Source organism: Carcharhinus amblyrhynchos, chromosome 8 (assembly GCF_965287045.1).
Source record: "Carcharhinus amblyrhynchos chromosome 8, sCarAmb.v2.hapA, whole genome shotgun sequence".
Classification (NCBI taxonomy): Eukaryota; Metazoa; Chordata; class Chondrichthyes; order Carcharhiniformes; family Carcharhinidae; genus Carcharhinus; species Carcharhinus amblyrhynchos.
Genome location: NC_137331.1, coordinates 23,913,833 through 23,985,921, shown reverse-complemented (window position 1 = coordinate 23,985,921; position 72,089 = coordinate 23,913,833).

The following is a 72,089-nucleotide window of genomic DNA, read 5'->3' as shown; positions in this document are numbered from 1 at the left end:
CTCTTTAAGCCACTAAAGACTCTCAGATGTTTCTTACCATCCTGTTTCATTTAGGGGAGGCAATGACCTAGTAGTATTATCGCCAATCTATTAATCCAGAAGCTCATGTTCTGAGGACCCGGGTTCAAACTCCGCCACGGCTGATGGTCAAATTTGAATTCAATAAAAAAATCCTGGAATTATGAATCTAGTGATGACCATGAAACCATTGTCAAATATTGGGAAAAAGAAACATCTGGTTCAGTAATGTCTTTTAGGGAAGGAAATCTGCCATCCTTAACTGATCTGACCTATGTGTGACCCCAGGGCCACAGAAATGTGGTCTCATCTGCCCTTGGGTAACTAGGGACAGCCAATAATTGCTGGACTGCCAGCAACGTCCATGTCCCACCAACCCATGCTAATCCTCAGTCCATTGTTGTAAGAAGTGAAGCTGATTATTCTAACTAATTGATGGACAGTATTGTTAATTCCATGCAGCCTAAAGTGAATCTCATCTGCTTCTGAATTCTTCTGAATTTTACTACACAACTGGGGAGCATTTCATTTCAAAATTCCAATAATCTACTTTAAGACTTGGCGATCTTAATCACCCAAGGAAACATTACTTTTAATAAGATATCAATCCATCTTATTTTTACTTCGCGACTGCCTAGCACACAGAACTGAATTTTTGTACAATTGACTTAGCTAAAGGATTTTTTTCCTTCATTAGTTCTTAGTTGAAGGAACAAAGGCAGGGCAGCTAAGCAGAAATTAGACGTGTTTCTGGAATGGGGTTATTGTGCACTGGAGTGCTTAAATTCCAATGAAGGATAGGTTTAACAACCCTCTGTAGATTTAGCATAATCTAGCTGCCACCTTAATTAGGATAAGGAATACTATACTTTGTTGCACTGATAATGTAAGCCTACTTGTGATGCTAATAACTCAACTTTAAACGATAACCTTCACCTTCCAAGTATCCCACTGTTCTGCAACAAAGTGCTCACCATCAGTTTATGGTAGCACACATGGATGTAGTACACATTTTACACCATCAATGTTATTTCTTTAAGTGATGAATGTAAATCTTTTTATCCACTTTACAGGATGGAGGCTTTTTTGGCTATGCCAGCGTATATTGCCCATCTTTAATTGCCCCTGTGAAGGAAGTGGTGAGTCACCCTCTTGTCCTGCTGCAATCCCTGTGGTGTAGGTACTTCCACAGTGCTGATAGGGAGGCAGATCCAGGACTTTGAGCCAGCTGCAGTGAGAGAACAGCGATACATTTTGAAGTCAAGATGTTGAGAGACTTGAAGGGAAACTTCCAGGTTGTGGTGCTCCCATGTGTCTGCCACCCTTGTCCCTCTCAGGGTAGCAGTCAAGGCTTTCAAAAGTGTTACTAAGGAGCCTTGGTGAGTTCCTGCAATGCATCTTCTAGATGGAACACACTGCTGTCACTGTTCGTCAGTGGTGGAGGGATGCTAATCAAGCAGGCCAATTTGTCCTGGATGGTGTTGAATTCTTGAGTCTTGTTAGAACTGCAATCATCCAGTTCAGTGTGGAGTATTCCATCACACCCCTGATTTGTGCCCTGTAGATGACAGACAGACTTTGGGGAGTCAAAATGTGAGTTACACATCACAAGATCCCTAGCCTCTAGCCTTCTCTGATAGCCGCAGTAGTTAATGGCTAGTCCAGTTCAGCTTTTGGTCAGTGTTAACCCCAGGATGTTGACGGTGGGAGATTCAGCAACGGTAATGCCATTGTATGTCAAGGGGCTATAACTAGACTCGACCACAAAGATAGTTGGTCATTGTATGGCACTTGCGTGTCCTGAATACCATTTGTCAACCCAAGCCTGGGTATTGTCCAGGTCTGGCTGCATTCAGTGTCTGAGGAATTGAGAATGGTGTTTAACATTGTGCAGTCATCAGTAAACATTCTCACTTCTGACATTATAATGGAAGGAAGGTTATTGATGAAGCAGCTGAAGATGGCTGGGCCTAGGACACTACCTTGATGAACTCCTGCAGCGATGTCCTGGAACTGAGTTGATTCTTTTGCACCATTTCCTATCTTGCCCATTCTTAGTTTGTGGTCGACCATTAAGAGGCCTGAATGATGAATGAAAAAGTCTTTATTGGTTTTGCATCTTCACGTGCACATTTTTCCCCTTTGAGAACTAGTGGGGAAGTACAAGTATGATTATCATCCTGCTTTAATCGTGTAATGAATGCTCCTTCCACAGCCAACAATTCTCAGGGTACTTGACAGGTAGATGCTGCGATGTTGTTTTTCCATGTGGCAAAGACTAGGACCAAAAGGTATAATCTCAGAATAGAGGATCTCCCATTTAAAACAGAGATGGGGGGGAATTTCTCCTCCGAAAGGATAGTGAATCTGTGGAATTCTTTAGGCTGTAGAGGTTGGGTTATTAAGTATTTTCACGGCTAAGATAGATTTTTAATAAATAAGGGAATCAAGGGTTAAGGTGGGAAAGTAGAGTTGAGGATTATCATATCAGGCCAGTCATGATCTCATTGAATAGTGCAGCAGACTTGAAGGGCTAAATGACCTACTTCTGCTCTTAGTCTTACGGTCTAAGTCCTGGAGAGGGTCTTGAACACAGACCTTTTGGTTCAGAGATAGGAGCAGAACCCAAAGAACAAGATGCCGTGGCAGACCACCAGTACTGATGACAACCAATGAGCAATGCTTCATTGTTTGCAGGATTGGTTTTGTGTTAGTAACACTGTGGTGTGGGAGGGGGCTGGTGGTGGAGGGGAAGTTAAAGTTCTGAGATGGATGCAGTGTTGGAATCTAAGCAAATCATGGAATCTAAAGGGCACTCAGGGAAATAAGTGTGCCGCAGCTGATGCATTTCCATTATCCACCCCCTTAGCTTTCATTGTAATGCTCTTGGACCTCATTTCCCATGGCTCCTGCATGGCTTCATCAACCACATTTTGCATGGATCCCTGATCAGCTCTCCAGTAACTCTGCTTCCCAGTGTGAACACGGTTGAGTGGCTGGACTGCTGCAGGACAGAAACATCACGACAGATGCTCAGGAATTTTGTATGGGTTTACGTAATGATGTTTTTGACATTGCAAACCAGTTTCACCTTATTTTACTGGAAGCCCTTAATCATAGAATCATAGAAATGTTACTGTGCGAAAGGAGGCCATTTGGCCCATCAAGATATTACCGACAACAATCCCACCCAGCCCCTATCACCATAACCACACATATTTATCCAGCTAATCACCTCCACCCCCACCCCACAACACTAAGAGGCAATTTTTTAGTATGGTCAATCTACTTAACCCACACATCTTTGGATTGTGGGAGGAAACCAGAGCACTTGGAGGAAACCCAAACAGACACAGGGAGAATATGCAAACTTCACGCATACAGTGACCTGAGGCCAGAAATATACCTGGGTCCCTGGCGCTGTGAGGCAATCGTACAAACCACTGTGCTACTGTGACGCCCCAAACCAATAGCACCCAACATGGTGCACGAAACCACGACTGTGAGATGAAGTGCTGTACAGGCTGACCTAGCCGGGCATTGATGAACACTCCTGGGTGAACACTGCTGGGTGATCTATGGGTGCTTTAATTACCACGTGTATGCCATCAGTGACATCCTGTGTCTGTGGAAGCCAGATGGAGCTGCAAATCTGAATGCTTGCTCATTCTGACTGCCGTCATCGCAAGAGGAGTTGACACAAGCCATCAGTCATCTGTCTTCCCCATCTGTGTGCTGCTGACTAGGAGGATGCTTCTGACAACCCTGAGAGGCAGCAAAAAAGGTTGAGGATGGTGGTGACTTTGACAGATACACTATGGCTGTCAGATCTAGAGACAGCTAGCTTTGTTCCAGCAAGCTGCAAATTTTGCCTGGCATGATACCGAATCCTGGGACACATGTCGAGAAAATTTACCCTCTACCAGAAAACCTGTGTACTGAGTCTGGACTTCTAGGAGCTGTACCTCTGCTGCTCTCCTCTCTCCTGTAGACCTGCATCTCTCTGCTGCTCTCCTCCCTCCTAGAGCTGCACCTCTCTGCTGCTCTCCTCTCTCCTGCAGACCTGCATCTCTCTGCTGCTCTCCTCTCTCCTGTAGAGCTGCACCTCTCTGCTGCTCTCCTCTCTCCTAGAGCTGCACCTCTCTGCTGCTCTCCTCTCTCCTGCAGAGCTGCACCTCTCTGCTGCTCTCCTCTCTCCTGTAGAGCTGCACCTCTCTGCTGCTCTCCTCTCTCCTGTAGAGCTGCACCTCTCTGCTGCTCTCCTCTCTCCTAGAGCTGCACCTCTCTGCTGCTCTCCTCTCTCCTGCAGAGCTGCACCTCTCTGCTGCTCTCCTCTCTCTTGTAGAGCTGCACCTCTCTGCTGCTCTCCTCTCTCCTAGAGCTGCACCTCTCTGCTGCTCTCCTCTCTCCTGTAGAGCTGCATCTCTCTGCTGCTCTCCTCTCTCCTGTAGACCTGCATCTCTCTGCTGCTCTCCTCTCTCCTAGAGCTGCACCTCTCTGTTGTTCTCCTCTCTCCTTCAGAGCTGCATCTCTCTGCTGCTCTCCTCTCTCCTTCAGAGCTGCACCTCTCTGCTGCTCTCCTCTCTCCTGTAGAGCTGCACCTCTCTGCTGCTCTCCTCTCTCCTATCGAGCTGCACCCCTCTGCTGCTCTCCTCTCTCCCCTTAGAGCTGCAGGCATGTGAGCCGCAGGTTGCTGCTGATATCAGTGCCATAGCTGTCACTACTGCTGCCATTACTGTTCATCGCGATCTTCACTTTAAATCCAATCTGAATCAGTGTAAGCTGCACCCACACTGATCCGATAGATCAGAGCATCAAAGTGCAGATCAGACCTCCAGAGTGTTGAAAGAACCTTCAAAAGTCTTTCATACAAACAGGCAAGAAAGCAGCTGTCAGCACTGACGACATATTGGCATATTTTCCTGTGATTACTTCATCCCCCACAGTTGCCATTGTGTTCTTGCCTTGAGATCACTGCTGAGTTCTCCTAATCTCAGCAAACCTGTGGATCCAAATTTAAATTCAAGAACTCATGCCACTATCCAACAACTTGAGCATTACTGAACGTTAAGTGGCAACCTGACTGTCCCGAGGAGGTATTATCCAACACAGCAATGCAAATCTAAAGTTGATGGGTTGGAGACCACGTCCTGGTGAGCTCTCCGTTTTGCTGCTTTCAACCCGTCTCCTGTACCAAAATCCTTGTTCTCCTTCCTGCCTGTTAACATCCAGCCCAGGGTCACATCAGCATCGCACATCTGGCCCTGGAATATTTGAAGTTTAAACCTGGCTCTTGTCACGTTGCATCAAGTGTCATTGACTTTGTAGAACTGAATATAAAAATGCAAACATTTGCTGGAACCTCCGACTTTATGTTTATTATAAAAGGTGGCATTGAAACAGTAACCTTGAGAAATCTGCCACATTTGGCTAGCCTCTTTCAGGAGCCAGATTCTCCAACCTCACCCAAGGCTGGGATTCTCCAGTCCTGCTGGCAGCAGCAGCAGGGAGTGAACGGCAGGAGAGTTCCAGTCCAGATTTCCAGAGTCCCAACACATCTTCATTATTGAGTAGAATGAGCCTGTGCCCTCTGGAGTTCAGATAAATGAAAGGCGATTTCATTGAAATATTTAGGGGGCGATTCTCCTCCCATCCCGCTGCGCTCCTTTTGACGTCGTGGGGTTTGCGCCAGGCAGCCGGGCCTCTGTGCATCTCCCTGCCTAAGTTTTTTCGCATCTATGGATCCACACTGAAACTCAGTGTAACAATGATTTGCATTAATTAACATACATTAGCATGTTATTAGCAGGTTCGTGATTAGAATCTCCACCGCCCCCCCCCAACAAGCGTTTTCCCCCCCGCAGTGTCTGGCGTGATGTTACACTGGTGGGTTTACAACTACAGTATAAAAATCAGGAACTGGTGTGACAGTGTTGAACAGGAGGTAACTTTTAGTGCGCTGCCACCCCCACAGTTCAGGGAAGGTTGGAGGCAGGGCTTGGAAAATTTCTACTTGGCCTGGGGAAATTGCTAGAGAGCTGGAAGTGCTATCCTTAACCCAGGAATATTCCATATAGTCATTGCAGCGTGGTATGGAGTCCTTTACTGATTGCTGGCTAGGCTGCTGTCTGCAGACACTGGGCTGTTAGATTGGGGTGGGGTCCTTTACTGACTGCCGGTCAGGCTGCTGTCTGCAGCCACTGGATTGTTCCATCGTTCTCGCTGTGGGGTGTGTTGAGGGACTGGACTAAGTGCTGGGGTTTAGGGAGGTGGGGGGAAGTGCACCGTGTGCTGCTTGAGGGTTCATTAATTCAGGCATTTGGTAGTCCAAGCAGGGGTGCTCAGGTTAACGCAGACTATCATACTGCATGTACTCTGCAATGAATGGGAATTAGGAGTCCCTGCCCCATTTCCCTCCCTGCAACACATGCCTGTTACAGGGAATGCTGTAATTGCACTCATGGCAATTGCTCAAGGGATTGCAATGGCCATGCCCACACACCTACCTCCATGCTCTCCTCCATCACTCTGAGTAATATCACAACAGGCTAATGGGCCTGGCATGACCATGGTAGCGAGTCTTTGGTGAAGGCTGGAGGATGATGATGACTCACTGGGACCCTGCCACTCAAGTTTTACTCTTACCTGTTCTCAGAATGCACACTGGCACCTGGGCCCATTGTAACAGGAAGGGTTAGGAACGCATGCGTGTGGAGCAATGAGTGGGGAGTTTTGGGTAGGGGGTGCGATGCCAGGCTGTGGTGTTTGATTAAGGGTCCAGGGGACGCTGGGGAAAGTAGGGCAGGTGGTCTATGATCTTTGAGCAAGATGCTAGTATCGTGCAGCACAGCACTGTGCCTCAATGCGTGGGATTGGAGTACACTCAGCTCTGTGGGGGGAGAATCCAAGACAGATTAGTCACAGCTTTGAGGTGCAAATAACATTTAATTGTGCTCTTGCCAGTAACAGAAAGTTAACCCTGACTACTGGTGACCTTCACCCATGCCCGCTTAGTGACCCTACAACTTTCTAATCTTGTGTGGCCTACTGCTTCATCTGAGTGCTTCCCCAGGATGCATATCGGACGTGGTGTCCAGCTGTGATCGCCCACACGCTATTGCCTGTGATGCCCTTGGCAACCATACCCTTGGGGCTGAGACCTGGAAGGCCCCGGCCGACTTGCGGATGACATTGATGGTTCTGTGCCACATTGTTCAACCGACTGACCTGAGATGCCCCAGTGTGAGAAAGGAGGGAATTGTAAGGTCTCAGGACATCCAGAGTCTCCTAGGTGGAAGGCCTTCCTCCTGGGGGTGCTTATAAGCCCCAGGGGCACTCCATGTGATGCCAGGGTAGCTGAGCCGAACTCCAGAAGCTCCAGCATCACCTGGTTCTGCCAGTCTTGGAGGCTTAGATGCATCTATCCTATGATGTGTAATCCCTTAGCCCTGGCCCACTGAGACCAGGCGAAACTCTGGAGCTCCTCCGCTACCACTCTGTGAGCAAGCCAGGGCCCGTAAGCATTAGTCCTGTGAGACTGGACTAAGTTGTTGAGGTCCTCAGCCAAGGCCTGCGGTGTCCCCAGAATGTTGAGATTCCGGTGTTGGAGTGGGGTAAACACAGTAAGAAGTCTCACACACCTATGGAACCTTCCACACACCTGACAAAGGAACACCGTTTCCGAACACTTGTGGGATTACTATCAAATAAACTGGTTGGACTTTAAGCTGATATTGTGAGACTTCTTACTGTGTCCCCAGAATGTCAGTGAGAGTCCCAGACATGGCCTGCAGAGTCTCCAACATGCTCCCAACACCTGTGGACATGGCTTGATGTGCCTCCAGGATGCTGGCTGCACCTTTGGCATTGGCCCGCTGTGGGATCTCTACCATGAAAAGCTGTGTCTTAAGATGGCCTAGATCCTTTCACCTATGAGGCAAAGTTCCTGTGCCAGACTTTCCACTGCGCCTTGCAGTATTGGCCCGGGTGACATGCTGTACTGGCACTACCTCCTGCGACAGTACATGGTTTGATTCCACTGAAGAGTCTTGCAGCCAAAGCATGGTTTCTAACAGCGCATCCCTGGTGCTGTCCTCGGAGGATTTTTTAGGGCCTCCCTCTGAGGTGTCATCCGAGGTGTCTAGGGGAGTTGGTTAAGTAGCAGCAGGGGGAACCACAACACCAGAAGGGCCTGGGGCATCAGGATCCAGCACTGTAAGAAAGAAAATACATTACAGGAAGGGAGGGAAAACAACCCATGCAGCATGGCACTTACTTCAAGGAAGGCTTATGAATAGGGTTCAGCTAAGGTTCACTTGCATGCCACATGCTGACCTAGCTGCCGGTTACCACTCTAGACATGTCCCCCCACCACCACCACCAGGGCACACTGTTCACAGATGGCCAACATGCAGCTCAGGAACATCCCCACCAGTCTTTTCCCTCTCATAGAACATAGAATCCTACAGTCCAGAAACAGGCCCTTCAGTCCATCAAGTCTGCACCCTCCACTATCCCACCCAGGCCCTATCCCCATATCCCTACACATTTACCCGCTAATCCCTCTAACCTACACATCCCAGGACACTAAGGGGCAATTTTAGCATGGCCAATCAACCTAACCCGCACATCTTTGGGCTGTGGGAAGAAACGGGAGCACCCGGAGGAAACCCACGCAGACACGTGGAGAATGTGCAAACTCCACACAGGCAGTGGCCCAAGCCAAGAATCGAACCCAGGTCCCTGGAGCTGTGAAGCAGCAGTGCTAACCACTGTGCTACCGTGCCGCCCTCTCATAACGATTGTGTGCATTTTTTTTTCCTGTGGGGGCATAAGGGGGATTGAAAGCATGACTTATGGCAGGGCATGAAGGGTAACATGTGTTGGAGTTGGGGAGCTCATGTTGGCATTTTGGGGAAATGCCTCCCCACTGCTGATTGGGTGGCTGCCACAGGTTAGAGGCAGTATGGGAAAGGGGCGGATGGGGCGGGGGTGGTAGTTTGCTGGTTGTCCCTGAGGTGTCTGAGGATGGTTTGACATTGTAAACACAGGTTTCAGAATGGGATGCACACTCACCCTTGCAGCCCAAAGAAGGTCTCTCATCTTCTTCCAGTACTGGTCTCAGGACTGATGGTCAGTGTCCCCTCACAACTGCAGCCACTGCCTCTCATAATGCACTTGCTGTACGACCCCTTGGCCGATGGTCCTGAGTGGGGTACAGTCGCTGGCAGTGCTCCTCCACTGCATCCAGCAGGCGGGCCTGCTCACTCTCTGAAAATCTGGGGCCACTTTTCTTGGGGGCCATCTTCCAGGCGTGACTGCCTGTGTGTTCATAATTGAAGCTTATATATAGCTCTGGCTTGTTAAAGGAGTCCACGTGCAGTCAGTCTGGGCCCGTTCATTATATTTCATTGTGAATAATGCACAGGCAATGTGGTTTCAGTCGAGGGTGCGCAATCTCTGAAAGTTGCTGATTGCGTAAACTCCACAAGGTACTGTGTCCAGGAGAGGAGAGCATGCAATGCTCAAAGCTCTCGCTCAACGAGGGAGAATGCTCCCAGGCTGGGGTTGTGCATGGCAAACACAGCGTTCTGTGTGTGAAAGAGGGTGTGGGAGCTGAGGAGTCCAGGCAGCCAGCGATGTTTGGGTCAGTGGGGGATGGGGAGACCGGCGATATTCTTGTATGGGGAAAGGGGGAGGTGAGAGGCCGGTAATATCTGTGGGGCGGGCGTGGAGGTGTGAGACCATCGATCAGGATAATGATGTGTGTGGGGTGAGGGGGAGGGGAAGAGGCAAGGGATATACATTACGAGGGAGTGCTGGTGAGAGGCCAGCAATCGGTCTGTGGGGGAGGATTGAGGCCAGTGATTTAGTGCTGGGAGGATGTCATGATCTCCCAGAGATCGATGCATGTCCAATGGCCCACTCAGCACGCTGATTCCAACCTCTTCAGCGAGGATAAGTTCCGCCCCTGGATTTTTCACGTGATTCACACTACTGCCCTCTGCAGTACACAGAATACGGGAGATTCATTTTGAAAAACCCACTGCAAAGTCCAAAACTCCTGTTTTTACGCAAATTGGACACTTAGAATTTTTTTGGAAGAACCATGCCCTTACATTTCTGACAAAGCTTGACAAGGTAAATGCAAATTCTTCACAGCAATTTTCAAGGGGGATTTTCACAGTAATTTCATTGCAATGTTAATGTAAGCCTACTTGTGACACTAATCAATAAACTTAAAATGCAGAGAGGCTGTTTCTTCCGAGTGAGGAGTCTGGAACGAAGAACTAAGGTGGAAGATCTTACTGATAGTAAATAAGTGTCAGGTGTCATACGGTGTACTTGTGCGAACTTGAGTGTACCAAATCACAGTTTATTTGTTGCCAATTCTCTTTCATTTGATTATTAAGAATATAACAGTGGTTTACTTTGTAAAAGAAGATCAGAGCTCTCAGAAAGATGTCAATTTACCCATCATGCCTGTGCTTGTTCTTTGAAATGGGATATCCAATTAAGCCTGCCATCCTGTTTCCACTTCATTGCGCTACATTCTTTTTTCTCTACCTTACTACTTTTCTTGCAAATCATTCACAGTGCTACCATATTGATCTGTTTTTGAGTGCCTGAAGACACAGACTTCAAAATAGGTTTTCATCAAATTAAATCCCAGTTTTTCACAACTTGATAGGCAGAAAACAGCGAAGCAAAGGCTTTAAAATTTAACGTTTTGTCAAAAATGCTCAAGAGAGATGGGATAGTTTTGACTAGATAGTAACAAAAGAGCTGTCAGCAACCTAATGATTTGAAAAATCATAGTCAGAAATAGAGATAAATGGAACGCAAGTGGACCTACATTATAGTCAGTCAGAGGAATAACTTCTTTGTGTTTGATTGGTGTATTGATCGTTGAGATTGGGGCACTGAGAACATGTGAGCATCTTTAGTGTTTATTACTTTTAGTATTAAAGATTGGTCTATACGTTTTATTGGTTTCAGGGATCAGGATGCACGATCTGCCCACTTTGAAGTCCTGTTGAGGCAGGCAGCAAGCAATCTTCAGGCTAGGTCATCATTGGAATGATTGTAACATGCAGCCGATTACAGCCTGCTCTGTTGACTGACTGCGTGCTCACCAGGGACCTTCAAGGTATCTGAGGCTACCTTCAGCTCTTGAAAGAGGTTTATTTTTCTTCAAAGGGCGATGTATTAAACGCAATGCTCTGGAGTGTTGGTCCTGCAAACGGAGGCAAAGAAAAGGCTGATTCAACACAGAAAAAGGGTGCCCTGTTTCATGAATGCACTACTGGAGGCTTTAACCTTGGAGCTAGAGAGAAGAGGGGTCATATTTTTGTCAGGGGGAAAGGGGACAGAAGGACATCAAGAAATGGCCTTCAAAGGGAATGGAGGCAGGTGGCAAGGTCGGCCAATGCAGGAATAGACCCAAGCACCTGATAGCAGTGCCAATGAATGTTCAATGACCTCATGTCGAGGTGAGCGGATTCATCTACATGGGATGATTATTCTCCCCACCATACAACCAACCTTGCCCATTGCTCAGTGCACTGCACACCCTTCACTCATTGGCACTCTGTGGCATTTATAACTGAGATCTTATCTTCACATATCCCATCTCATGCTCACAGCTACCAGTACTGCCAGCCATATAACCAGCACTCACTGCCTCAACAAACCTGGGCGGTATAGTGGCCCAGCAGTTTTCACTGCTGCTTCACAGTGCCAGGTACGTGGGTTCAATTCTAGCCTCGGGCCACTGTCTGTGTGGAGTTTGCACCTTCTCCCCATGTCTGTGTGGTGCTGGGGATACATGGGTTAGGTTGATTAGTCATACTAAATTGCCCCTTTGTGTCAAGGGGATTAACAGGGTTTGGGCCTGGGTGGGATTGTTGTCAATGTAGACTTGATGGACCGAATGGCCTCCTTCAGCATGTAAGGATTCTATGAATCTATGAACCTCCAACTAGTCCTTCAGGGCAAGCACATCACCCACACTCATTTTAAGAAAGGAATAGGACAGCAGTGGTGAGGAACAGGAATATCTTCATCTCATAAGGAAAATGGAGGAGATAGTACTTTATATCACGAGAACGACTGCAACAGAAGCCATTGCATTAAGTCTCACTGAGAACATTTATAATGATGTGTGTTCTTGCCCCATTCCTCTTCTCAACTCCAATCTCACCCTCATCCTGCTATCTGGCATGTACTGCAAGTTGCACGAGTGACCATGGACCACTTGCTTTCCTGCTCCAAGATCAACCCCAGGAGGAAAAGAGAGAAGAAGCACAACATTGATGATGGAATATTGTCCTTTGATCTTACACTGATAACCACCAGTTCAGATACTCACACTGTGAGAACTCATAGGGTTAGAATCATGGCTTTGGCATGAGTGGGTTACAGCCAGGTTGGGGAAAAAGAAAATTTGTGTTATAGCTCACAGGAGGTGAGTTCAGCTACAGGACATTCTGATGAGGACTTTTATTGTGTGAAGTATGAGAGAGTGTCAATGGGTGTGTGCACTAAGATGGCTGTTCCATTGGCAACTCTGCCACTGAGGCTAGTGTCAAGAAGCAATGAGGAGTTGGCTCCAAAGTAACACTGGGCATTGTGTAGAGTTTGAAGAACATCCTTTCTAGCATTGCAGCAGTGACCAATGCCATGTCAGCACTTGCGGACTCAGCCAGGAGGCATGGTCCGGCAACTGTTCTCAGAGGTTCTACTGCAACAAGGGTTCACCACCCAATATCTCAATGCTGCAGTGGAAGGTCAGATGCAAGTCATAAGATCCATGCTTGTTGCCATCATAGTGATGGACCTCAGTGTTCAAAGCAGAATGCAGACTCACAGTAATACAAAAATCTGTTCCCCAATTAATTACTGGGATTGCTGAAGGGCTGTAGAATGGGGGTAGTAATATCGTAAAGCATGATTCTGCTTTCCTCCGGATGACAGCATTCATACTCCCACCATTGCTGCTCTGCAGATTCCTTGATGCTGCCAACCAGCCTAGACTGCTGCACATGCCAAGATGATACAGTTGGAAGCCATTCCCTAACACTCCAGAGTACTTGTGGATGTCTTATAAGGGCATCTGGCACTTATAGGGTGGACATGGCACTGAGTACAGTACTGCCCACACAGTGATATACGAGGACACATGACAATCTGGAAATAAGAATCTACTGATGACCATGAAGCCATTGTCAATGGTGGAATTTGAATTCAATAAAAAATATCTGGAATTAAGAATCTAAAGACCCATCTGGTTCATCAAAGTTCCTTCGGGAAGCAAATCTGCAGTCCTTACCTGATCTGGCTTACATATGACTCCATAGCCACAACAATGTGGGTGACTCTCAACTGCCCTGTTCTGGGGGTAGCCAGGATGCCCACCCATCTGATTGTCAGGGATGGAAAATTGGCCATAGCAGATGCTAAAGGACTTTGGAACATGGTAGTATTGATAAAGGTAGCTATTAGTTCACTCAACTGAAGGGGCTGTTGCTATCGGAGAGAGTGTGAATGTTGGGTTATATGTTAAGCGCACCTCAATTATGACTAGAGGTTAAAAGCAATGACATGTATGCTAGTGTTCTCTTATTATGTAAAGTGCAACATCTCATTCTCTGCTTTTGTGCTTCACACAGCCCCACTCACTCTGACCCCTTGCGACTTCATCCCTTGGGCACTAGGAGAAGAGATACCAGAGGAGGGAGCATCACAGCTGACCAGCTCGTAGTCCGTCAATACGGATATATTAGAATATCAGAGGATTTGTGATGCATTTATAGAGCTTTAGAACAGGGTGCTGCCTTATCTTCATATCCTTATAAGTTCTTCTCATTGTCCATAGTGGAGTGGCCTTTTTTTACTACTGCCTGCGGCCAAAGAACATTCTTTCTGAAATACCATTGGGAAATTATCTCTTCCTTGTTTCCTTAAATGCTTATAGGAGCGTTTCCATTTTCTTTTCGATTTCCAGATTCGATAGAATTTCAGATCTTTGAAACCTTTTCAATGCAGCACTGAATGATATGATTGTAAGAATAATCATTGAAGTCGAAGACCATTCATCTTTTCAAGTCTTTCAGGAAGCAGAAGATTCCTGAAAGAACCATAATTTATTGTCTCCTTGTTCCAAGGTTGATGTGCTTCAGACTTTTCTCTTGCATCAGTCTTTTGCTGCAGAAGACCTATTGTCCTTGCAGTTCAATAGTCTTGACGCCTACTCTCTGCTAATCAGCAATACTGCAAAATTGCTGTCCAACTTCACCGATGATGATGTGCCCCAGGGAGAGGAGGAATGTCCCCATCTCTCCTTGACATCGTCCCTAAGAGCTGAGAATAGTGTGGTAGACTAAGTCCCTCAGCTGAAGAGGGGAAGAAAATAGATAGAGGTTGGGCAGAATATGTAGCAGTAAAAAGGAGTTATGGAAATGCAATGTAATTTATTTAAAGTATAGTTTCAAATTGTTAAGAAATTGTTAGAATATGTGGTGGTACTTGTAATGTCCTTTAATGGGTTATTGAGTTAATAAAGCATTATGGGAATGTGTGATGTAAATGATGATGTGTCAGTAACACCAGGCAGTCACATGCTAAACTCCCTGAGAGAGAGAGGATGGAACAAAATGTACTCAGGAGTCCTGGAGTGCAATTTGAACCTGGAGCTTCTGGTTCATGGGTGGGCCACTGGGCCATCCATAAAGCCACTGTGAACCAGAAGCTCCAGGTTAGCACTGCTGCCTCACACAGCACCAGGGACCCTGGCTTGATTCCTAGTTTGGATCACTATCTGTGTGGAGTTTGAACATTTTCCCTGTGTCTGCATGTGTTTTCTCCCACAGTCTGAAGGACGTGCTGGTTAGGTGCATTGGCAAAGTGACATTCTCCTTCAGTGTACCTGAATAGGCAACAGAATATGGCGACTCAGGGACTTTCACAGAAATTTCACTGCAGTGTCGATGTAAGCCTACTTGTGGCAATTATAAATAAGCTTCAAAAGAGGCTGGGGCTCTACCCACTGCACCACAACACCGCCTTAGAGAACCACCTCATGTGCTTAAACCTTGCTGTGCTAAAATATTATCTGTAGAAAAAAAATTAAAAATCATAGATGAATTGGCGAGGTTCATGTTTGCAGAATATCACTTCTCAATCATCAAGAAGACCAAAATAATGAACAAGCATAAATTAGGTGTTTATTAATCCAAGTTAATAAACTCTATTACAAACAAAAAGGAATACATCATCATATCCAACACCTGTTTACACAAAGAAGACTCATACCTAAGGGATCTACAGCAAAAAACAAAATGGCATGCAAGGCAGGCAAGAAAACAAAGCAGCAAGCAGTGGGAAAAGCTTCGGATAAAACTCATTTCAGTAACTTAATTGTCAGATATTATTAAGGAGAACTAGCTGTGCTCCAAATCCCCATTACAGCACTCAGATTATTAAGGGTCGGCAATTTTTCCGAAGCGAAGCAGAATATAAAATCATACGGCCACCGTCCAAAAAGAAGGCAAGAAAATATGTATATTATCAGAAAGATGTTTCAAGACCAGGCCAAGAAAGCATCATGTTTGTCAGCAGAAGTGCAGAGATGGCTGTATCAATAATCCATGGCACTGTGTATTCCCCACAGAAGCCATTATCAAGGTTTAGATGACAGGCTGCTTCAACTCCATCATCTGATCCACTGGGAACTGAAGCTTATAAATGGTTTTCAACATAAATCTCTCCTATAAAGTGTAATAACCACAGCCAGCCAGTGCAGGGAGATTATCAGAAAGTGCAGCGGTGACCTGGGACAATTGAGAATAAAGCAGACTGACTAAATGATTGGCACTGACAACCATATAAAACCTTGCTGAACAGCTCACAGACCACCTTCAGTGATTTGTGAGCCCAACTAAATATGTAAGGATTGACTCCTGGCAGGTTTATATCTATTTCTCTTCACATTTTATCTGCTTTGCTGTGAAATCGTCAGAAAAGTGAGTTACAGGAATAATCTCTTTTATATCAGGATGTGCAAATGAACAGCTTCTTTTTTCTGATTCCCCCTCCCCGCAAAATCTGATTCCCCCCCCCAAACAAACTTGGAAAATCAGGATTAATTTAATACTGCTAGACCTAAGGAGCAATTAATAATGAATCTGATCGCACTTTTAAGGGTTTTAATTAAAAGGGCCTAAATACCACCAGTCTGGGGAGAAGGAAATAATCAGCCAGCATTTCTGCTATTCTTCGCTATCCAGTGCTTTGGCACGGAAAAGAAATATATACAAGCATTTTAGATGCAGAGAGAATGAGATAGCATAGTGGTACTTTTACTGAAACCCACTGACTTGGCTGATATGTGACAAATGGGCTCTTGTGCAAGGTAGCAAAGGGTGGCACAATAGCACAGTGGTTAGCACTGTTGCCTCACAATGCCAGCGATCCATATTCGAATCCTGGCTTGAGTCACAATCTGTGCAGAGTCTGCACGTTCTCCCTGTGTCTGCATGGGTTTCCTCTGGATGCTCCGGTTTGCTCCCAGAGTCCAAAAGACGTGCTGGCTAGGTGTAACTCCTTCAGGGCACCCAAACAGGCACTGGAGGGTGGCAACTAGAGAATTTTCACAGTATGTTCGTTGCAGCGTTAATGTCAGCCTACTTGTGACACTAAGAAATAAATTTAGCACTCTCAGTCTTCACATTAAAAAAAATTGTTGTGAACAGCAAGGACTGTGTAACTACAAATGCTAAATTTAAGAGGAGATGCAGGCATGGCACCGATTTTAACTCACGCCACCTGGCAGCAACAGGACTGAGGGTTGATGAGAGAGGAGGAGGTAAAATGAATGCAGTCACTTATACATCCTGATCCTGCTGTGACCTGTGGTTAACCTATTCTCTCTCTTGAGTGCACAAATGGATTACTTGCAGGAAAAAGCTGGGTTGCTTGTTAAATTATGCAGATTAGTTCCCAACAATGTCATTGAGACCTCACTGAAATAATGGCCTGAGTTGGGGAGCTGTGACAACTTCAGTGCCAGATGAAAACTACCAGGAGCTGGATTGTGGGCCAGAAGGGGTCTAGGTAGGTAAATCATTAAAGTTAGCAGTGGATTTCCTTGTTGTCTTAGAGGAGCCCATCCTGGTATATTGTGGTATGTGAACCTTGTGGAAATACGAGACAAGAGGCCTGAATTTTCATGCGAATGGAGAGGCTGTTCATCCTGGGGAAAGTGACTCCGGAGGCCTGAATCTGGAACTACCCCCTGGAAAATGTCCCCTAACATTTTTGCAATGGGGGAACAGAGGCAGGTTGAACTTTGCACATCCCCAGTTAAAGTGCTGCTGCCTTCATTCTGAACTGATTTTCACAAGGATGGAGGATGCAATCTTACAAAAAAGATTCACAGTGCTGAAGGAGCAAGAAAATGTGACGAGTGTCAGACCTGTTTTCTGACCGAGTTCCAAACTTAGTTCGCCGCCAGTGAGAATGAGAACATTCAGTTTTACGATTGTATGTAAGCGCCATGCACCGCTACGATCTGCACCTCTTCCAAGACTTAGAGGCCAGCAGATGCTGCTTTCATCTTCTTGGGGATCTCGCAGAACTTCATTCACATTGAGTGATGGTAGAAAATAACCTGTTTCAAGGCTGGACATGGGAGGCGAGATAAGTGGGGAAGGGGGAAAATGGGGGAGTGTCAGGAAGGTGAACACATGATGACAGTGGCAGGCATCCTGTCAAGGTGAGTTCAGGGCACTAGATAGGAGGGAACATTCACTGTCAGGGCAAAGGGGGACGTGGTCGAGTGGCAGGACCAAGGTCAGAGTCTGGTTGGTGTTGGTCACATGGGGAGGGGGTTGGTCAGGGGGAGGACTAGTCAGTTGGCTCGGATAGTGGTTGGGGGCAGGGTTAGGGTGTGGATGGGGTGTCAGCTCAGAGGGGAGAAAAGGCATGTGGAGGAGGGTTGTGACAGGGTCCAGGGTAATGAAAGAAGGTTCAACAGTGACAGAGGAGAAAGCAATGTTGATAGTAGTTGGTCCATGGTGATGGGGGGAAGTCAATGGGAGATGAGGGTAAGTAGAAGGTGGTGGACTGAGACTGGAAGGTGATGGACACCATTCTTTCAACTCTACACAGTTGACTACACAGTTACTCAGATTGTGAGGTCCCTTGAGGTGAGAGGGAGGTCTTTTTAGGTGAGTAGAGTTCAAGGTCAACACAAGTGGAGAATTAAGGGGATAGCCGAGTAATTATGAGGAAACTGGTTGTCAGTCATATTCAATTGTGTTCTCCTTTGTGTGAAGACCATACTGCAGCAGCTTTGTTCCTGACTCATTGGTCTCATGACATCAGGGTCCCGGTAAGGTGTGGAGCTACTGATGATTTTAATCTATTTGCAATCTGCTTGAGTCAGAGGCAGGAATGAAAGGAGGGAGAGAGATGGATGCCTCCAAAGCTGGTGGATGGTAGCAATTCAAGAGGCTGAACCTCCATCTTCCCAGATGATTGGTCATGGTTTACCACGGCACACGTGGTTATTCTTTCTATGCTGCCAGGATAATGACCTTGAGGGTAGTGCGGGCAGGCAAAATATTGTCATCGGGAGGCTACTTGCAAATGGCTGTCATCCTGGTCAAAGATCAATGTCTCCGTACACAGTCATATATGAACAAGAGGAACACCCATTCTGATCCTCCAAAATGTCCTTTGCCTGGAAGGAATGAGGTTGGGATGCCATGTCCAGATGAAGGCCAGACAAAGGTCTGAACACTGATTTGCTGGCTTTGAGATGGAGGGAAACTTGTAAAGAACATGCTAGTTAAAAGTATCACTTGAATTCATTCACAAATCCACTGAGGCATTGATTATGCAGGCTGCAGGAAAGGCAAGATCGCAGATGAGAGGTCAAAGAGTCATAGAGGTTTACAGCATGGAAACAGGCCCTTAGGCCTAACTTGTCCATGCCACCCTTTTTTAAAACCCCTAAACTAATCCCAATTGCCCATATTTGGCCCATATCCCTCTGTACCCATCGTACCCATGTAACTATCTAAATGCTTTTTAAAAGATAAAATTGTATCCACCTCTACTACAACCTCTGGCAGCTTGTTCCAGACACTCACCACCCTCTGTGTGAAAAAATTGCCCCTCTGGGCACTTTTGTATCTCTCCCCTCGTACCTTAAACCTATACCCTCTAGTTTTAGACTCCCCTACTTTTGGGAAAAAAAATTGACTATCTACCTTGTTTATGCCCCTCATTATTTTACTGACCCCTATAAGGTCACCCCTCAGCATCCTATGCTCCAGAGAAAGAAAGTCCCCGTCTATTCAACCTCTCCTTATGACTCAATCCATCAAGTTCTGGTCGCATCCTAGTAAATCTTTTCTGCACTCTTTCTAGTTTAATAATATCCTTTCGAGAATAGGGTAACCAGAATTGCACACAGTATTCCAAGTGTGGCCTTACCAATGTCTTGTGCAACTTCAACAAGGTGTCCCAACTCCAAGGAGAAGGAGGGCACATCACAGGTTGGCACAGAGTCACAAGGAGCAAGGGATCGAGCGGCACAAGGCAATGGCGCCTCATAAGGTTAAAGTTTAAAGTTCTTTTAAGTTTATTTATTATTATCACAAGTAGACTTACATTGACACTACAGTGAAGTTACTGTGAAAATCTCCCAGTTGCCACACTTCAGCACCTCTTTGGACACAACTGAGAGAGAATTTCTCATGGCCAATGCACTTAGCCAGCATATTTTTTGGACTGTAGGGAGAAATTGGAGCACCTGGGGGAAACCCACGCAGACATGAGGAGAACGTGCAGACTCCACACAAACAGTGATCAAGCCCGGAATCAAAACCGGGTCACTGGTGCTGTAAGGCAGCAGTGCTAACCACTGTGCCACCTGTCCCAGCCCAAAGTCAAGATGCTGGTGAACAATATTCACTGGCCATTGGCCTGACCCTGGATTTATCTATCACCTGCAGTATTCTTATGGAAACAGGAGTGAAAGGAAACATCGGAGGTGCCCTTGTATGACATGGAATATGGCTGCTCACATCTGCCAGTTTCTCCAGCATATGCTTTGGCAATGAATCTGGAGGAGTAATGTGGAGCCCTTGGCCTGTATCCAGCTGCCATTTAAATATGGCGCCAAGTCCATTAACCTCATGAGATATGGGGGTGGTGGGTAGTTCACTGCTCACCCCTGCACACACGTTGCCATGCTGCTCACTGATACATGATTAATGAGTTGAAAAGCAGAAGATTGTGTATGATCAGCCATTCCACCACCCAATGGGAATCACACCAAATTTCCCACCCAGTCTGCAGAACAAAAGACTCTGCCCACAATTATTTTCCCAGTAAATTCTGGGACATTGAGTGGGATTCTTCGGCCATGCGTGCCTCAGGACCGGAAATTCCCATTCAAACTCAACAGACCTTTCAGCGCCAAATCTTCTGTCTTGACTGCTATGATTCCTGCAGCGGGAGAATTTTGCCATTATTTCTCTAGGACAGTTATGCGCATAAAATTCAGACGACATAACAAAGTTTTGGGCAGAATCAGATGGTGAATTTGCAAAAGACTGAATCTAGGGCTGGAAACTCTCAACTGAATTAGTTTGCTTTGATTCCACTGATTTCTCTTCAGTCAACTTTTCCATTACGTAAGACATTTTTACTGATACTTGTGAGTAAATTTTAGCTCAGCCAACTAGTTGAAGCTGCCACACAGATGAGAAAGGCATACCTGCTCTTGTCAGTGGTTGGGAAACTGCTTACATTTGAAGACCTGTATTCCGCTGTCAATAGGTTTGTGTTGTCCTGCTGACCATGTTGTCTGGTTCAGCTGCAGTGATTCTGCACATTTTTATCCCCAAGTTTAAGCTAATTTCTTCCAGCATTCAATGCCCACTCTGACTGAAGTTTCCGCTGTGCTTCTGAACTTTATTCCAATGCAGTGCTGAGTCCTCAGCTTTACCCTGCTGTTGGGTTGAATTGTAGCCAGAAATCTGCTGAGTCCTGGAATGTCCCTCCCTGGTGAAATGATCTGACTTCTTCATGGTCCATTTGTGTGCAGTGCTGTTGAAAGAAAATGGAATTCAGAGCAAAGTCTGCAATCTTGCTCCCAGAGGTGCATTCACACTTTAATAAATTGGAATTGTATCTAGTGGAAGGGCAACCGAATGCCCAACATGACCAGAGTCATGCTATGCTAGATACCTCTACCAAGGTGGATTTTTCAAAGTTATTTTTTGAGTCCTCTGATGGACCAGATCACAGTTTTTTTTCTCTCAAATGCAACGTTGTAGCCATGTAGGGATAACTACCAAATCTAGATGTTCATGATAATATCATGGAGGCTTTCCACTTGCTGTCTCTATACCCTTCAATTTATAGTTAAATTCAGGGCTCAAAACTGTGACTCTCATCAAATTGGCCTTTGATTTAGTGCATATAATATCAAAGGTCTATAAAGTTATGAGAGACATAGACAGGGTGGATAGTCAGAGGCTTTTTCCCAGGGTGGAAGATCGATTACAAAAGGGCACAGGTTTCAAGGTGAAAGGGGGAAAGTTTAAGGGAGATATGTGGGGGATGTTTTTCACATAGGTAGTGGTGGTTGCCTGAAATGCAAAACAGCCTCCCATCCATTGACTCTATCTACATTTCCCACTGCCTTGGAAATGTAGCCAGCATAATTAAGGCGCCCACGCACCTTGGACATAATCTCTTCCACCTGTCAGAAAAAAATACAAAAGTCTAAGGTCATCTACCAACTGACTCAAGAACAGCTCCTTCACTGCTGCCATCAGACTTTTGAATGGACCTATCTCATATTAAGCTGACCTTCCTCAACTCCCTAGCTATGACTATAACATTACATTCTGCACCCTTTCCTTTCCTTCTCTATGTATGGTATCCTTTGTCTGTATAGCGCAAGGAAAAATTCTTTTCACTGTAGATTAATACATGTGACAATAATAAATCAAATCAAATCAGAGGAGGTGGTGAAAGCAGGCACATTAGAAACATTGAAGAAGCATCTGGATGGGTACATGAATAGGGAGGGAATAAAGGGATACGGACCAAGTAAGGACAGAAGGTTTTTCTTTTAGTTTTGTTAGGGCATCATGATCAGCACAGGCTTGGAGGGCTGAAGGGCCTGTTCCTGTGCTGTACTTTTCTTTGTTCATTGTTCTTAATATCAAAAAAGCCACAATTCATTTACAAAGGGTAACTGTCATAGATACAAAGGCAACACCCACTGGTTACATTTGCAAAGGTTGTCAGTGCTCTTGTGTGCATCCCTGAGCAGTTCACCCCTGCCTCTTGTCAGGGTATGTTTTCATTAAACATGCTTGGCAGGAAGAGCTTATCTGGAGATTGGTGAGAGATTAGTCAGTGTCACAAATGGCAGTGGGGGTGTGGAGGGGGTGGGAGGGGTGGAGGTGGCGGGAAAGGGGATGGTGGTGACATATAATTAAGCCTGAAGGCTCGGCTTGGAAAGCCTGTCACCTTCCAGACTCTGCCCAATTCAGTCTAGAATGAGAATGGGCAAGAACATGCTGATTGGTGGTGGGAAAGGGCCATAACATGTTGGCAAACCACCAGGTAAATCCTGTCAGACATGCATGCAACTTGCTAAGGTCTCTCCTTCTCAAACATCCTTTGTCCAACAAAGTGAGCTACCTGTGTCAAGGGAGGATAGGGAGGAAGCCACCCTCTTGATCTTGCTCCAAATCCCCAAATTCAACATCAATGTGTCTCCTAGATTGGCCCTAGCAACACTGCCCTACTTACCTGCATTCTTGGTGATCAATCATGGAATCAAAGAAACTCTACTGTGCAGAAAGAGGGCATTCAGCCCATCGAGTCTGCACTGACAACAATCCCACCCAGGGCCTATCCCCATAATCCCACATGTTTACCCCACTAATCCCTCTACTCTACACAACCCGGGACACTAAGGGGAAACTTAGCATGGCCAATGCAACCAGCCCGCACATCTTTGGACTGTGGGAAGAAACCGGAGCACCCAGAGGAAATCCACTCAGACACAGGGAGAATGTGCAAACTCCACACAGACAGTGACCCAAGCAAGGAATCAAACCCAGGTCCCTGGAGCTGTGAAGCAGGTGTGCTAACCACTGTGCCATTGTGCCGGCCTGATCAATGGCTATTCCCCTTAGGCCTACTGCAGTTTTGGTATTGGCCAACACTCCCAGTGGCACTGGCAGTACAGGAGAGCTGCCAGTCTTTGATTGGCTAGCAGTTCTCAGAGGCAGGAGCTGGATACTCTGACTGTAGCCAGCAGACTGTCTGATTGAGATTTAATTGCAATACGTTCCTAGAAGTGGCCATGGCAGTTTTTGACATTGCCTCTCCAGTCAGTGGATGGATCCACCATCCAGACCATTAAATTTAACCCTCAGAGTGGATCAGAGAAGAGTGGGGAATCTTCAATGACATGCGAGAAAAGCAGGAAAATTAAAGTGGAGAGTAAGACTTGAGTGAGACTTATTTCAGGTAAATTAGCTGTCAGATATTACATAGGCAACTGCCAATGCACCACAAGTCGATTAAGACTCTGTTATATGACTTGGATCACTAGCAAAATGGAAATGTATTCAAAGCGAAACAAAAAAGCACAGCTATTGTATCAAAAATGTATGGTAAAGGTATATATTATTAGAATATCTTAGTGTTATCCGATTTCCTGACCAAGGAGTCACCATCTTTTGAATTGGTGGCTTAGAGTTAGGTAAGAATTTGTGACAATTCAATCTATCAATATATTAATCTACTAATACTAATAATCTACTGATTTAACTGACTATCACAAACATTACTGATGGATATCTCCATTCTACTCCTACTTTCTGTATCATGAGAATAATAGAATGGCTTCCATTGTGTTAGTGGCCTTTCTCTGGCCATCTCTCAAATGCATTTGGATAGGTAAGGATTGATTAAGGATAGTCAGCACAGCTTTGTGCGTGGAAAATTGTGTCTCACAAATTTGATAGAATTTTTTGAAGGATGACCAAGAAAAGAGATGAGGTCTGTACGATAGACGTTATCTACATGAACCTTAGCAAGGCATTCGACAAGGTACTGCATGGTAGACTGGCCAATGAGGTTAGATCACATGTGATCCAGCAAGAACAGGTCAACTGGAGACAGAGGATGGTGGTAGAGGGTTGCTTCTCAGACTGGAGGCCTGTGACCAATGGTGTGTCCCAGGGATCAGTGCTGGGTCCACTGTTGTTAGACATTTATATAAACAATTTAGATGAGAATGTAGGAGACAGGGTTTGTAAGCTTACGGATAACATCAAAATTGGTGGTGTAGTCCTCAGTGAAGAAGGTCATCTAAGACTACAATGAGATCTTGATCAACTGGGTCAGAGGTTGAGGTATGACAGATGGAGTTTAATGCAGATAAACGCGAGGGGCTGTATTTTGCTAAGACAAACCAGGGCAAGACTTGCACAGTCTACGGTAGGACCCTGGGAAGTGTTGTCGAACAGAAAGACTGGGTTGCAAGTATATAGTTTCTTGAAAGTGGCATCACAAGTAGACTGTGTTGAAGAAGGTATTTGGTAAACTTGCCTTCATGGTTCAGAGTATGAAGTACAAGAGTTGGGATGTTATGCTACAAATGTACGTAAGGCCACCTGTGCAGTACTGCATACAATTCTGGTCACTCAGTTATAGAAAGGATGTTAATAAACTGGAAAGGGCACAAAAAAGATTTACAAAGATGTTACTGAGATTGGAAGGTTTGAATTATAAGGAGATGCTGTAGGCTGGGACTTTTCTTCCAGGAGTGTAGGAGGATGTGGGGTGATCTTATCAAGGTCTATAAAATTATGTGGGTCATCGATAAGATGAATAGCCAGAGTCTTTTCCCCAGGGTAGGAGAGTCCAAAACGAGAGGGTATGAGTTTAAGGTGACAAGAGAATGATTTAAAAGGGATCTGAAGGGCAGCTATTTCACACAGAGAGTGGTGAGTCTATAGAATGAGCTGCCAGAGAAGGTAGGTACAATTACAACATCTGAAAGACATTTGGACAGGTACATGGATGGGAAAGATTTCAAGGGATAGGGCCAAACACAGGCAAACGGGACTAATTCAGTTTCGGAAACCTGGTCAACATGGCCAAGTTGGATTGAAGGGCCTGTTTCCATACTGTATATCTCTATAATTCTGTGACAATCATGGCCCACTGATCCCAACTGAGCTTTAACCACGGGGGGGTCATTTGCATGTAGGGTCCTCAACCTCCATGTGGTCAGTTGATCCAAAATGAGTTTGTGAACATCAAGGCTTGTCATAGTGAGTGAAAGAAAGCAGCCATCACACTACACCACCTGAAAATTCAGCATCACGTTTCGTGAACGTTTTAATTATGTTTGCATGGAACCTTGCTTGGGGTTTACAAGATTCTTTGGAAGAAAAGAATCAGGGACCCCGAAATAGGTGTTTTAATGTTGTTACCAGCACTTAGCCAAACCCAATGAGGATTCAAAAACAGGACTGGGAAGATTTGCAGGAAAATGTCAGTGATCATGTTTTCCTCTTTCTATTTTTTTTATTCATTTGTGAGACATGGGCGTCGCTGGCCAATCAGCATTTATTGCCCATCCCTAGTTGCCCTTGACAAAGTGGTGGTGAGCTGCCTTCTTGAATCGCTATAATCCGCCTGCAGTGGGTTGACCCACAATGTCATTAGCGAGGGAATTCCAGGATTTTGACCCGGTGAAGGAATAGTGATATATTTCCAAGTCAGGATGGTGAGCGGCTTGGACGGGAACTTGCAGTGGTGGTGTTCCCAGTGTCTGCTGCCCTTGTCCTTCAAGATGGGATCATGGGTTTGGAAGGTGTTGTCTAAGGATCTTTGATGAAGTGTACACACTGCTGCTTCTGAAAAAGAGGAAAGGGAATGAGACAGTGTCGACCATGTCACTGAGCAGATTTCAATCCCTGTTGTTTCAGGTTCATCAGAAAGATGGTGAAACGTGGGGCTGGAATGCCTAGGTTAATGTATTTACAAAGAACAAAGAGCAAAGAACAACCCAGCACGGGAAACAGGCCCTTCAGCCCAACAAGCCCGCGCCGCCGCATCACCCTACACCTATTCTACCCTGCGTGTCTACGAATAGAACCCCTGACTTAGCCAGAGGTATTTGATGTGTCTGGAACAGAGAAAGTACGTTTCAGCTTTATTGCATGGACTTTTGCAGTTGCTCAGATGTAGATACCTTTTTGATGTGTGGGGTGAGATTGAGTGGATGCTATTATTTTCATTCATTCACCACAAATAGATAATACATTTAACAAAACCACTTAAACACTTCTCATCAGCTGCATTGCTAATGTACAATGGTAAATATTCAAAAGCTGTTTTTTCAAAACATATTTTGAATATTCTATCTTGTTTAACGGGACTGTGTATAGACAACTGAATAGAAAATCCAGCTTTACCATACTCCAGATTGAATTTCAATGACAAAATCATTGGCACTGTAAATCATCTCCACTGATCTTCTCCTCAAAATCTCCAACTCCTATGTTCCTGTCAAGATTAAAGTTTATCAAGGTCAAAGTTTTTTTTTAAGTTTATTTATTAGCGTCACAGGTAGGCTTACATGAACACTGCAATGAATTTACTGTGAAAATCCCCTAGTTGCCACACTCTGGCACCTATTCATGTACACAGAGGGAAAATTCAGCTTAACAATGCACCTAACCAGCACGTCTTTCAGACTATGGGAGGGAATTGGAGCACCCGGAGGAACCCCATGCAGACACAGAGCGAACGTGCAAACTCCGCACAGACAGTGACCCAAGTTGGGAACCGAACTTGGGTCCCTGAAGCTGTCGAGCAGCAGTGCTAACCACTGTATCACCCTCCTGCCCAAAGATCCCTTGGTGGGAATGAACATCCTAAAAAACTGTTTATTGCATGGTCACAGCATGCAAAAACTTCAGAATTTCAAATAACAAACCAGAATGTGGATTTTCTGAGTATTTTTGAGCTCATTTTGAGGGGCAATTTGAAGCGAGGCAGGTGTGTGGGGTGCTTTAGAAGATGTTGGTATGTAGAAGCTGTTCTGTTGCTTTCCCAGTCTCACCTTCCCAGAATTGCCTCATTTGGAAGCCATGGAGGTCACTGGACTCAACCTGGCCAATTCATTGCTGAATGCTAATGCCAGAATAACATAATTTAACACATTTGAGAGTGATACCTCATATCAAGTAAGGATCTTATGATCTTATAGAATCATAGAATCCCTACAGTGCGAAAGGAGGCCATTTGACCCATCGGGCCTGCACCAACAACAATCCCACCCAGGCCCTATCCCCACAACTTAATTTATTTACACCGCTCATCCTCCTGACATTAAGAGGTAATTTAGCATGGTCAATCCCCCTTAACCCATACATCTTTGGACTGTGGAAGGCAACTGGAGCACCTGCGAGAAACTCACGCTAACACAGGGAGAGCATGCAAACTCCAAACAGTCATCTGAGCTAAGAATTGAACCTGGGTACTTGGAGCTGTGAGGCAGCAATGTTAATCACTGTACCGCCCAGATGGTCTTATAAACTGATTTTCAACCAGTAAGGGAATCTAGGATTCTAGGGATTAGGCAGTAACATGGAATGGGATTCTCCGGCTGCGCTTGCCCCAGAACCGGAGAATCTTGCCCGAGGTCAACGGGCCTTTGCATGGTCCAGCCCCCACCCGTTACAATTCCTGTGGCAGGTGGGATGGGAGAATTCCCCCCACGGAGTTCAGGCTTATATCGGATCACACTTAATCGCATTGAATGGTGGAGCTGAATGGCCTACTTCTGCTTCAATGTTTTATGCTCTTATAGGATGATTTTCTTCAATACATGGCATCATTGAACCAGCTGGAGTGTATAATTATCCAAAACTTTCATGGTTACTTGTACAGATAGCAGCCTGTTCTTTCAAAATGTTGTAAATAAATTCAGATTTTCAAATTGCCGTGGTGGGACTTGAACTCTCATATATTCTTGGGGAAAGGTGGCTCACTACCACCTTCTCCAGGGCCATTAGGGTTGGGTAACAAATGATGGCCTAGCCAGCTACACAGTAAGAAGTCTCACAACACTCGGTTAAAGTCCAACAGGACCAGAACTCTCCACTCACCTGACAAAGAAGCAAACACCAAAAGCTTGTGGGTTTACTATCAAATAAACTTGTTGGACTTTAACCTGGTGTTATGAGACTTCTTACTGTGTTTACCCCAGTCCAACACTAGCATCTCCACATCATGACTAGCCAGCTACACCCAGTGAAAGTATAACTAATAAATAATTTACGGACTGGATTACTAAGCCAGTAACAAAATTCCAATGCTACCATCCTCCCATTTTCTGATTTTTTTTTTCCAAAGGAGTGATGGGGATGACACGAATCATATTGAAATGCATCACAAATGTGTGATGTGATGAAAATAACTGCCTGGAAATATGTCACCGCAACAATCAAGCACATTTATTCAGCATCACTATAATAGCGACTGAATGAAGTTGGATAATTTGGTGCCAAAGCATTGATCGACATTGAGCAGAAAAATGTTTTCAAGGTTATTGCATTCAGTACTGAGCGGGGAGCACGTACTAATATTTCACCTGGAAGACAATGCATTGTTTAACACTTGCATTCTTTCTCTGCAAGTCCTGACAGGAGTGTAAGGACGAGGCAACTTTCTGGTTACCTTTCAGTGACATTCTTTGGGAGTGGTCAGATGGGAGCAGAAGCAGGAGACAAAAAGGATACTTTCTGATTCTGGATAATTGAATAAAATGGACAATATCTATTCAGTCCCAAGTTAGAACTCTCACACAATTTTCCTTTCATAGAATGAAGAATCAAAGAACATCTGTTATTCATTCATGGCATGTGAGCATTTCTGGTGATGGGGAAATTTGTCACCCATCCTTAATTGCCCATGAGAAGGCGAGATGTCTTCTTGAACCACTGAAGCTGATATTAGGCAAATCTGTTCAACCAGAGGATGGTAGGTGACTACAATTTGCTGTCCAAACTGGTGGCTGAGGCAGAAACCTTCAAGTCATTTGGAAGTGTTGGAATCTGCAAGACAAGATGGCCAGCCTGATGGCACAGTGGTTAGCACTGCTGCCTCACAAAGCCACGGGCTCGGATTGAATTCCTGGCTTGGGTCACTGCCTGTGAGGAGTCTGAATGTTCTCCCCCTGTCTAGGTGTGTTTCCTCTGGGTACGCTGGTTTTCTCCCACAGTCTGAAAGACATGCTGCTTTGCTGCATTGGCCATGCTAAATTCTCTCTCAGTGTATCCGAACAGGCACCAGAGTGTGGCAAGTAGGGGGTTTTCACATTAACTTCATTCAGGGTAAGCTTACTTGTGACACCAATAAATAAACTTAACTATGGATCAGGTACTGGAAGGTGGGATAAGAATGGGCGGCTAGTTTTCTTTTCAGCTGGCACAACACACATTGAACCCCTTTCTGTGCTGTTGTTTTTCGATGATTCTGTGGTGTTAATACATCCACAGTTAATACACCTGCAGGGAGCTCCAGAATTTTGACGAAGCAATGATGAAGGAATGTATAATATATTACTTGGAGGGGAACATACAGGTGCTGGATTAATCCCGGCCCCTGGCTTCTTCAGTGTTAACACTGTAAGTTTATTTATTCAATTTTCATCTGCATATGAATACTGAATTTGCTCTCATCACCTTTTCAGGCAGTAAAATCTTGATCACAATAACATGCTGTGTTTTCTTAAGTTGCGTCTCATTCTTGTGCCAACATCTGAAAGCTGCGTCCTATTCTTCCACTACGAGAAACAAGTTTGCGTTATTTACTCGATAAAAACCCAGTTGTAATTTTGAACACCTCTATCAAATCCTTCTAGCTACACAGCCTGAGCATCTTCATTCTTTCACTGTAACCGAGATCCCTCTTCAATGCTGAATTCCTTCTAAGGCCTTGACATCCTTCCTAAAGTGTAGCATTCATTTCTATTCAATGGACATGAAAATCAGACTGAAATATATACCAGTAGATAAATTGATTTTTGTCCTTTTGAAGAGTCACCCAAAAGCCAGGCAAGGTCTAGATGAGAAAAAGGCAGACAGAAAATAAAATGGAAACTTGGGCCTTTAAGCCCCCCAAACCAATTTCAAATTTCACAAACTCAACCTTAAAAAAGGTGCCGTAGACATTTGGAATTTTGGCTTGGGCCTGATGGGGACAGGGGGGTGAAAATCGGAGTCGTGGTGAGTGACCCAAGGAAGAGTTCAGAGGACGGCAGGTGTGGAGGCTGGCTGGGTAACAGGACAACCATGATGTTCTGGCACTTTGTCAAGCAACAAAACATTGCAGCAGCCCTCACCCCTCACACTCACACCCACTCCCCATTCCCCACTCATTTCAACCTATGCCTCCCACCCACTCCCATTGTCATATCCAACAAGCCTGCCTCTGCCCCCACACCTCATGGCCCCTGATAACCTTTAGACCAACCTATACCTTTATTCACTCTCATTCACTCTATGCCCCTCTTAATCTCTGTACCAAGCTACGCTACCTACACAACATCCAAGCTCTTCTTACCCTCCATGCATTCAATGTACCCCACCCAAAACCACTGTCCCATGGCCCGTTATAAGCTCTAGGCCAACCTGTGCCCTCGCCCACCTCCATGCAACTTCATAGCCTCTATGCCAGATTTGTGCAACTCTTGCCACAAATGACGATACCAATCAACTTTTCCATTACATCTGCATTGTCAGCTCATCCGGTCACCATGGGCAGACTTTGTGGAGCTATGCTGACTTTAAATAAGTTTCTTTTGAAAACAAATGTACAAATTCATGACATTTAGTTTCTTTTAATCACTTATAAAAACAAGTATATGTACACTTAGTCCTGCTTCTCAGAGTTTAATACCACTTGGAGTTGTAAATTAAATAGTGAACTCATTAACACTCATCACTATGAGAATGATAAGTTATGACATCAATCATGTAGAGCTATTCCAATCATAGTCACCCTCAGACTTATCTCCACAGGCAGTGTGAAATAATAAGCATTGATATTTTTGACATTGCAAATAATTGTGTTTCAAATATTTAAAGGGCAGGAGAGTTAAATGTCTTGACAGTTTCATAGTTCCCTTGACAATTGAAATTTCTCTTGTCATTTCTTGTGATATTTCTCTTGGCAATCCCAATGAGCTTGTCAGTTCCAATGAGTTTGTTGTGTACAATCCCAAAGAGGATTTTACTTCTCCCAAAGGTCAGCTCACTTCTCCCAAATGTGTCCTGGGAGCACATTGAAAAGGGTACGCTACCTCTCCAAAAGGTGAACTCATCTCTCCAAAGAATTCTGGCAGCCTTTGGCCTTCTCATACCAGGCAAAAGTTCATAGTCGTGCTTTGGACATCTGACTAGATGGAGTCAGATGCGACCGAGGCAACTGAACTTTAAACTGGCCTCCATGGGGATTGCCAATATACAATTTAGAACCCACGTCCACCTTCCGTCTGAGATAATGGTGCAGGCCAGGTTTAATGGCTCGACTTTTAGATTCATGCCTCTGCCACCATTTTTGCTATGGTAGACAGACTTTCCACCTACCCAGAAATTCAGGCTTATGTTTTGTACAAAACATGGCTAAAAGCCCAATGCCTCAAATTGATATTCTTCCAAATTGAAACCAGCTTGTACAAATACTATGATAAATTTTCAACATAAATTGCCACTGTAACATAGATCAGTTATCATAATTTGCATTACCGCAAGATGTGATTCTGCTTCAATAACTAATTCTTCAAGAGCCAACACGACATAAAATGTGCTTCTCACAACATGAGGCTTTGCTGAAAAATATTATATGTAAAGAAATGATGCTATGATATAAATCATCTTAAAAACAAGCATTCTGATTTCTAAATGATTTGCAAAAGAATGCCAATTTTTTTTTGGATATTATAACTTATAGCGTACACCTTTATTACCACCAAATCATAAGTTGTGATTCATCAAAGCTGCCATGTCATCTATGATAGAAGCCAAATTGATTCATATTTTAATTTTTCCCTGTTCATAATTAAATATCCATCTAGAAAAACAAGTTGGGATAGGGTGGGGATATCTGGGTCTGCTATCTCCCCACGATGTGTGCAATGGCCTGCAGAATTGGCAAGAAAATGGGTTCCGTGCCAGTGACCAAACTCGTACTGACCCTCCCAAGCTGCACTGCTGGCCCCAATCAGGTTCCTACCCCTAGCAGGCAGGAACCCGAGGCATATTCAAAATCACAACTTCAAACATAATTAGTGGGCTTGAAGCCCAATTCAAATAACTCTCATTGTTCACCCGCATTCCCAGCAGGATCTGCACCAGGTGGGCTTTCATACAAGTCCTCGCAAGCGATGACCTGGCGTGTTGGACTCTGAGGGCTGAGAAACCACCACCAACCCCTCAGCAATGCAGGCATGAGGTCTATCCAAACCAATATTCCACTCAGACCCCTTCCCTCTTAGACCTCCCAGTCAGGCCCCTCCCCTCTCATTAACCCCACTCAGGCTCCCTCTCCCCTCATACCCACCCACTCAGTCCCCTTCTCCCCTCAGACCCCCACTCAGGCCCCTCCTCTCTCATTAACCCCACTCAGGATCCCTTTCCCCTCATAGCAACCCACTCAGGCCCCTTCTCCCCTCATATCCACCCACTCAGGCCCCCTCTCCCCTCAGACCCCCACTCAGGCCCCTCCCCGCTCAGAACGTCCACTCTGTTCCCCTATCCCCTCAGAACCCCACACAGCTCCCTCCCCTCACAGGCTCCCCACGCAGGCCTCTTCCCTCCCAGATCCCCCCCCCCCTCACTCAGGCCCCCTCTCCCCTCACATCCTGCACTCAGGCCCCCTCCTACCTCACACTCTCCCACACAGTTGCCTCCCCTCCCCGAACCCCCACTCAGGTCCCTCCCCCCACTCAGGCTACCCCCCCCCCTCACACTTCCCCACACAGCCCCTTCCTTCCCAGAGCCTCCACTCAGGTCCCTTCCTTTCCAGACCCTCCACCCAGGTCCCCTCCCTCCCAGATCCTCCACCCAGGCCTCCTCCTCCTTCAGACCCTCTGTGTATGAACCCTCAGATCCCCCACAGAGGGCCCTTCCCTCCCAGATCGCTGACTAAGGTTCCCTCCCATCTCAGACCCCAAAGACAGCCTCTTTCTTCCCCGAACACCTACTCAGACCTCCCCTAGACCCCTCCAGTCAGTCCCTGACCACCTTTCTCCTCCCCACCCCTTCAGAACCCCACTCAGATGGGAGAATCTTAGCCTTAAACCCATAAACTGACACTTCATGGGGCAACTTCCAGGTGTTTCAAGTCCCTGTGGTCAAGCCCACACTTTTGTACTCATGGGATCAGTCAGAAGACTATTCCCACTGTATTAACACCTAGAGAAATAAACAATACATTTGCTAAAACTGTAAACAACAGGGAGGCCAAGGTAAAGGCAATATTCTCACTGAATCATCAAGCACTACGATGGGATGTTAACATTCGTTTTATTACTGAAAATGGAGGTAGCGCTATAGAGCTCCGACTGTTTTCTTTATGACAAAAAGCTGCCACAGGAGCTGCTAATGAGAAAAAAACTGAAATGTTTCTTGTGATGGATCTAACAGTAGGTGGATAACTCCAGCCATTAATTGGCCCCAGGAACTGTAAGTTTGGAAGTGGAATTAAACTTGTGAGAAAGTAACGATGTTATTGAAGGTGCTTGAGGCTGCTGCTCTGTGGGCATCTGTTTCTGATCAAGGGCAGCAAAGCTAACTAAATAATAATTCAGCAGCTTAGAGACTCCTAGTTTGTCAAGGTAGCATTTACATTTTAAAAGGCTAATTGAATTGTCCTCATTTAAAGAAATATTTTGTATTTGTGTATCTTAGGGCATCGTGAAGTGAGTCACAGACAGTGAACTGTGGGAGAACATCTTTGCAAAGTCCCCCACAAATGTTGAACTGGGTAAATGACCAGTTAAAGGATGAAACACAGGCAAAATCAAACACAGAAGTAACACACAATTAAATCATGCCAAGAAAAATAAAACCGAAGTAGGCTAACATGTCAATTTTATCCATGGAGCTGGATTCCTCCAGTGTATCTTGATAAACACAAAAACTCCACACAGAAAGTGACCCAAGCCAGGAATTGAACCCAGGACTCTGGTGCTGTGAAACCATGCCACTACCATGTGTGGGTTTCCTCCCCGTGCTCCGGTTTCCTCCCACAGTCCAAAGATGTGCGGGTTAGGTTGATTGGCCATGCTAAAATTGCCCCTTCGTGTCCTGGGATGGGTAGGTTAGAGGGGTTAGCGGGTAAATGTGTAGGGATATGGCCTGGGTGGGATTGTGGTCGGTGCAGACTCAGTGGGCCAAAGGGCCTGTTTCTGCACTGTAGGGTTCTATGTTTTATGTTCTAACAAGTAAAACAAAAATAAAGCTGAAATAATTTTGCTTCAGGAAGAAAAATGGGCAGCACGGTGGCACGGTGATTGGCATTGCTGCCTCACAGCGCGAGGGACTCGGGCTCAATTCCGGCCTTGTCGGTATGGAGTTTGTACGCTGTCTCTGTGTCTGCGTCGGTTTCCTCCGGGTTCTCCAGTCTCTTCCCACATTCCAAAGATGTGTGGGTTCGGTTGATTGGCCATGCTAAATTGATACATAAGAACATAAGAAATAGGAGCAGGAGTAGGCCATCTAGCCCTTCGAGCCTGCCCCGCCATTCAATAAGATCATGGCTGATCTGTCGCTGCTCAGTTCCACTTTCCCGCCCTCTCCCCATAACCCTTAATCCCCTCTCTTATCAAAAACCCATCAACCCGCGTCTTAAAAATATTTAGCGAGGCAGCCTCCACCACTTCAACGGGCAGAGAATTCCAGAGATTCACCACCCTTTGAGTGAAGAAGTTCCTCCTCAACTCCGTTCTAAACCACCCCCCTTTTATCTTGAGGCTGTGCCCCCTAGTCCTAGTGTCTTTTTTGAGCGGGAAGAGTCTCTCCACCTCTATCCTATCCATCCCATTCATCATCTTATACGTCTCAATGAGATCTCCCCTCATTCTTCTAAACTCTAACGAGTACAAGCCCAGTTTATTCAGCCTCTCCTCATAGCTCAACCCCCTCAACTCCGGTATCAGCCTAGTAAACCTCCTCTGCACTCCCTCCAAGGCCAAAATATCTTTGCGCAGGTGCGGTGCCCAAAACTGCACACAGTACTCCAGCTGCGGCCTCACCAATGCCCTATACAGCTGCAGCAAGACCTCCCTACTTTTATATTCAATCCCCCTCGCTATGAAGGCCAGCATCCCATTCGCCTTCCTGACCACCTGCTGTACCTGCAAGCTGGGTTTTTGCGACTCATGCACAAGGACCCCGAGGTCCCTCTGCACCGTCGCCTGCTGCAGTTTTTCGCCACGTAAGTAATAGTCCTTCCTACCATTATTCCTACCAAAGTGGACCACCTCACACTTGCCAACATTAAATTCCATTTGCCATTTCCTGGCCCATTCGCCCAGCCTATCTAGATCCTTCTGCAGACTCTCCACACCCTCCGCACAATTTGCCGTTCCCCCAATCTTGGTGTCATCAGCCGTGGGATTTGCAGGATCACTATGTGGGGTTAGGGGATAGGGCCTGGGTGGAATTGTTGTCAGTGCAGGCCTGATGGGCTGAATGGCCTATTTCTGCACTGCAGGGATTCTATGATTCTGTGAAGAATAGAGAGCCAAGAAACTTTCTGACAGCCAACAAATCAAGCACCCAGGATCGAATTATGTGCCTTCCTTCTTGGCAACCTATTTTGCAGCACACAAACTTAAAGAAGGGAAACTACAGTCCATAAGTCATAATGAGCCTCTTGGATATTGCAAAAGCTATGATAAGCATGTGGTGAACTAATCAATCAATCGCTTTTCTTTTTAATCCCTTCTTTTTCCAGATAATTACTTTTTGAAATCCCATTTCTGCCCTAAAGATAAACCCTGTGTAAAATGGAGACAAGATACGTTGAGAGATTTCCTTGAAACAGTGTGTGGGGATGCAAAGGAAAATTAATTAAGTGCCAATCAAAATCATAAACTGTACAGAGCAATGTTACAGAGAGAATGAAAGTTGTGCAAAAAATGATTGATTGGATGAAGAAATATGGCAAAGATTTCCTGCGTGCATAATATGCCATTAAATTGCAAAACTATTTATGAAGCCAGGCTTAAGTTGTGTAACGTAACAGACAGAAGATCTTCCCCTCCATAGTGAATAGTTGTTAGAGGACAGGTAGTTGTGTGTTTACAGTTGAGTAATAGGAGTGAGACCCGCTACTGAATTGAAGACTGCAGAGGAAGCTTTGGGGGAAAGTGTCTGGTTAACTACATTAAAATATTGCAGAGAGGTTGAGAAAAGATGCACCAGAGTCATTGGCATTGGACCTCAAACTTTGAGCTCTTCAGAACTGAAGGGAGGGGCAGGTGTATGGGAGAGGTACACCCCAAAATTCACTGCAAAATTCCCTTCGAAATTTCACAGGTAAGCATTTGCAAGCAATTGCCTAAAGGTTGCAATTTCCTCTGGGCAATACCCCTATGCTGTGAACCATCTGTAAACGTGATCTAAACTGTAAACTTCGGATGGTTCCAGCAGAAAAAAATTAGAATTAAAACATTTCTTAACTTGTGGGTAACATTCTAAAGACCCAGATGAAAACCAAAGCTCCCTCTCCCACTCCATTAACCAACCTCTACAGTATTCCTCACTCCCCTGCTTCCCCCCCGAACCTTTCCACCATAATATTCCCTCACCTGCACGGGTCTCCTCAACACACATCCCCTCTCCACGCCATCAATATCCTGGCTTGAGTCGGAAAGTTGGGCGAGACAGGTGCAGAACAGAATCCACAAGTCCGACGCTGATTGTCACTCCAAGGAAGCTATAGCCAACAATGTCACTTATCACTTTGCATGGGGGTGCTTCTGTGCTGTAGGGGGAAGATTGTTATATAGAGATAAAAATATTGGAGCCCCAGCGTCCTGAGGTTAGTCGACAATTGGGTAGTGTGGAGCCATCTAATTGTCAAATTTTCATTTCTAGCTCTTGCAAACAATAATTATTCACTTTTGTCATGTGTATGATGTGGATTATGACGGGCATTTTTTAAACCCTTGCTCAACAAAATGCCTTGAAGTATAATATTTCATGCTTAATGTCATGGATACCTTTTGCTGGTGAGCTCTCACTCCCTACAAATTGGCATACAACCTTATACATGTTGTAGGACAGCATGGAAGTTAGTACTGCTGCCTCGCATTGTCAGGGTTCTGGGTTCAATTCCTGCCTTGGGTGACTGTCTGTGTGGAGTTTGCACATTTGTCTGCGCAGTTTCCTCTGAGTGCTCCATTTTCCTCCCACGGTCCAAGTATGTGCAAATTAGATGGACTGGCCATGCTAAATTGCCCCTTTGGTTGGAATTTTATTGAGGGGCGGGTGAGGCTCACAGAACGGAATTCTCCATTGGCATCGGGTGGGATTTTACGAGCTCACCTGAGCAAGGTCATAAAATCTCGCCTTTAATACTCCAAGATGTGTTGATTAGGTGGACTGGCTATGCTAAACGTGCAGAGTTACAGGGGGGCGGACGGGCCTGGGTAAAATACTCTTTTGGAGAGTCCACGTAGACTCCCGAGACTGAATGGTCTCTTTCTGCACTGTGAGGATTCTGCGTAGCTCTTATTACAAAAAAAATTCTTGTTAGCGTATTTGAGTTAGTTCAAGAACCATGGACCCTTGTGTGATCTAGTAAATGAATGAGCAATCTATTAACCCATATTTTAGTCTATAAACCATGGAGCAGTTTATTAAGCTAACAGATAAGAATAGTGAGAGAAAGTATTACATTTTGCATGAACTTTTACAAGCATTTTTTCCCCTTTAACATAAAGTTAATAGAAATGTAATGGTTCACTATGCTGACAAGATAAACTACACTATTATCAATGTTGTTGGGGAGATCTTACCAAAAAGATTCTAAGTGCTGAATAAATGTGAAAATGGGAGAAATTTGTGCTTTTTTTGGGTGACTTAAAAATTGAATCTCACCTGATTTCATAAGAAGGTTAAGCCAAACTTAGTTTCCACCAGCAATGGTAGTGGGCAGGGCCTAAATTGCCCAAAAGCTCAATCGCAACAGAGGGTAACATTGTGCACTTGCAGATCCCTGTGATCACAAGAGCACAGAGATCTGTCACTCCTTCCTCCATCCATAGCCAGCCTTTGTGGCCGATCACCCCCATGCTATCACAGAGCTTTGTGGTCGATTGCACCTCCCCCCCACCTGGATCGATCACCACGCTCCCCCCTTGGACTGATAGACAGCCCCCACGCCTGAACTGGTCGCCCACTCCCCGCCCACCCCAAACCGATTGCCGTCAAAACCAGTCTACCCCCACCAATCACTGTTGCATCATGGCAGCCGTTCCCCACCGCCATCCCCAACCCCCCCTCCATCCCTCCCCACCATCCTGATTTCTTGGCTCTCTCACGATCTTACCTTTTGCCCTACTCATTGGCCGGTGGTGCGAGAGGGTAAGATTTCCCCCTATATCTTGACGAGTTTCTATCAGGCCACCACCATATGAGTTGTGGTATGGTCTGGCAAGGAAGTTGGCAGGACGGGGCTCCTTCTGTGATTCAAACTCAGCTGATCCTCTTTAATCCCTGGAGACCAGAAGAGAATTGACAGATAATTACCATTCACAACTGAACAATGGTCTTCAGAAGGGCAAGTTTTCTCAAGCAACTTTTTCCATAGGTTAAACTGCTGAGGGGAAGATTATCAGGAAAGTGATCAATACCTCAGAGTTACAACATGTGAAGTCTCACCTGGCCCCATTGATTCAATTGACCATTAAGAAAGGAATATGAAGATGAGTGGCAGAGCAAAGTGTGCAGAGATCGCTGAAAGTCTGCAAAGGGATATAGGTAGTCTAAGTGAGTGGGCAAGGGTCTGGCAGAAGGAGTACAATGTTGATGAATGGGAGGTCATCCGTTTTGGTAGGAATAATAGCAAAATGGACTATTATTTAAATGGTAAAAAATTGCAGCATGCTGCTGTGCAGAGGGACCTGGGTGTCCTTGTGCAGGAATCTCAACGAGTTGGTTTGCAGATGCAGCAGGTAATTAAGAAGGCAAATGGATTTTTGTCCTTTACTGCTAGAGGGATGGAGTTTAAAAACAGTGAGATTATGTTGCAGCTGCATAAGGTGCTGGTGAGGCCAAACCTGAAGTACTGTGTACAGTTTTGGTCTCCTTGCTGGCACTGGAGGGGGGTGCAGAGGAAATTCACTAGGTTGATTCTCGAGTTGAGAGGATTGGCTTATTAGGAGAGACTGACTAGACTGGGACTATACTCACTGGAATTCAGAAGAATGAGGGGAGATCGTATAGAAACACATAAGATTATGAAGGAAACAGATAAGATCGAAGCAGGGAAGTTGTTTTCACTGGTGAGTGAAAGTAGAACTAGGAGGCATAGCCTCAAACTAAGGGGGATCAGGCTGAGTTGAGTAGGAACTCCACACAAAGGACTTGATTTGATTTATTATTGTCACATGTATTAACATACAGTGAAAAGTATTGTTTCTGTGTGCTATACCAACAAAACATACTGTTCATAGAGAAGGAAAGAGGAGAGTGCAGAATGTAGTGTCACAGTCATAGCTAGGGTGTAGAGAAAGATCAACTTAATGCAAGGTGAGTCCATTCAAAAGTTAGACAGCAGCAGGGAAGAATCTGTTCTTGAGTCAGTTGGTTTGTGACCTCAGATTTTTGTATCTTTTTCCTCCACTTTCCTGAAGAAGTGGAAGAGAGAATGTCTGGGGTGCGTGGGATCCTTAATTATGCTGGCAGCTTTGCCGAGACAGTGGGAAGTGTAGAGAGAATCAATGGATGGGATGCTGGTTTGCGTGATGGATTGAGCTACATACGCAACCTTTTGTAGTTCCTTGCGATCTTGGGCAGAACCGGAGCTATACCAAGCTGTGATACAACCAGAAAGAAGCTTTCTATGGTGCATCTGTAAATGTTGGTGAGAGTTGTAGCTGACATGCCAAATTTCCTTAGTCTTCTGAGAAAGTAGAGACATTGGTGGCTTTCTTAACTATAGTGTCGGCATGCGGGGACCAGGACAGGCCGTTGGTGTTCTGGACACCTAAAGACTTGAAGCTCTCAACCCTTTCTACTTCGTCCCTGTTGATATTGACAGGGGCATCTTTGGAATTCCCTGCCCAGTGAAGCAGTTGAGGCTACCTCATTGAATGTTTTTAAGGCAAGGATAGATAACATTTTTGAACAGTGAAGGAACTAAGGGTTATGGTGAGCAGGTGGGTGAGTGGAGCTGAGTCCACAAAAAGATCAGCCAAGATCTTATTGAATGGTGGAGCAGTTTTGAGACACCAGATGGCCTACTCCTGCTCCTAGTTCTTGTGTTCTTAAAACAAAGCAAGTAAATGAGGTTAGAACTAGCACACAGATTTTGTTCCTCTCAAACAATTCCTTTTTATCACAGCCAATACCTGTTTCTTCATGATTTTGTATTAAGATACATTTAAAGGAGAAACATTTCTGCTAATATATCAACCTTGATTTTATTCCCACCCATTACTGGGAAAGAATTGGGTTAAACCATCAGAATTGAGTAATCTCTTCCCTTTCTTGTCTACTTAAAAGTGAACAAAGGCACCAACACAAAAGGTAGATGGGGACGTAATTAACATTCAACGTTGTGTCCCAATGTCAGCTCATCAATGTTTGAGGAATTGAATACAGCTGCAGAATTTCAGGTAGCTCTAAATTGGAAGATGTTGCTTAATCAATGTAAGTTACAGATCAGCCTCTTATAACATTTGTCATGAACTGGTAGAAGCAAGATTGCACTTTCTGAGCTATGACGTGCAGCTACTAAGGTCTTTTTAACTCCTTGCAGGTATTGGGGGGTTACTTCCTTTTAATGACATCCTGTGCTTAACAGAAAAACCCAATGAGGTCAGGAAACAGGTCTGTGGGAAGAGAGCCCCCTCCATCCTTCCCCAGGGCCTCTATGAGCATACCTGTCACACATATCTGCATTTCAGAGCTCCAGTGAAAATTCTGAGTCTCGGGCTAACTGTAGTACTGGCAGTGGCCACCACCACTAGTGGCGCTGCTGATACCGGGGTGTCATTGGCCTTTGATTGGCTGGCAGCTCTCAATGGCAGAACATCCTCTTTGCAGGAGAAATTCAAGAGGAAACTTCTCCCTGCAGGAACAAGGAATACCAACAGTAGCCAACAGGATACCGGAGTGGGATTTGATCTCTATGGGATTCCCAATATTTTGCTGTATATATCCCAGTAGGTTAATGGACCCATAGCTGTGGCCATTAAATTCCATTCCACATTTGTGAGGTGGCCAGGAGCTGAGTGACCCTGATGAAACTCAAACTGAGTTGTCAGTAAGCAGGTTATTTCTAAGCAAGTGCTGCTTGATGGTTTTACAGTGTAGAAGGAGGCCATTCGGCCCATTGAGCCGACACTGATAATGATCCCACCCAGTCCCTATCCTCATAACCCCAAATAATTACCCCGTTAATTCCTCTAACCTATGCGTTCCAGGACTAAGGGGCATTTTAGCACATCACATTCGTGCTGGTCACAACTTCTGAGACCTCCATCTATAGCTGTCTGAGTCTCTGGCCTCTTTCTTCCATCGACTGAAAGCAACACTTTCCTTCTGTGGCTCACAACCTTCTGCATCACCTCTTGACAACAGTCCGGGGCGTAGCCTTTCCACATCTTCTTGCCACCTATCGTCTTCCTGACATTTTTACAATGAATGCAGAAAGCTGCATTTTGACCCCGACTGGGGTCACTTCAAATCGAAAACCTTTCAACTCCCCCCAACTCTGTCACCGATAAGTCGTGAAGTGGAATAGTAATTCAGTGCTTGAGTTAAATAGCCAATGCAAAGCCTGCTGTTGAAACAAAGTGGCTCACCGCAGTCATTCAACTCCCCACCCACCTCCTCTACCCAACAATACAAGAAATGGGAGCAGGAATGGACCATATGTCTCGTTGAGCCATTTCCACGTCATTCATCAAGATTATGGCTAATTTTGGGTTTCAGCTGTACAATCCCATCATTCTCCATCTCTCTTAACTCACCAGAGAAAAGCAACTGTCGAGAAGACGACAAAAAATAGGAGCAGGAGTACCCTACTCTATGCGGTGAGCGGAACTAGTGCTGAGAGTGTGGCATCCTGAATCCAAAAGACTTTTTAAATTATTTAAAGGATCTACTTTTAACATTTTTGTTAAACACCTCCCTTTGCACGGTTAATCTTTGCATACCACAAATCCACAGACCCCCGGATGAGTCCTCTCAAAGACCTGTTTACAATTAATGTCCAAAATTCTTAAAATTTCTGCTTAGGGACTCTCCAACTCTTTTTCAAACTTATGGTTTTTAGTTGTCATAATGAACTTCTGATGTTGGGTTGCTAGGACAACTAACAAATCTTCCAGTGAACATTTCATAATATTGGTTTCATCATTAGAAGTCTAATTACAACATCAATTACCAGGATAGAATAGAGTAAGTAGGTAATGCAGCACCACAAGCCTGCTCTATCATTTAATTAAATTGTGGCTGACCTGTACCTCAACCAGTTACCTCTGCATCCCCTTGGTATGTTCAGCAAACATAAATCTATTGATTTGAAACTTGAAAGCTCAAATTGTGTTCACATCCAGAGACTTTGGAGTAGATCATTTCAGTTTGTTTATGGCCTTCCTGTGACAATATGTTTCATGATTTCCATCTTAAATTGGCTCTTAGTTTGAAGATCCCCATAGAACCATAGAATTCTACAGTGCAGAAGGAGACCAATTGGCCATCAAGTCTGCACTGACCACAATCCCACCCAGGCCCTATCCCCATAACCTCATGCATTTACCCTAGCTAGTCCCCCTGATGCTAAGGGGCAACTTAACGCCATCAATCCATCTAACCCACACATCTTTGAATTGTGGCAATAAGCCAGAGCACCCAGAAAAAACCCACACAGACACAGAAAGAATGTGCTAACTCTACACAGACAGTGATCCAAGCTGGGATTCGAACCTGGGTCACTGGCGCTGTGAGGCAGCAGTGCTAACCACTGTGTCATCGTGCTGCTATGTAAACCATTTCAACAATAGGGTGGATAGAGGGGAATCAGTTGATGTAGTTCACTTAGATTTCAAGAAGCATTCAATAATATGCCACACAAAAAGGTTAAGGGCTCATAGAGCTGGGGTTAATTCATTAGTATGGAAGAGGAGTGGTGAATGGACAAAAAGCAGAGAGTAGGGATAAATGGGTCATGTTCAAATTAGTGGGGTGTGACTAGTGGAATGCTGCAAGATCAATGCTGGAATCTCAACTATTTACAAACGATATTAATGACTTAGATATAGAGGCTGTGAGTAAGGCGTCCAAGGTTTTTGTTGATACAAAGTAACACAAGTTGTAAAGAGAGATAATGGTAAGGCTGCAATAATATGTTGGCAGGATAAGTGAGTGGGCAACTAGATAGCAAATGGAAGATAGAATAGCAGAATATTTTTACATGCATAAAACTTATAACTACTAATTTTCAGAAAAACTCTGGTGCACTCATATAAGTTAGCATGCAAATTTATAAAAAAAATTTCTGGGATGTGGGCCTGGCAGGCTCTGTCGTCATTTATTGCCCATTCTTATTTGCCTTCGAGAAGATGGTGGTGAGTTGCCTTCTTGAACAGCTCCAGTCCCTGAGGTATAGGTAAACCCACAGTGCTGTCAGGGAGTGACTTTCAGGACTTTGACCCAGCGACATTGAAGGAGCGCCAATATATTTCCAAGTCAGCATGATGAGTGGTACAACAAACAATTAAGAAAGTAAATTGTATGTTTGCCTTATTGCAAGGGAATTGGAGAAATAAGAAGTCTTACTCCAGTTATACAGGATTATTGTGAGACCACGCAAAGAATGATGAGTATAATTTTGATCTCAATTTTTAAGGAATGATAAACTTGCATTGATGGCTGTGGAGTGAAGGTTCACTAGACTGGGATGAGAACATTGTCCTATGCTGAGTACATTGAGAAAACATTCTCTGGAATTTAGAAGAATAAAGTGTGGAGTGGGAATTTACTGCCTTGTTCATTCTGAAACTGTAAAATTCCACTCGGAGTCAACGGACCTTTCCAATATCTGCCCCCTCGCCTGCTCCAGTTCCCGTGGTGGGCAGGGCGGTAAAATTATGGCCATGATCTCAATAAAGCGTTCAAGATAATGAATGGACCTGACAGTGTAGATACTTTGTTTTCCTGGATTGAAGAATCAAAAACAAGGAGGCACAGGGGCCAATCATTGAGGATTGTATTGAAGAAAACTTTCATTATTCAAAAGTTTGTGTATCTTTAGAATTCTCTCCCATAGGGAATTATGGATTTGCTATTTTTGAACATATTTAACAGATTTCTGGTCTCTTGGAAACAAAGTGGAGGTCATTTTTATCCATTTATGGGACATGAACATCATTGGCTGGCAAGCATTTATTGCCCTTTCCTAGTTGCCTGATGGCAGTTAAAAGTCAATCGCATTGTTGTGGCTCTAGAGTCACATGTAGGCCAGACCACAGAAGGACAGCAGATTTTCTTCCATAAAGATTAGTGAACCAGATGTTTTTTTTTTGCAACAGTCAACAATGGTATCATGGTCATCAGTACACTTTTGTTTCCAGATTTTTTAATTAAATTCAAATTCCATCATCTGTTGTGGTGGAATTCGAACCCAGGTCTCCAGAACAGCTGAGTTTCTGGATTAATAGTCTAGTGGTAATGTAACTAGGCTATCACCTCCCCCTTGAACTCTTAAGTTCAGCCATGGTCATATCAAATTGTGTAGCAGAAAATCCCCTCATTCTCAATCCTTCACCTGAGGGAATACATCTATCTATTCTATCAAATCCTTGCAACATGTTAAATACCTCAATAAGATCATTACTCAACCGATTATATGTAATGCAAATTTCAGACAAGTTTTTAATATCTTGTCCTCATTATTTAAACTTCTCATCAATTATTAATAATTTGGCTAATTAACAAAGAATTTAATTTTCACAGGTCACACTGGAGTATTGTGCACAGTTTTGGTCCCTTTATTTGAAGAAAGATGTAGTGGCATTGGAGGGAGTTCAATAGATTGATTCCAGAGATGAGGCTTTTGTCGTATGAAGAGAGATTGAACAGTTTAGGTCTATATTCCCTGGAATTTAGAAAAATGAGGGGAGATCAAATTAAACTATACAAGATGATAAAAGGTATGGATAAAGTAGACCTGAAACATTCTAGGAAGAAAGGTCATGGTCTTAGGATAAGGGGTAGCAAATTTAAAATGGAGTTGTGGAGAAACTACTTCTCCCAAAGGGTTGTGAATCTGTAGAATTCATTACCCCAAGTTGCGGTGGATGCTGGGACAGTGAGTACATTTAAGGAAGAATTAGATAGATTTTTAATTAGTAATGGGTTGAAGGGTTATGGGGAAAAGGAATGAAAATGGGGATGAGGAGCATATCAGCCATGATTGAATGGTGGAGTGGATTTGATGGGCCGAATGGTCTAATTCTACTCCTATATCTTATTAACTTATGAATGATGATGAAACCTTTCTGATCCTGTTGAGATAAACTGGGGAAGTAGTTTATATTGATCAAGCTAATGTGATCCAAGTTTGTTCTCTCTCTCTCTCTCTCTCTCGTTCATTCTTCAGGTACCATGTCAGATAACTATTGATCCCACTGTTGGTCCATGGATATGCCTGCTTGCTGTTGCTTCCTACAGATGACTGCATGGGCCATTGACCCATCCTAAATAAGACTGTTCTGTCAATAGATTGATTATCTTTGTAGTTGGTGGCTACTTGTCTTTTTTTTCAAATATAAAGATTTTAAATTTAAACTTGTAGAAGTGGATAGGGAAAGAATCTTTTCTGCCTCCTTTTGCTAGTGCACATAAAAGCACAGAGCTGTTTGTTGCTGAGTATGATCTCCATGATTTCATAGTTGTTACTGTCTTCCTTCCTGCAGGTTGATCTGTAATGGATCTGTATCGTGGTCACAGGATCTGAAACAAAAATAAACCATCAACAGCTCCATCAACACTTCAACCACCTGCCAGAAGAGACATAAACTCACACTGAGTCACAGGAATAAAGCCGTGAGATACCTTTTCATCTTGGTAATTGGATATTACAGATCTACAACTTTTTTTTTCTGTGCAATCTGGATTCAAAGTGTCAGGAAAAAATGTCTGTGGGCTGCTTGGGAATAAATAGGCCTACCTTGACGCGGATTCTGAATTTTGATGAAAGCAGTTACATTGCCCCTGCTGTCTCATATCTCCAGACAGAGTGTTCAGCTCTCGTGGAGGATATTTATTGTGGGAGTGAAAAGATCCTGAGGGAAGATGAGCATTACTTTGTCTTCAGGACCACATTGTGTAAGCAGATTCACGGTCACTTTCAAAGTACGATTGTATATATACTTAAAAAATATGTAATTTGTGTGGCTGTAGGAGAATAGGATTAATTGGATAGTTCTTTCAAAGAACCCCTGGGCCAAAAAACCTCTGTGCTGTATTATGCTATGATTCTTTTGTTCTGTCCCCAGGACTGCAGGCAAAGTTAAAAAGGAGCCCCTTTTATGTTGGAAGACTGGAATCCTGCCAAAATAGTGTTCAAAGTTTATCTATTAGTGTCACAAGTAGGTTGCATTCAAGGGGGAAACAGAAATGGTTCCCAATAAATATGTTCCACTAATAAAAAAGGTGAAATTCCCAAACCACAGCCCGGCTGGATGCCGGATGACAAAGAATACAAAGGGCGGGATTTTTCGGCCATGCTTACCCCAAATCGGAGCCAACAGACTTTTGCATGGTCCTCTCCCCGCCCACTAAGAGTTCTCTGGCAGGTGGGACAGGAAAATTCCCCCCACAGAGTAGAAAATAGCCAAAGAAGGAAAGAATGTTTTAAAAGACTCCAATACTACAGAAAGCTTAGAGGAGGATGGAAAGTGCAGAGTGAAATTAGGAAAGCAAATAGCATGAAAAAATATAGGCACGAAAAGTCAAGAAAGATCCAAATCACAGCACACCATCCTCATGTGAAACTGTACCACTGCTCTTTCACTACTGCTGGATTAAAATCCTGGAGCTCCCTGCCTAACAGTGCTGTGGTTGTACTGAGCAACAGCGATCCAAGCGATTCCATCACCTTCTCAATGATGTGTGACAACTGCTGGTCTTTCCAGAGATCCTTACATCTAGTGAAAGAATAATGAAAAATGAGCAAGAGGAATGTTCAGCCAGGCTAATGAGGTTGGCTTGCCTGAGTCTTAATCGATGGTTAAATCAGGGAGCTTCTTGCTTCCTATTTAAAGCAGGTGTGACAGTCTCCCAGCCTGCGTTCAGCAGTGAGCAACTAGAAAGCTGGCTGTATACAAATGTGTGGTGTAAATAAAGAACTTGGTGACAGGGGTTCCACCTCCATGCAGTTATTGCATGGACAACAAAAGAAAATAGACAACTCTCGAAAGGACACAAAAATTTATTAGGATGTTATCCTTCTTTTGATTATAAAGAAATATCGGATAGTTTGGGGCGGAGGGGAGATTTAATTAAGGCATATAAAAATTGAGGTGCTGGACAGTCAGTAACCAGAGGGCACAGATTTAAAATAATTATTAGAAGGTTTACAGGGGCTTTGTAATGTGGGCCTTGGATTTATTGCCTGTGAGAGAGATGGAGACATAGGATGGGATTTTCCTGCTGCACTTGCTCCAAAGTCAGAAAATCCCACCCGAGGTCAATGGACCTTTGCATGGCCTGCCCCTCACCCACTACAACTCCCATGATGGCAGAACGGGAAAATCCACCCCAAAACCTCTGCATTTAAAAATATGTGGATTTCCATTTGAAGTTGTAACTGAGATGGTTGTGCACTAGGACATTGGAAACCAACATGGGTTGGATGGCTCTTTTATGTCAGCAAAGATGGACACAGGTATTGTTTGCTAAATGGTCCTCCTTCTTGTTATGTATGTTGGGGCATAGCCCCTTTGAGGGAATGGGTCATGTGACCTGTGGAAACTGCCCTGGGGGGACAATCAACATTTGGATTGTGGAGCGAGTAGTCTGAATAAAGATCTGTGTTCCCTGATACTTGGCTGTGGGGTAGTTCCTGATGGAACCCCTTGGTACTAAGAGATTTAACACCGGTGGTTGGAGTGTTTGACAACTTATAAGATAAGGGATAAGGACTTTCAACATGGACTGTCTGGCAATCCACAGGGCACAGTTTAAAAATAAACACTTCTGTGCCATAATATTTTTTGTTTCAATGCGACAATATTTTTTCAGCATCACTGGCGAACTGGACCAACGGGGGAACCTGGTCGCGTGATTGTTTTCCTTGATGACTAATAGACAGAAGATTTAAATGTGTATGTTGTAGGTAACCTGTAACAAGCCATTTCCATGGGCAAATTCAAAAACATCAACAGAATTAAAGTATTTATACAAATTATTTAGCACTCAGTAATTTCATACAATTGAATGTATCAGTGAGGTTTTGAGATGATTTGTAGTAACAGAAATTAAAACTAACATTTTAATTTAAACAATTATGGGGAGAATGTTCTGCCTACAGTCATGTTAATACCTCTTATACTGAAATGGTTCTTTTGACTTAATTACCCCAAAAGTATATTTCATGCAGTTGGCTAATCACAGGCAAAATGTATTAACATGTACGTAAATCATCAGTGAATAATTGTAAAGGGCAGGCCTGAATAAAATGCCCTCTGTCAGGAAGAAAAGTGATTTGTTCTAAATCTGCCATCTGAGTCTGGAGTATTTGGAATTTTAACGATGTCAAGCCAAATTCACATTGATATTTCTCCATTGGCATATTTGTGGTAGTGCGAACATTGTGTTCACTTGTTGACCCTGTCACAAAGCTCAGGGTTAGGGCTGTTTGCATAGCTCGTTGTAGTGGATCCCAGAAGCCTACCAGCATGCGGCATCATCACCAGTCCATTTCCATTATCAGGTGGAGCTGCCCACAGCCTAGAGGTTGCCTGGAGATAGGAATTGTCAAAAGCATTTTCAGTTTCCATCGATGCCTGTGACTTAAATTTTTAATACTACTGATTCCTCCCAGGGTCAATTACCTTTGCGCTATTTGGGATCTCCATGGAACTTGGAAAACCTAGTAAAAAGTCTGACTACACCAGGTTTTAGTCCAACCGATTTATCTGATAGTAAACTCACAAGCTTTCAGGTTAGTCCCTTCGTCAGGTGAATGGAGAGTTCTGGCCTCAGACAGAGCATATAAAGCACAGACAGTTTAGAGATTACTGATTAGAATGCGAACCTTTACACCTAACCTGCTGTTCAAGACCTGAAGTGGCTGACAATGTGAGTGGAAGGAGCACTGATCACAGGTTACAGAGATGTGTATTGTCTCCAGACAGTACAGTAAGTGAGGTTTTGCAAACCCAGACAAGTCACGGGGGTTACAGATAGTGCGACATGAACCCAAGACCCCTGTTGAGACCGTCCTCATGTGTGCGGAACTTGGCTATCAGTCTCTGTTCAGCGACTGTTCAGTGAGTTTACTATCAAATAAATCGGTTGGACTAAAACCTGGTGTTGTCTGACTTTTTACTGTGTTTACCCCAGTCCAACGCCGGCATATCCACATCATCACTTGGAAAACCTGTCAGTGAAACTTCGGAGCCTGGGAATTCTGCTTTGATGTGGGAGAGAAGACAAAAGTTATGTTTGCCTAACCCGGGCCTGATTTTGAGGCAGAGTTTGGAATGGGACAAACATCAATTAATAAATCCTAGAATCCTTACAATGCAGAAGGAGGCTATTCGGCCCAAGAAGTCTGCACCGATTCTCCAAAATCTTACTCAGCCAACCTCCCACTGTATCCCCACAAAGTTATTCCACTAATCCCCTTTCCTGCACATCTTAGGACACTAAGGAGCAATTTAGCATGGGCCATAGTGATACTGGATCAGTTCTTATTGAGGGTAGATGGGAGTTTATGGAGGTAGAATGTGTAATACGAGGGAGGCTGATGGGGGCATGGGGAGATGAGGGAGCATGCATGTTATGAGGAGTGCATGAGAGTTTGGGGTGTTTTGGGGAGAGGGTTGATGAGGTGAGTGTGTTGGGTCAGACTAAGAGGCCCTACAACAGGGCCAAAGCCCCTGAGAACTGAAGTGGGTTTCCTAATAAGTCTACCCTGGCAATCTTGGATCACTGTCTGTGCGGAGCCTGCACACTCTCCCTGTGTCAGAGTGAGTTTCCTCCCAGTCTGAAAGACATGTTGTTTAAATGCATTGTCCATGGTAAATTCTCTCACAGTCTACCTGAATAGATGCTGGAATGTAGCGACTAGTGGATTTTCACAGTAACTTCATTATAGTGTTAATGTAAGCCTACTTGTGACACTAATAAATAAAACTTTGAACTTAAAATTTGAGCTACCCAGCATTCTTTACCTGGTTCCCCTCTTCTTCCAAGCACTACACTCTTGCAGGCACTGTGTAAAGTTTTGGTCTTACTGCAACGTAAATTCACTCATCAAGTCAACATGCAATACAACTCCATTCATTCATCCGTCTCTGGACATATCCTCACATCCCCATTTGAAAAACCAACACTGACACTCCCCTTCACCTTATTTCTACCTCACACCCACCCCACAACCTCCATAAATGTTGTTAATCCTTCCGAGCCACACATTCTATTGCTCACACTCATAACTCTCTGCTTTCTTGCCTTGCAGATGAAGAGAGCCATGAACCTCAGGGAGAGAGAGAAAATCAGGGGTGAGTCCTCTAATGACAAGCACCTTGAAGAGGATGAGACTCTGAAGATAGGCAAGGAGAAAACAGTGAAAAGGGGTAAAGAACATGGATCCAAACTGGTCTGTCATTCCTTAAAGTGGAACAGCAGTAAAAACTGGGAAACAAGAATACAGTCCAAATTGTTTTCCTTTCTGTACTCAAGGACAGAACCATTGGTAATAGTGCAGTGATGATCTCTCGATACTTGTTGGGAGAATGAATGTGCCACATGGCACATAACCCATCTCTCACCTTGAATTGTCACCACTAAGCGAAAAGTAGCATCAGCACAATGATAACTTCCAAGCCTTTCCTCACCTCCATTCTATTTCTTGTCTGCCATTTCCCTCAAGAGCCTTGGTTGTCACCCTGAAGAGGATAATTCAGGAGCAGGAACAGAAAATGTGAGATTCCTTCAGCATTTGAAGAGGCATTGTGAACCCTTTGAGGAAAGAATGGAAGAGATTCAATAACATGAGTATCAGAATGTCACAGACCTTTATGCTGATGTCTATTACTATGGGCATCAGACAATGCAGGAAATCAAGTTCATGCAAGCCCTCACCAATAGCCTGCACAGAGATTGTCAGTTTACCCCTAACCCCATGGGATCTTACCTTGTGTATTAACCTTCTGTGTCGCACCTTATTACTTTAGACATACAGAAGCACAACTTTCAGAATCTCCATTATCCACTTCCCTTGTTACATCTTCGTAGGAGCAAATTTGTCAAACATGATTTACCCTTTATGAAACCGCGTTGACTCTGATAGGTTGTGTTTTGACTTTTCAAATGTCCTGTTATTACTTCTTTAAATATGGATTCCAATGATTTGCTGATGGCAGACATTAAATGTACTGGTTTATAGTTTGCAACTTTCTGCCTTTCTCACTTTTTGAAGAGGGGCATTAAATTAGGCTTTTTCCAATCTTCTGGAACCTTTCCAGAACCCAGGAAATTCAGCTGCATTAGGCATTAGGATGAAGGCTATCAGGTTTTGGGATCTGTCTGCCTTTAATTCCAATAGTTTGCTCAGTACTTTTTCCCTAGTGATGGTGATTATTTAGATTTCCTCCTTTTCAGCAACCTCTGTAATGCCTGTTTGCACTGGGAAAGTTCTAGTGTCTTCCACTGTGAAAACCAAGGCAAAATATTGATTTAGTGTCTCTGCCATTTTGTGTTCCCCCTTGTTAACTCCCCAGTCTTGTCCTCTAAGGAACCAATGTTGACTTTAGCTACTCTTTTCCTTTTTATGTAATTATAGGAGACGGTCTTGCAGAACTTGGTGAAAAAAACTGATGTGAAGGTCTCCAGCTCCACTGACTAGTTATCTCTCCAGATTTCAAACCTCTTAACCTGAAAAAAAAAAGTGTGGGCATGGTATATGCTATCACTCTGTCAAAACAGGGCTCTTTGAACTGGGAACAGGCTCCAAAGAGATTAAGGTATATGGAATGGGATTCAAACTAACAACAACAGATTTATTCTAAGATCTTTTTGTCTGTACAGCATACAAACTGAAACTAAAGGCAGGAGCCTCTGAAACATCCCAATGACAACACCGTCAAATCATGTGACCTCACAAAGCAATCATGCAGCTGCTTAAATATATAATACACTCCATATTGTAAACTTATATGAAAAATCTTTTACTGATGTTTTGTTTGCATTTCAGTCCCACGATCCTAATCTACAGGCACCTGGTGCGGAGAGGGGATGGTCAAGAGGAGGACTTCCTCATGAGCTTGCTCCTGGGTCTAGCAAGGCGCGCTATCAATATGTCCAGGCAGCGGGCAATCAACAGGTTCATCCATTCTGACTATCTGCCCCTCTACCGTGGCTATATTCACGGCCAGATGTCCCTAGAGAGAGAGCATGTGGTGTCCACGGGCGCAATTGATGACTTCCATGCCCGCTGGGCACCACAGGGGCTGGGGTGTATTATAGACCCTGATAACCACATTTTGATTTGATGTTTTAAGTTTTCTTTCTACCTTGTTACTTGTTTTGGGATGTTCCCACTCCTTTTGGGGAGCTGCCCCTTGTAATTTGTCCCTAAGTTAATTTGATTCAGTTTAAGTCATTGGCCCCTGAAAATAAGTACACACCATTTACCCAAATCGGGTGAGGGGGTCATCAGAAATTCACTTATGTGCAGCATTGAAGGATTGGATAGAAAGAGTGGACTCAAGAAATGACTTTCAGAATCACACCATGAATATCTTGCCTCAACTTTCTGACTGGTTATTGAAGCATCCGAGTTGGGATAGGGGTGTTCCACAGCCACCCAATTTGCTCTCCAGAAATAATATTGAGTAAGCCTCCACCTCAAATCCTTGATTCTCCCACTGAGGAAAAGAGCGGTATGTTTTATTATCAGAATATTAGTAAACGAAGAAGGAAATGCACTATAGATCAACCCACATAACCTTCATGCCCATTAATTGCATAAATAGGTGGAGAAAATCAAAACAAAACCGTTTTTCAAGGGAGATGGAACATCAAAACAACATAAAATTCAAATGATATCTGCAAACATATGACAAAATATGCATGCAAGTTGGATAAATCAGCAAAGCAGGGATCTCAAATTTTTCTAGGCAAAGGACAAATAAAAGAGCACTCATGAATGAATGGAATTTAATCTCAAAAGCAAGAATAAAGAATTAAATTTTCTCTTTTGGACGGCATGGTGGTATAGTGGTTAGCATTGCTGCCACACAGTATCTGGGTTCAAATCCATCCTTGAGTCACAGTCTGTGTAGAGTTTGCACATTGTCCCCATGTTTGCGTGGGTTTTTCCTCAGTGTTCCAGTATTCTCCCATACTCCAAAGATTTGCGGGTTAGGTTGTTTGGCTATGCTAAATTCCCCCTAAGTATCAGGGGAACTAGAACTGTAAATACGTGGGGTTAGGGGGATAGGGCCTGCCTGAGTGGGATTGTTATCAATGCAGGCTCAATGTGCTAAATGGCCTCCTTCTGCAAAGGAAATCTGGAAATTTTCTTTCAGGTTCAGCTGTGAATTTGGGTTTGACTGTCTGAAATGTGCTTTTTGTGAAGCTGAACTTAAAGTTGAACTCACTAGTGCAATACAAACATACTATTTAAGAGTCTCTCATTCCTGTTGTCAGAATTTCACATTTATATCAGCAGAGCTAAGATACAAATTGCTCCATATAAAGCACCTCATCAATGCCATCAAAGCTATTGGGCATAACCTGATCATTATGTTGCTGAGTGTTACAGATTTCTTTCCAGTGTTTTCATTTCAATCCCTATAATCTATGAAGTCTCCCTCAATGTCTATTTCTGACTGTGCCCTGAGGGATTCATCTTAAGAAATAGCAGAATCCATCAGATCCAACAGCAGAGGACACTAATGGGAAATGAGGCCATGGTGAATCAGTGAAGCCTTTTTATCAGTTGTTAATGCCTTAGTGCATGAAATGTTGGGAACAATTGTCATGGTGACCTCGCTGCTTTGTGGTTGGTTTTACAATATGTAAGTAAAGCTGTCTAGGCTTCCTGACTGACTTGCAATCCAAGTCTTCTTTCAATGATACCCCAGGGTTTATTCTCGGTTGCTGTCCATATGCTCTTTCATACTAGCAATATGGCATAACTTAAATATATCCATATGTTCCTCCTATCATGGTTCACTGCAAATCTTCCTCTATTACTTTCTAAGCCCCAATCATAGAGCTGTTTGGAGAGCTGACCCCACTTTAGACATGGTCTTAGCCACGTTGTTGAATCACTGATGACTCAATGACAGTCACGATACTTGAACATCAGTTCCTCCATTAGAGAAGGAACATTAACTGGAACGCTGCCATTCAAGTGACATAAATGCAATTTGCTGGGGAAATATGTTCCTCAGAGACTGAAACTCTTGGCATGGAGCTTTCCATATATCTTTATCCAAACTCTCAGCCAAAATACCATATACCCAAGCAGGAGTATTGGCAATAAATTACCTCCTGTTCTAACATGCACAAATTCAAGAATTACTTAAGTAACCTCCCATACCCCAGCCCGCATCTCTGTTGTCTTATTTTGCAAACTTAGAACTAGCCTAGCACTGGACTAATCTACCTTTAACTGGTAAAGTGTTACATCCTCTTTGGCAGGTGGTCACTGATATTGTGGTAACGCATATTTTTATATTATCACAGACAGAACTGTAATGCTTTCAAAGTTTTTTTTTGGTTTGATCTAGAGCTCTTTGCAATATTTATGAAGATTGGAATAGTGTGTGTTATTTTTACATCTCTGCTGTTACGTGATAGTATCCACAGCGTTCTGAAAGTAACTGAAGTATTGACGCTGTTTAGTTCTATTAATCAATGCCAGCATTATGAATCAGCCATCGAGGACAAAATAAACAAAGGAGAACATTCTGATCAGGGTCCCGAATGTACCATTCTCTCCACACTTTCTTACCACTATAGTCAGGATGTGTTCTCTTTAGGTTAATGAGTTAATCCGCTCTTTGCTGTGGTAACTTGCTGTGCAAAATGGCTGCTATGTTTGTTTTCATATACGTTAGCCATGAAATTGTTGAATTTCAGAGCAATTTAGTGTATGCAAAGCAGTTTGAGATTGTTCATGAGGAACATAATAGTGTGTTATATTCTTTTTATCTCTTTCTGCTCTGTGTGGGTTAACTCCACCCCAAGTGGAGCTCAGGGAGTCAGCCTTGGACTGACCGTGGAACAGTGCAGATCTTCAATAAAGAGCTCCCATTGTTAAATCTCCAAGGCCTACCTTGTGGTCCTTCTTATACTCAACATTGTGATACCCATACATAATTATTGTCTTCATATCATTGTGTTACTTTCTGATCTTCCGTGCTAGATTTTTCCGTTTCTTGTGCTTTCATTCTGAATATCCAGAAAATAACATTGGAAATGACTGAGTATTTGATTTGCTATGGTTAAAATATGGAAGACTTGTGATTTCAGTGTTAATTCATAGCTAATAACATATTTTGTGTTTTTTTGTCTGCTCAGATCAATATTTCAAAGTTCACAGCTCAGAGGAATATTTTTCTTGTAATGTTCTTTAAAGCCTGAAGTATTTTATCACAATTGCCTATTGAAGATGAGTGATTCAGCTCATTTAAAAGGGAAAGGAAAAAGTAGCAAAGTAGCTAGAGTGAGGAATTGAGTGTAAAAACAATGGGAGTAACCCCTTCCTATACAAAAATATTTGAGGCAATGAAAATTGGGATGAATCATGATGACCATGAAGCTTCCTGCCATGAGATGTCATCACCCTCTTGTGGTTGGGAGGCCCTTCTAATGTAGGTGTGGCCATTTTGTATTATTTACTGTCCACTTTGATTTTTGTGGGTCTCATTAAAGCTTGACTTTGCTGCCTGAATACTGTGGATATTGTATTCCAGTTTATGTACCAAACTGAACTTGAACACCACTTGCTGGCAATATAGTGCCAGTGTCCGTAACATTTTCATCCCTCTCACCTAAGGAAATTGGCGCATTTATGTGGCAGATTCGATTCCCAGTTTGGATCACTGTTTGTGCGGAGGCTGCACATTCTCCCCATGTCTGTGTGGGTTTCCTCCAGGTGCCCAGTTTCCTTCCACAGTCGGAAAGATGTGCTGGTTAGCTGCATTGGCTATGCTAAATTCTGGTGACTAGGGGATTTTCACAGTAACTTCATTGCAGTGTTAATGTATCCTGACTTGTGACATTAACAAATGAACTTAAACTTAGAAGTTTAAACAGATACATGCTGATATTGACCTCAGCTTAATGTATCACAGTCCTGTAACCGTGGAAACTATAGTAGCTATGCATTGGACATCGAAGCAGTGGTGCCTAGGGAAGATCGAGACAGTCAATTCATTTGATTGATGCTATCTGAACCTAATCTATATTTTGACACTTGATCCTAACTTTTCCCCGTCCTTGGTGACAGTTCTACCAAGGAGAAAAGAACCAAGAATATAATCTTTTTGAATTCAGAGACACAGCTGGGACGCCTCCAGGACTCTCCACTGCTGATGTCAAGGCTCTCGATTCTGCCACTTCCTCCCTCAGAGGCACCAGGCAGTTTTGCTCCTGTATAACAGAACAAAATCCCATCACACTCTTTCTTCACACACAAGGCAGGTGTCACGTCCATTGTGTAAGCAAGTGTATCAACAAAATATACATTGCCCCAGCATATGGCTCAAGCTTCTGGATGAGGATGATGTCAATGGAGATGCTTACTTAGTCAAAGACGTAGAAGAACCTCCTGATGCTTTGTTGGAACTAGCTGTACTCCATGTCTAGATTCATGCCAATCGCAATAAGTCACAGGCCCACAATCATTACTTGGTTATCTCTATTAATGACAGCTGGTGCAGTATATGTAGTCTATTACTTCCCATCTACATAGCATAACTTATCAAGTCAGGAGATTGGAATTCTACAAGGTCCCTTCTTTCAGCACTGGCCCTCCACTTCAAGCTAAAGTCCTACCAGCCTCGATGAATGCTCCCTACCCATCCACGCTGTTCTTGTAAACCTGGGGGCACAGTGGTTAGCACTGCTGCCTCACAGGACCAGGGACAGGGGTTCAATTCTCCGTTTGGGTCACTATCTGTGTGGAGTTTTGCACGTGTGCCACCATTTTAATCGTCATTCTGTTGTTAACGATAGATGGTCAAGTTTCCCTGACCTTGGGAAAATCAGTTAGCTGAAAAGGATAGAAACCAAAAGGAATGTCTCTTTACAACACTGTATGTGGACCTGCAGCTGCAGAAGGACTTCCAATGCACATTTACTTCATTAAAATAAGATTATGGTAAAACACAATTTTCTTTTCATAAATGCATGCTGACAGCAAGTTATTAGCTCATACTATCTGATTGTCAATTGATTTTGTCTTTGATTGTTGTCCAAGATTTTAACTCATTTAATATCCATCCACTTGGACAAAGTTAAAAATCATACCTAACACTGTCTCTAAATCATTGAATCCCCACAGTACAGAAAGAGGCCACTCGGTCCATTGAGTCTGCACCAACCACAATCCCACCCAGGCCCTATTTCCTTAACTCTTATTTACCTTGCTAATCCTCTGACATTAAGGGGCAATTTAGGATGGCCAATCAACCCTACCCACAATCTTTGTACTGTGGGAAGAAACTGGAGCACCAGGAGAAAATCCGTACCGACATGGGGAAAATGGGTAAACTCCACACAGTCACCCGAGGCTGGAATGGAACCTGGATCCTTGATGCTGTGAGACGGCAGCGCTAACCACTGTGCCATCATGCCACCCAAAGTTTCTTCATCACCAGCATTAAGCCAAGTTTATGAGGAGACATATTGGCCAGAATTTTTCCGTCCCTTCCGCCACGGGAATTAATGTGGTCGAGGGGCAGGCCATGGAAAAGTCCGTTGACTTTGTAAGGAATTTTCTGGTTCCAGGGTGAGCAAGGCTGTAAAACCCTGCTCATCAATTTTGCAAGCTTTCTCTATTTATTTTCCTGCTGCGGCTGTATAGGGCATTGGTGAGGCCACAGCTGGAGTACTGTGTGCAGTTTTGGGCGCCGTACTTACGCAAGGATATTTTGGCCTTAGAGGGAGTGCAGAGGAGGTTTACTAGGCTGATACCGGAGTTGAGGGGGTTGAGCTATGAGGAGAGGCTGAATAAACTAGGCTTGTACTCGTTAGAGTTTAGAAGAATGAGGGGAGATCTCATTGATATGTATAAGATGATGAATGGGATGGATAGGATAGAGGTGGAGAGACTCTTCCCGCTCAGAAAGGATAGTAGGACTAGGGGGCACAGCCTCAAGATAAAGGGGGGGCGGTTTAGAACAGAGGAGGAACTTCTTCACTCAAAGGGTGGTGAATCTCTGGAATTCTCTGCCCGTTGAAGTGGTGGAGGCTACCTCGCTAAATATTTTTAAGACGCGGGTTGATGGGTTTTTGATAAGAGAGGGGATTAAGGGTCATGGGGAGAGGGCGGGAATGTGGAACTGAGCCACGACAGATCAGCCATGATCTTATTGAATGGCGGGGCAGGCTCGAAGGGCTAGTTGGCCTACTCCTGCTCCTATTTCTTATGTTCTTATGTTCTTATGTTCTAATTGCTGCACTGGCAGCATTGTCTTCTTCAATAAAGATAAATGCAAAGTATTCACCTGGTACCTCAGTCATGATCACTGTCTCCACTAGAAAATCTCTTTATGGGGCTCTCATTCACCGTACCCCATCCTTTGACAAACATTTTATTCTTTATGCTTTTGAGGAGAACAAAGGGGTGATGGTGTTACCATAGAAATGGTATCCTTGACTTTGTAGATGGTGAATTTCACATCTTAGGGAGGTCCTGTCAGAAAAATCTTGGGGAATTCCTGCATTGATTTTTTTTAGCTACTACACAATACGCTAATGCTGGAGAAAGTGGATATTTAAGCCAGGTGATGGCATGCCAATCAAATGGTCCGCTTTGACTTGGGGGGAAAAATGTTGAGCTTCTGCATTACTGATGTTGCATCCATCTAGAGAATTGAAGAATATTTCAATGCACACTTGACTGTGTTATAAAAGTTGTGGGGAGCAGCTGGACAGTCAGTTGAGCCTCTCATCACAGATTACCCAGTATCTAACCTAACTGAAGAGCCATGGTACTGAGTGACTGCTCAATTTCTACCTAATCATCGTCCTCAAAATGTGGATGTTGGAGGATTCAGCGATGGTGATGTCACTGAATGTCAAGGAGAATGGTTATGGTCTCTTTGGTTGGAGATACTCATAGTTTAATAATTAGGTAGCACAAACATCACTTGTCACTTTTCAGTCCCAAATCTGATTGTTATCCAGATCTGGCTACATATGCTGCTTCATAGAACATAGAACATTTTGGCGCAGTACAGGCTCTTCAGCCCTTAATGTTGTGCCAACCTGTGTAACCAATCTAACCGACACTATTCCTCATTATCTGAGGAATTGCAAATGAGGCAGCAATTTCATCATCCTGTATAAAGAAATTATATCTCCAAATAAATATTCTAGCAGGATACTCACAAAGAAGGGATAGAAAATGGGCTATAAACAATCACTTTTGTTTCTATTTATTTGCCTAGACCTTTATACAAAACATGTAAGGTTCATGAGTAACACAGGCAGTCCAGTTGCTTTTTTCTTGACAGCCATATGAAAGAGTGAAGCAGTTGAGATTCAGATTTTGTTGTTGGGCTATGTAAGCTGAGTTACTCTCCACTATGGCTTATAGGTTGATACTCCATTGGACTTTGTTAATCAGCTGTCATTTAGTTGAGATTTTTCCTCAGTGTTGATTGCATGGGGGTATACTTTCATCCTCATTACCTGAATGGTAAACTGATGGAGCAGACTGCCTAGCCTTTATAGAACCTGTCTGATTTTCAGCGCATCAATGGAATTAATATTAGCCATTTTCAATGCTTGGTTAATGACCTGTAATTTCAGATCAGCACTCAAGGAGAGAAAATTTTATTCCATCCTGAGCTATTGAGAAATAGGCTCTGTCAAAATCAATTTTTACAAATTTCTCACAATTGCCTTTATTTGAAGATTAAAATCTCAACACTTGCGAACTGACAAAGAAATGGTTGACAAGAAACAATTGTAGAAATTCATTCATGGGAAACATAAGTGAGGTGTTTGCAATATGACCTTGATTTAAGTACATAATTTGTTCTAGATTAAAGCTTTACAAATAGTTCCAGTTGATTACCCATAGAGGTACAGAGCAGTTATACAATAGATATAAACATATGTCCTCCATAAAATATTCATGTACTTTATAGTAATCAGCCATATTCTCTAAGCAGACAATGTCTTTTGCATTTGCATGGTTCAATAATATTCAACTGTGTAAATGTAAAGTCAGCATTAAGAAACCATATTCAAGGTTGATAGTTTAGTCTAAAGAGATAAAATCAACCATGTGGAAATAATTATTGAATAATACAAAGAACAAAGTAATCTGTTAATTGATAGAAACAAAGAGAATAATTGAAAGCAAAATCCATTGGATTTGCTTCAATGACATCCTGCACTGATCTTATCTCTCCCACTACTTTAAAATTGATTTTAAAAATCTTTTGAGAATATTATCTGTCTGGTAAGAATTGGTAAAAATGATCTGTCTGGTAAGAGTTGATATGTGCATTTCCGCACTGTCTTGTAAACAACCTTGTTGTCTAATATTATGATTTGGATACAATCCCTCACAAATTTCCTGGCACAATTCACTTTTGATACCACAGCAATTGCATTGCTCACTTTATTCGGGCAAGTTCTGTGCATGTTATTTTCTTCTGTGGAAAACTGGACCTCAAGTTATCAATGTCGCAAGGTTGTGTGATTAATTTGCAAATAGGCAAATTTTGTCATATGTGATATATTTTGTGCTTTCAATTCTAAACTGCTTACGTATTTTTGAAGAGTGTTACAATGCCACTTCAGGACATGTATTCAGTCTCTGTTCACAACTGCCTTTCACGGAGTGCAAAGATCTGGCATTTTTAAAATAGGAAATACAACTACAGATGATTGTAAGTGCTTTCATGTGGGAAACATTTATTTGTTGCTGTTGTAGTCCTGGTGAATTGATGGATATCTAAGCCTGATCACAAGAAAGGGTCGGATCTCATATTGTTGCAGCAGAGGGATGTTTGATTTACCTGGGTGCAGTGATAGAGGGATTTCAGCCAACCCCGTCAGAGCCTGTCTAATTTTCCATCTATTACTCTGAATGTCTGTAAAACCAGACAGGCTTTCTCACAAGCTTATGTGCCACCCTGCCCTAATTTATTGTATGTGCACATATAGCATTTCCCTGCAGATGCCCTGAGATTTGCCAGTTTTGTTCCTCAAAATGGGTGCGTATTGATTTCGTGACATCTGACCTGCCCTGCCCTCACCTCCTCTGAGTGGATGAGATGCAGCACAGAATCCAAATGTCACTGGCAAAATTCCATAGCCATCCAAAATCGCCTGCTAATTGTGTTCATAATTACCATAAGATAATAGGCGGCACAGTGGTTAGCACTGCTGCCTCACAGCGCTAGGGACCAGGGTCCAATCTGGACTCAGGTCACTGTCTGTGCAGAGTCTGTATGTTCTTCCCATTTCTGCGTGTGTTTCCTCCAGGTGCTCTGGTTTCCTTCCACAATCCAAAGATGCATGTGTTAGGTTGATTAGCCATGATAAATTGCCCTTAGTGTCAGGGAGAATAGGAGGGTAAATACGTGAAGGTATGGGGATAGGGCCGGGGTGGGATTGTGGTCGGTGCAGACTCGATGGGCCAAATGGCCTCCTTCTGCAGTATAAGAATTTTAATTCTAAATAAAGGCAAAATATTGTGGATGCTGGAATCTGAAAAAAAATGTTGGAGAAACTCAGCAGGTCTGACAGCATCTGTGGAGAGAGAATAGAGCCAACATTTTGAGTCAGGATAACGCTTTGCCAGGGCTGAAAGCAAAGAAAATCAGACAAGGTTTATGCTATGAGGGTAGGGGTGGGATGGGGGTGGTTTGTAATAGGACAAAGGAAATGTAAATGGTGATGATGATGGCCACGAAAAGTGCTAAAAGCTTCCACTAGGTGATTGGAATGTTTGAATGGCAGAACAGAGGTGCAGATTGCTAAGGAACTATTTGCATAACGTGGCAGTCACCCTGAAGGCAGCGGGGGTGGGGGAGGTGGGGGGAGTTGGTTTGGAGACAAGATGGAGAGTGAGATTTGAGAAGTGGAAAAATAGAGGTAAGTATGAAAAGTTATAAAAAATAGATGAATAAGGTGAAAGGAAGAAATGAAATAAATTAAATGGAAATGAAGTGAAGGTGGAGGGGAGAGTCCATGTTCTGAAGTTGTTGAGCTCGATGTTCAATCTAGAAGGCTGTAAAGTGCCCAATCGAAAGATGAGGTGCTGTTCCTCCAGTTCACGTTGAGGTTCATTAGAAAGATTGGACAGGTGGTTAACACTGAGGCAGAGTGTCTTGGGCTACAAGAAGAAAAAGACGGAATGGTCAAATGGGCAGGTAAGTGGCAGATGGAACTTAACCCTGAAAACTGTGAGGTGATATGCTTTGGGAGGAGTAATTTGACAAGCGAGTATTCAATGAATGGTATGACACTAGGAAATTCTCTGGAACAAAGGGACCTTGGCGTGTTTGTCCACAGATCTCTGAAGGTGGAAGGGCACATTAGTCAGGTAGTAAATAAAGGCATATGGGACACTTGTCTTTATCAATCAAGGCATAGATTACAAAAGCAGGGAAATCATGTTGGAGTTGTATCGAACTTTGGTGAGACCACAGCTGGAGTACCATGTGCAGTTCTGATCAACACATTATCGAAAGTATGTGTTGCACTGGAGGAGGTGCAGAGGAAATTTATGAGAATGCTGGCTGGGATGGAACATTGATGTTATGAAGAGAGGTTGTGTAGGCTTGGGTGGTTTTGTTGGAGCAGAGAAGGCTGAGGGGTTGACCTGATTGAGGTGTACAAGATTATGAGAGATATGGACAGAATGGATAAGGAGCAGCTGTTCCCCTTAGTTGAAAGGCCTATCAGAAGGAGACATACATTCAAGATAAGGGGCAAGAGGTTTCGGGGAGATATGAGGAAAAGGTTTTTTACCGAGAGGGTGGTGACGGGCTGGAATGTGCTGCTTGGTGGGTGGTAGAGGTGAGTTGCCTCACATCCTTTAAAAAGTATCTGGATGAGCACTTGGCACATCTTTACTTTCAGGGCTATGAGCCAAGTGCTGGCAGATGAGATTAAGTGGGAGTTCATGTGTTTCTAATATGTCAGCTTGGATTAGATGGGCTGAAGGGCCTCTTCTGCACTGTATGATTCTATGATTTTATGAACACTGCAAAAGACCAAAGGATGGGCATGTGGACAAGAGAGCAAGGAGTGTGTTGAAACAATTACCTTAATTGACTTCCGATTGCTGACGTGGGACCTGCCCACAATTCCAGCCCAGCCCTGAGAGAAACAGGAGGAGGTGGGAATATGTTGGAATACCTGTCCACTTTTTCAAATTTTCCTGGCTTCTATTTTCCTGCCTCCAATCCTGCCACCAATGGTCTTCTTTCAAACTTTTCAACTGACGATTTTTTTCAGAACTTGGTATCCTGAAACATGAACACTTTTTCTCCGGTTTTTCCAACATTATCTGTTTTAATTCAGATTTACAACAAACTTGGTGTACCAACACTGAGGAAGATGGTTCAGTCACTGGAAAACAATCATCTCCACCCAAGGGCGACAATGCAGGAGTTTCTCAGGCAGCCTTCCTAGCCTAACCATCTTCCACAATTCATCAATAACCCTTCCTCCGTCAAAAGGCAATAAGTGGGGTCATTGCCGATGATTTAATAGTACCTGGCTGCATTTGCCAATGCCTCAGATACTGAAGCTGTCTGTGTCCCTATGCAGCAAAACTTGGACAACATTCAGCCTTGATATGATAAATGGCAAGTAAACATCACAGAATCGCCACCACCAAAATCCTGATTCACCACTTACTAGAAATTTAATAGAATGATCCACATTTCTATGGTAGCTACAAGAAAAGGTCAGAGACTGGGTATTCACATTCTGATTGTCCAAAACCTTTCCACCATCTACAAGTCAGAAATGGGATGTTCCAACAGCACTCAAGGAGCTTGCCACCATCCAGGACTAAGCTGCCCAATTGATTGGCATCCCTTCCACTGGCTTAAACACTCACTCCCTCCGCAGTGGTACATTGTGGCTGCAGTGCTTATTATTTACAAGGTGCACAGTAATAACTCAGCAAGGTCCCTTTTTACACCCATGACTCCCAGCATCCTCAAAAAGACAAACACAGCAGAGTCATGTGAAGACTGTTGTGTGCACATCCCCGTCTAAATCACACGCTATCCAAATTTGGAAAATATAGGGTGAGACTTTTCACAAAAGAGTGTAGTTTCTGGTTTGAAAATTGATGTGATTCCTGCCCATCTCAGTGGCACAATCTGGGGATTGCCATCTTTAGGCATGTGAAAACTTGGCACCTGATAATACCACCCCATTGGGGACTATCTGAGCACTTCAATCACGGGGGTACTGCATTTAAGCTGCTCCACAGCACTCAGCCTCAGGGGAAGAGAAGATAAGGAAATGGGGGATAAAATATGGGGAAGAATTGGGGGAAGGAAAAATAACGAAACCCAATAAAGGAATAAAGTGTAGAGAACAATTAAAAATTGAATCAAATGAAAACAAAGGGGTCGAGTTGGGGTAGAGCTAAAAGTCTGTTGTTGAATTCAATGTTGAGGCTGGAAGGCTGTCAAGTGCCGAGCAGGAAGATGAGATGCTGTTCCTCCAGTTTGTGTTGAGATTCATTGGAATGTTGCAGGAAGCCATGTGAGCATGAGACAGGATTGTATGTTAAAATGGCAAACAGTGGGAAGTTCAGCACCTCTTAGCCTTTCCCCTTGTTTTGCGGCAATGAGTCATCTCAACCCGCGATATAAATATCTCCCGCTTTCTATGTTTTTTTAACTTTGACAAAAGGTCATCTGGACTCAAAACGTTGGCTCTATTTTCTCCTTACAGATGCTGGCAGACCTGCTGAGGTTTTCCAGCATTTCCTCTTTTGGGTTTTGATGGGGAGTGTTGGTGGTAGGGTGGGATGGAGATGTTTGAGGATAATGCTGGCAGGTCAGGTGCTTGGGACCTGTGAAGTCATGATGTGGAGATGCCGGCGTTGGATCTTCCACTCACCTGACGAAGGCACAGCGCCCCAAAAGCTTGTGGGTTTACTATCAAATAAACTTGCTGGACTTTAACCTAGTGTTGTGAGACTTTGACCTGCGAAGTGGCAGAGAGTAGGTTTAAGACGGCATTCCAGAGATTGACGCAAGGGTCGAATGCCAAGGGGAGATAGGGGACACTTATCCTTGCAAGTCGTAGTAGGTCATTCATTTTACTTCTACATTGAACCCCTGACCTCTTGGTCAGGGTACTGGCACTGAGCATTGCCACCACCGGATCCCAGCCAGGATTTGTGACCTTGCTGGAAGACCTCCTACCAGCCTATGGGTAGATTGTGACTCAACCCTCCTCCACCCCTCCTCCAAGCATCACGGAAACTGTCTGCAACCAGATTTCCCCCAGTTTGCAAGAGTTTTCCATTGGTCTAGTGATGGAGTTACAGCAGGCACTTTGGTTTAGGGACACGCAACTAACCTTCCCTCTAGAGGCAGGTGTGTAATTTAAATACTTTATTCATGTTGTGTACTTTCATTTCACCCATTTGAAATTGAACCGCTGTGGGACATGCTTTTCAGAGCTCAGCTGGTGGGAAGGCAAGAACAGTAGTTAAAATATCTTTCCAGTACTCCCTGTGAGCCAAGAAGAACGGGAGAGATCCTCTCTGACCTTTCAAGCTATGGTGTTCCCTCTCTACATACCCCACTCTGTGAACACATCCCCACCATCATGATTTGTCAACCCCATCAAGGTAATATCTTATCCTCCATTGCATCTCGATCTTCTCCACATGACCTCTGATTTTCCCTCGACCCATGATCTACCCAAGCCCTCTATGATCTCCATTCAATCCATCCCCAGCCTTCACAGTATGGTGTTCTCTGGGCTATCATTTTATGATATTTAGAAGTATTATGCGGCATAGATCAATGCCTTACTCTAACTGCAGTATCAGATCTTGGGCTGAAATTGCGTTTATGCCTGAAATAAACTAGGCTTGTACTCGTTAGAGTTTAGAAGAATGAGGGGAGATCTCATTGAGACGTATAAGATGATGAATGGGATGGATAGGATAGACGTGGAGAGACTCTTCCCGCTCAGAAAGGACTGTAGGACTAGGGGGCACAGCCTCAAGATAAAGGGGGGGGCGGTTTAGAACGGAGTTGAGGAAGAACTCCTTCACTCAAAGGGTGGTGAATCTCTGGAATTCTCTGCCTGTTGAAGTAATGGAGGCTACCTCGCTAAATATTTTTAAGACGTGGGTTGATGGGTTTTTGATAAGAGAGGGGATTAAGGGTTATGGGGAGAGGGCGGGAATGTGGAACTGAGCCACGACAGATCAGCCATGATCTTATTGAATGGCGGGGCAGGCTCGAAGGGCTAGATGGCCTACTCCTGCTCCTATTTCTTATGTTCTTATGTTCTTATATGCCTGCTGCTCCAAAATTTCTGATTCAACAAGCTAAAGACAAGTGCTGCTTCTACAAGAAGCACAAATCAAGATTGACAATTCACTTCTGAATGAGTTAGCGCACTTGAGACTTAAGATCCCCGACTCATCCTTCCGATCTCTCCAGTCCTGGTTGAGGCGCAGTCCCACAGGCTTTCCCACTCGGTGACCAGAGGCAAACTTCTCAAGTCGAACACACAAAATAAAAGTACATTTCTGGCTTACAAAAAGCCACTCACATGGATGGAGATGATGCCTTTCATGTAGGAATGAATAGGCAAATTTCCAGTCTCATTTATATTTTAACTTTATTCTTTAAAGAATTAAATGAAATATTAAAACGATTCCAAGCCTAATTAAGTACCTTTCAGACTGACAAATACACTCCTTGTTTAATATTAATTTTCCAGATGTAGGCATCACAGGCAGAGCCAGCCTTTATTGCCTGTATCTGGTTTTCTCTGGGAAAGTGTATGAGCAACTTTTTTGAATTGCTGCAGTTATGAAAGTGTCTCCCACCAGTACTGTTCGGAGTTTCATCCAGTGATCTTATATAGACATTATTACCTGTCCAAGTTGAGGTGATGTGTGACTTGCAAAGAAAATTGGGAAGTGAGAGTATTGTGGAGTTCACAAGCTTGAGAAGTGCTGTCGCACAAGCCTTAGTGAAGTTCTTTAAAATTTAGTCCACATTGCTGATAGAGGGAATGGTCGTTAAGATGGTGCGTGGGCTGCCAGTCACGCAGACACTTTGCCCTGCTTTGTGTTGAGCTTCTCAGATGTTTATAATGCAGGAGGACTTTCTAGGTTCCCACAAATAATATGATGGGGGGGGGGGGGTTCACCCCCTATCGTGACCACACACAGGAACAACAAAGAGTGATTGGAAGGCAGTATTGATGTTCATACTGAGTAATCTGGAAGCTTAGCTGGGTCAACAGATGCACCAGAATATCGTATTAACTGACTGCCTAAAATTTGCATTGCACAAATCATATTCTCCTCTGAATGCACTATCCTGTAGCATAGTAATTATGGAGTAGAGGAGGGGGAGGTGACGGCCTAGTGGTATTATCACTTGACTATTAATTCAGAAACTCAACTAATGTTCTGGGGACCTGGGTTCGAATCCCACTACTGTAGATGGTGGAACTTGAATTCAATAAAAAATATCTGGAATTAACAATCTACTGATGACTATGAAACCACTGTCAATTGTTGTGAAAGCCCATCTGGTTCACTTAATGTCCTTTAGGGAAGGAAATTTGCTGTCCTTACCTGCTATGGCCTTCATGTGATGCCAGAGGTATGGCAATGTGGTTGACTCTCAACTGCCCTCTGAAATGGCCTAGCAAGGCACTCAGTTGTATCACCACAAAGTCAAGGGCAACTAGGGATGGACAATAAATTCTGGTCAGCCAGTGATATCTATGTCCCACGATGAATTAAAACAAAAGATATACTTGGCATTGCAACTATCGCCTCTTTTGTTTTGTTGTATCCTAACGGCGATTATCTTCAAACCAATCTTCTGTTTTAATACAATGGCATAATGTTTACACATTTTCATTATAGGCTATGACGGAACACTCGCTGTTACTGTGCATCCTTCCAACACTTTCACCTTTGGTCTCAGCTTCTCTGTTCTCCCTTCATAACTGCAGCCTGGGGAAGCAGGCATTGACCCACATGATCCTGTGCTGATGTTCAGAGACAAGTTAAATGTTGATGGATTTGGTAGCTTTTGTGATTCATGAAGGATTTACCATGTGCGCATCAGTCCGTGAAGCAAAATCGTTTCCATCAATAACATTCGGCGCCTGTCATTTGGGAAAAGTGCAACCTGCTTCCATGGGGAAAGTGAGTCAATTGCTTACTTTGACAAATAGCATGCCCAGTCACTCATCTTGGAGCTCTGTGCAAGTCCAACATTCCAGAATCATAGTTCAGATCCATTCACAAAATCTAAGCTTTAACCAAGTGAAGATAGTAGTTCAAATATTAATTCCTACACCCTTTAAATCTAAAAACAACAGATTTCCATACAGTAAGAAAAAGATTGCATTTATATAGCGCCTTGCACAATATAAGAATGTTCCAAACTGCTTTTTCCGGCTAATTAAGTCATTTTGAAGCATAGTGACTCCAGTCATATAGAGAAGCACAATTGACATTCTGCTCATAGCAAACCCACCCACAAAGAATGAGACAAAGACCTCTAATAAATCAAGAGTGATTCGATATGGCTCAAGATAGCAAAGGCTTTATTGCCAACAATAAATAAATATTTACAACAAAAGGTCAGACTGAACATGCAACATGCAACTCTTCTCTCAGGATTCAGCTGCCAGACCTCCTCAACTCTGGATATGCACCCTTGCTCCTGATTGGTTCATCTTCCTTCCATGATGATCTATAGGGTCCAGCCCAATCACGTAACCCCTAGGTAATGTCCCCTTAAAGGGCCATGCTAGCACACCCCTTCTCCTTGAACCCTGGAGTTCACCAATGGAGGAAACTAAGAACAGGATTAGCATGGCAAACATCTTTTTTGATTAAAGGGCAACAGGAATTTCCAGAGAAAAACACACTTTAGTTTAGCTGGTCCAGGGACTTCTGACCTCTGGTAAAATGCTTTAGTTGTGTTGTAGATTCTTTGTAATTTGAAGAATCAGTCCTGACTAACGCAAAAGGCAAATTCATCAGTCCGGCGTCTAGCTCCTCCTTGGTAGTTGTAGGCACCTTAATCATCGATTTAAACCAGCTCAAGATGTCTTCTAAATTTTATCTACATTCTTCAGTGATTAGTACATCATCAAGATAAACCACTACATTAGGAATGCCTTGTAAGAGACTTTCCATTGTACACTGGAAAATGGCACAAGCTGATGAGACTCCAAAAGGTAAATGTGTATACGAGTATAAACCCTTGTGGGTGTTGATTGTAACCAAACTTTGTGAATGTTCATCCAACTCCAGTTACTGATTGGCATGACTGAGGCTGAATTTGGTATACTTTAAATCCCCAGCTAGTTTTGCAGTAAGGTCTTCAATTCTAAGAATGGGGTATCTATCTGAGCTCCTTTATTTATTTGTAATTCCTATAAATTCTTACCGTGTGATCAGATTAAGGAAGGTGTCTGTGTGTGTGGCCCATTCGGAGAATTGTACGAGCTTTATAATACCTAAATCTTCTAGTCTTCTAAGCTCAACTTCAGCTTTCTGATGAAAAGCATTAGGCATTGGATGGGCCCCAAAAATTTAAGGCATTGCATCTGGATTCAGATAGATTTTGACTTTAGCTCCCTGTGTACATCCTAATTTATTTTATAAGACCTTGGATTTATTACACAACAGCAGCTGAACACCTCCATCCTGCAGATTTAGTGTTTCCAGCCAGTTTAGCCTTATTTCCTTCAGCCAATCATGGCCCATAAGGCACCCTTTAATTACCAAGACCGGTAGCTTCACAGTTTAATTCTGGGAGGATGTTGTGACTGTTGCTGCGCCTAAAATCTGTAATGTCTCTCCTGTATAGATAATATGACTTCTGCTTCATTAAATCTCAATGGTTGGAGATCTTTTGGAAGATGACAAAATGGCTGTTCCCCTCTGACTGTGACCGTAGCTCCTGTATCAACTTCCATTTTGAGCGACCTGCCATTTAACAACAAGTTTACTTCACTGGACTTGGTTCAGGGTGAATGATTCGGGTCCCTTGTCAGGCTCCTCATCCAATTTCTTTAAGGGATTTAAACTAACAGTCGCGGGTTTTTTTTTTGCACATCCATTCCTGGTTGTTTCACTCTTCACCGCGCTTTTAGGTGCTGCAACTGAAACACGCATAATTCCTGCATCAGCAAACTTCTTAGTAGTGTCCCTCCCCCACCTCAAAAACATGCTTCAGTCCTCACTGCTATACTCCCTCCCTTGTGTCTGCCCTTGAGCCGTGATTCTCAAACAATTTACTTATTTGGCATGCCTTGCAACTCACTTACATCCTACTTAGTGCATTCAGTCTACTTGGGCCAGCTTCATACCTTTTTTGATCTCAGCAAGTAACTTCTTTTGTATGATTATGCCGGTTATCCCACAGACCAACTGGATCCTTAACATTTCTCCTAAAGCTAGGCCAAACTCGCAGCGCCAATCCTCTTAGTCTGACCACGAAGCCTCAATGGGACTGTCTCTCCGGCTCTCAGATTGCCAAAATAAGTTTGTATCTCTATATAATGATTAAGGGATGGGAGATTGAAATCATGTCTCATCAACTCCACAATCTGGTCAAAAGACTTTTGTTGGGATTTTCTGGCCATGCTGGACCCAAGACTGGAAAATTGCCCTGTGTCAATGAGCCTTTGTTGCCTGTTACAATTCCCGTGGCCGGCAGAATGGGAAAATGTCAGCAGCATCTGGGGATGTTAAACTCCTCACAAAGCTATAATCCTGTGGGCCAAGCAAAATAACCTTTCATTTTTCCTCAGCTCTTATTTTATTCACTACAAAGAAGTAACATAGCTTCTCAGTATACTGTCCCCAGTATTCCACTTTGGGGTCGAGTGTCTTGATTTTTCCAAAAAAAGGCATTGTAATGTGCGTTTGTACCTTACTTCTTCATGATCTCAAGGCTCAAATCTCTTCCCTTTCTAGCTGCTCACTATGATCCTCCCTAACAAGTTTGAAAGTCTTTCTTCTTCACTAATGTAGTGAATCAAGAGTAAGTCAATGTGTCTCAAAGCAACAAA